The 71,316-nt window shown below is 35.7% G+C and overlaps 1 protein-coding gene across 1 annotated transcript; it reads right to left on the bottom strand.

The window, feature by feature from the left end:
* Positions 1-46,895: 46,895 nt before the first annotated feature.
* LOC140852666 (4-coumarate--CoA ligase-like 4) lies at positions 46,896-50,297 on the bottom strand. Its single transcript, XM_073246255.1, has 5 exons — positions 48,947-50,297; positions 47,666-47,814; positions 47,506-47,573; positions 47,292-47,403; positions 46,896-47,212 (listed from the first exon to the last, which is right to left on the bottom strand). The coding sequence occupies exons 1-5, from the start codon at positions 50,169-50,171 to the stop codon at positions 47,099-47,101; spliced, it is 1,668 nt and encodes a 555-aa protein (XP_073102356.1). The 5' UTR covers positions 50,172-50,297; the 3' UTR covers positions 46,896-47,098.
* Positions 50,298-71,316: the final 21,019 nt, after the last annotated feature.

The following is a 71,316-nucleotide window of genomic DNA, read 5'->3' as shown; positions in this document are numbered from 1 at the left end:
TTATCAATTCTTTAGCCTAAAATGACTTCGATGGCATGATTTGATGCATCATACATGAGTTCAAAGGGTTGAGTCCAATTAGGTGGATAAATGATGGGTGCGGATGTCAATGCCTTTTTAAGATGCTCAAAAAAATCGAGGCGCTTAGAAGTGAAATCAAATTTGACATTTTTGACAAGAAGATTGGTCAGTAGTCGAGCTATTTTGCTAAAATTTTTGATGAACCTCCTATAGAAGCTAGCATGTCCTAAGAATGAGCGAATTTCTTTAACTGATTTGGATGGTAAAAGATTTGTAATCAAATCTACTTTGCCTTTATCCTCTTTAATTCTCTTTTTTAAGATAACATGGCCAAGTACTCTGCCTTCTTTGACCATGAATTGGCATTTTTTCCAATTAAGCACTAAGTATTTCTCCTTACACCTTTTTAAGATCAGTCTTAGGTGATGTAGGCACTCAAAAAAGGTGGAGTCAAAGATGAAAAAATCATCCATGAATTTTTTTAGAAATCTCTCAATCATATCAGAAAAGATACTGACCATGCATCTTTGGAAAGTAAATGGAGCATTACATAAATAAAGAATAAAAAATTTTAAGTCCTCAAGTAAGTTGGTATTTAGCATTTAAGCACCTAAGCACACTTAAAAATTGAGTTAAATCAAGTATTAAAAAAAAAATGATATATAGATTGGAGAGTTTGTGAAATATCGAGGGATCAAGTATTAAGAAAACTCAATAAAGAGTTAAGTTTAGAACTTAAACAGTTTTCTTTGAGTATTTCTAAATTTTTCTACCAGCATCAAAGAAGAGTTTACTTCTCATGAACCTGTGTAGGATAACTATACATTTTTTATATATTAAAAAATAATAATAATAATAAATGAAGGATGGAAGTAACAATATACTTGTCTATATGAAGGTTAATGATTTGGAGATAAAGGTAGGAATAATTTAAAAAAAAATTTAAGTTGAAAGATCAGATTGCGCACCAGATCGGATCAGATTAGATCAAAGGTAGTGAAATTTCAAAAATTTTTCCGACCCCTCACATTATGCATAGATCTAAATCAGATTTACTTAGTATTTATATCAGCATACAAATAGAGAGGGGTGATCTCATCACCTTGCATGAGTAGATGAACACTACAATCTGAAAAATATGGATATGAAAAAGATTCACAAATTAGTCGTGCACGTGCTCGGCCTCTACAGGTATCCAGCAGGATTAACCTTGGATTGTTTTTCTTGATGGCCTTTCTGGACCTTAGATCAACACTTGATCTTCTTCTCGATCTCAATACTTGAAACTTTTTTAGCACAAGAGAAACTAGCCTAACAATCTTAAGTGTGAGGAGATGTGGATGCTCAACTCTTTGGGCGTTGGACAGAGTGGAGAAGGAGAGGATGTATAGACACAATGAGAGGTTATGAAAAACTAACTTTCATCTCCTTTGCAAATCCTGAAGGCTGCTCATTTTATAAACACTTGATTTGAATTCAAAATTCAAATAAAAAGGGATAACATGGCTAGTTGTTATCTCATAACAACACATTTCTATTATTCAAATTTTTTTTAAGAAAAATTCATCTAAAAAGGAATGTCATCTCTCCCAAATAAAAAAGTGAAGTGGGTGCCAACACTTGGCAGCCACTTGTCCTCATCCAAGCAAGAGAGAGATGGGGTGTGTGCCTTTCTTCCTCTTTCACAAGCAAAAATCAGAGAGAGACATGTCATGCACATCCCTATACTGTAGGTCTGAGACTCATCTGTCCACAAGGGAGATGAACTGTGCACCAATCTCGAATGGATTGATCATCGTTCTCCATGACGATCCTTTGATCGGGAGTATTTAAAAACTAACCACTAATTAATGTATGTCTCAAATTCTCGATACTTTGAGAATATACAAAAATTATCTTTATTAATTTTTAGGACAAATCATGGATACATAAACATGATTAAAATGAAAAAGTTCTTTATTCATAATAAAAATATTACAAGTATAAAATTAAGTCTTGAAATTATAAAATATGTCAGCCAATAATTGACTTCTTGGGCACATATCTAACATAAGATAATACGATCCAAAATAATGATATGATCACAGGTAATTATGGACTCCTTAACTATTTATTCAGAAGATATTTAGCTTATATTTTATAATAAATCAAAGTAAAAATTCATTCCATAATCAATGGAAGCCCACCTTATGAGAAATTCCAATATTCTCCTATTTTGGTGACATTGACTAAACCCCCTTTTTTATTCAAGAAAATATATTTCTCATATGCACACACACATATACATATATATTAGTTCTGAGATTTGTTTATTTCATACTATAAATGTTCTCTTGTTAAATACCAACTAATGCTGCAACAATTTCATATTTGTATGTAACCATTCGATTATCTTTTTCTTCTTTTGATGTAAGCAAAAGAGGGTATCTTTAATCAATGAAATCCTTTCATAACTTTTGTCTCGGGTAAGTTGATTTTGTAGGATTTTCTCATGGATATCATGCAAGAGATTAGAAAACAAAATCATGAAAGAAATTAGAGGTAAAATGGAAGTATATCTTGAAAATTCAGATCAACCATTGATGATCACTATAATAATATCTTGCAGAAGAAAAATACCCAACGATGAGATAGATTTTCCCCTTTATCTCTAGAAACCGTGATCCCCTAAGGTTTTTATAGATGGATATATGTAAGAGTAGAATGGAGATCTAGTCCAGTTAGTAATGCTAATAGATCCACCCATTACAAAGCCCATTAATCAAATCGAACCTACACCAATATTTGATACATCATATAACTAAGACAATAGGGCCCAAAATAATGATATAATCATAAATAATTATGGACTCCCCAACCATGTATTTAGACGACAACTTAGCCCATATTTTATAATAAATCAAAGAAAAAATTCAGTCCATAATCAATGAAAGCCCACCTTATGAGAAATTTCAACATTCTCTCATGGACGATATTGATTAAGATCCATTTTTTTATTCAAAAAAATATATTTATTATATATACAGTTTGAAAATGACCCTCAGGCTAACACCTTATGTGGCCATATATGCAAATATCTTGAATGAATAATATTTTTTCAAAAATCTGATCCACTAAAATCACTAATATCAAATTACAACAGTCTTTGTATCATTTATTGATACAAGACCTCTCTATAGTTACAAATATTAGTTATCTCATTAACATAGATTCCAGTGATATGTACTGTGTGTAGTGTGAACTCTATATCCATTTGATTAAAATATATAGAGCTCATCATTAGTGCACTTTATGGTCTTAAATAAAACCCCTCTATGCTTTTCAATGAAAGCTACAACAATTTTAAACTTATGTCATAATTTCATTGTATATCTCAAGACAAATCCTTTATGTCTCAAAAAGAACTATGATATCAACGATATCAATAATCATATAAGCAATACCTTTATACTTAAGCAATGCATTTATGCTTAATACTTTCATTCAAACAACATTTACGAACAACCATATGCATACAAATGTAAATATAGTATTTGAACTTGAAAATAATGAAAAAGATGCTATAAAATAATTCTCCCATTGACCAAATATGTCAAAAGATTCTAACAAACCCATGTTTTTCATATGTTTAACAAATGCAATGAATCTAGGTCTTTTGCTAAATGGATCTACTAGTATTGCATTAGTCTTTATGTGCTCAATTATAATGTCTCCTTTTTTAACCAAATCTATGACCATCAAATATTTTATTTTTATATGGAAAGAGATATTGGAAGCTTTTATTGTTCTTCAAAAAAAATATAGTTATACTATTACCACAGTAAATTTTAAAGTAGTTTTGAGATAAAATTAATAATCATTAGCTTTGGGATGAAGTTCCTCAACCAAATAGCATGAGTTGTCGCTCCAAATATGCTACAAACTCTACTTACAAATCCAAAAATACCATAAGAGTCTGTTTGAGGATCGGATTTTGGTAGCAATAGATTAACACTAGAGTAAGGGTTGGAAGCTTTAGCTCTCCAGCTTTTTACATATTTTCACTTTCCTTGTATATTCCTATTATAGGCTAGCATTTAATATAAAAAAATAAAAAGATCCACCTTAGACCCCACTGAGCTACAATAAACTTGGAGCAACCCCGCCGAAGTCAACCTCAGCCAATCGAAAGGGAGGGATAACCCAAATAGAGACCCCAAGCTCTTTGTACCAAATGCTAGTCGAGCAAATGACAACATGCTCCTCATATCAGATACGAGTCGAGCAGATGTCGATCTCGACCAATCAAAGAAGATGCCTACGAATTGCTCCTCATATTAAAAATGAGTTAAGCTGAACACCCAATGAGCCAAATGACCAATCTTTTCATAAGAAAGAAACAAGGCATCGGAAGCAAGGAGAGTAGAAAGCCAAGCTTCAGCTCTATGAAAAATATATCGGTGCAAAACCAAGATGCCTGAAGCCACTCGAAGTAATCATCAGATTGGTGCCATCTATGGAAAATGAGAATGCCTCCCACCTCCATTCTTTGCTTGATCAGAACATCTTTGAGATGATGACACAGTTGGTGCATCCACAAGCACCTCAAATCATTCATATCCCCTCCAAAACTCAAGATCTGGATCCATCCAAGTGACTAGAAAAAATCAATTGAGATTGGGGTTGGATCAACCTCCCAAGAACATTTAGCTCTAGCTGAGATCTCTAAATAAGTGCTTGAAAGCATACTGACAACTTTGGAGACATCCAAACTTCGACTTGGACCTCTAAAAATGATGGTTAGATAAGGATCGATCTAGGGATATCCAAGTTTCGGCTTGGACCTATGCCAACTTGGTCGAGAAAAGGCCGACCACAAGGAGACACCCTAGCTCCAACTGGGACCTCCAAAATATGAGCTCCGATTCCAGCTCTAGCCTTGGATCTGACCAATCAATTAGTAAAACCTGGCTCCAACTAGGTCCTCCAAAATATGAGCTCAAGCTCCGGCTCCAACTACGACTCCAGCCAATCGATTGTAGACACCCCAGCTTTGACTGGGACCTCCAAATCCCGACTTTAAGGATAATCGACTAGAGACTCTTGGCTCTAGTCAAGGCCTCCAAAATATGAGCTTGGAAGTATATCGACCTCAAATATGAGCGTAATTGGGTACGAGCACCATCAAATTATTTTCAATGATATTAAAAGTTTTTAATCATGAAACAGCTCAATCTAAATATTTCCTTCATCTGAGCCAGTAAAAATAGCTCGGGCTCGAAGGTGGAGGGCATATAATATGGTATAATGACCTTTCCCCAATGTCTACATCCATGTCTTTCTCCAACACCCACAAACCCATGTCCTTCTCCAATGCCCATGCTCATGCGCACATCCACTCTCTTTAAAGCGCACCCCTCTCTCGCTTTATATCATGGGGGTTCCCATCTTCTTTTCATCTCCACCAAAAAATTATTTCATATTCTGGAGGCTCTTACTTCTCATGGATCAAGACAACAAATATATTAGACATGAAGAGGAAATTATAACAAATCCCCTTGGACTGGAGCTCTTTACATGTAGATGGCTGTTGCAGGAGCTCTTTATATGCAGATGGCTACTGGATAACGAAGAACAAAAGGCCTTAATCTTTCTATGTCATGGATAGGGGTGGAATGCAGCATATATATATACGAGAGAGACGGGAACTTGGTTAGCAAAAGTGGGCCATGCAGTTTATGGATTGCAAGAGTCATGGGAAATCTTCTAGAATGCTAGGATATGTACCAAGCTTTAATACCCTCATTGATGAAAAGAGGAAAAACAAAGATATGGCTGAGGCCCTCAACTTCCGGTTTTGGCACCACCGATAACCACTAGCTATTGATGTCCTCATCAACGGCCTCGTCACCCTGACACTGCCATCCTCGATGTCACCTTTTGCCTAGGTTGCTTCATCGCTACCAGCATCAGTGTCAACTACATTGATCTTGTAGCCAGCACCCACTATAACATTGCCATCATTGGGCCAACCATTCTCCAGATCGGTTAGATATTGATTAGATTAGAACCCGAAGGCAACCATTTTCAGATCGGTTAGACGCCGATTAGATATGACCATCTTCAGATCAACCAGATACTGACTAGGTCGGAACTCGAGGCCGATTATCTCCAGATTAGCTAGACGCCGATCCGATCCAATCATCTCCAGCTCGGCCAGACATCGACTAGATTCGATTTATTCTAACCATCTTGAACTCGATCAAACACCGATCAGAATGAGATAACACCGCTCTGATCATCTATTATTTTCTTTATTGTTATTCTAAAATCCACCTTAGCTTAAGCATTGGAGAGTCTGGTCGGAAACAATCAAACGAGCTTTTCTATTCTTTTTATATGCAGATTCGTGACTTCAAGATAAATCGTATTCTACCACCATAGATTGAACAGCACTCTTTAGATGGTCCTAATCGGACCGGATTTTGGCAGCAACAGATTTGTTGAAGGTTCTTTGTATTATATGTACATCTCTTGTTTGTTCCGTGTTACAGGATTATCTTGCCTTTTGATACCTAAAATTGTTGGGAATTTGAAGTTTCTTATTGATTAGTAGATGACTTATTAGTATGGTATATTTGGAATTGTGTTTTGACACATTGGCTCTTGGACTTCTGATATGTGCATTCAATATGAATTCAGATCCATATGTCAAATAGTTTCCCCCTTCAATGTGGACGTTGTGAAGTCTTTTCTTTCAGGTTATTAGAAATTTCTATTTTTTTAGATCGACACAGCTCGGTATAAGAGCATCACTATCAGGATCTGTTGTCTTGCTTAGAGCGCAGAGCTGAGAGGTTTCTTCAAGATCTGGCTGCCGACCCCGCTTGGTTACAATGCATAGGGAGCATATAAATTTGGGTTCTATGGGTTGTCGTATTCGGACATTGCTGGACCTGAGTGTGCTGCCAAATACAAGACCTTGATCTACCTTGCTGGGTTTGCTTTTGCAGAAACGATTGCTGATAATTACTTTGTCAATTGCTTTTCATTTTCATTGTTGATTACTCTTTTCTTTTTCTTTTTTCTTTTTTTTTGATGGAAAGGGTTACAGAAAACTTAACCAGATTTTTCATTATATTAGATGTAGTAGAGTAGGAGTATACAATATTCGAATGGACGTATAAGGGTGAAAACCTGACTCAAAATATGGTGAATTTGTTATATCCTTCAGCTCATTCTCACAGCTATTTCTAAGCTTTCCAATACTTTCTGTAGGCTTTCCAACCTATCTCTGCGTTATACTTATTTCAGATATTGAACAATGCTGCTATCAATCTTTTCGCCTTCTACCTGAAATATGATATCCCAGGAAGTTATGCTATGTGATGTTTGTTAATTGACAGCTCCTGGCAATATTTTCTATTTCCGTTAACAGTCGTGGGACTCGTTGCCTTCTGACGACATTTTCTGAAATGTTTTGGTTGGGACTTCTGTGCTGGTTTTTCGACATCTGTGCTGATTTTCTGAAATGTTTACATCCGAAGAATGCTGCTACCATTCTTGTTATGGTCTTTTTGTTAGGGTACTCTTGCTGTTTTGATCTGAATCTTCTTCAAGGTCTTCCTAATTTGTTGGATTTGTTCCGAAGTCTCAGCGTTGATGTGTTCTATCCCTGAGCAGAAGAGCTTAGCTATTTGCAAGGCTATCATTTGCGGAAGATAAGCATGATATTGGAAACATCTTTGTTTCGTTCCTTCCATAAGCACCATAGTCCCGTCGCGAAGAGTGCTGCTAGACCGTTGTCTGGAAGTTCCTCAGGTCGTCCTTCATTCCATAATATATCTTGTGTCGGTGGGAGGTCTCTAAAATGGAGATTGTCTTGAAGGAATGTCCATACCTTTTTTGAGAACGAACATTGGAGGAGTAGGAGGTCTATTCTCTCTGGGCTCGAATCACATATTTTTTCCCTGCCACCCTCGCTTGGCAAGGTTAGTTTTCGTGGAACTTTGTCTAGAAGGTTGAGACAGGAAATATCTAACCTTCTGCCGAATTCTTATGTTCCACATTATTTTGGTAAATTGTGGTCGCACTCCTCCATCTAGTAGAAAGCGATAGCAGTGTTTAGTTGAGAACATCTTAGCTGAGATCCATTTCCAATTTATGATATCTTCTCTGCCTGAGATGTTTATGTCCTTTAGCATTGCACTTAAGAGTTTGGTGGTTTGGATAATCAATCAGTAAAGGTGAGAGACTCCAATTACCATTTGCAGCAAAAAGTTCAAAGGCCTCTGCTACCGAGATCTCTTTAATGGCGAGGCTATATATAATAGAGGGAACCTTTCCTTAATAGGTTGATCAAGCAACCATGAATCATTTCAAAAAGGGATTTTTAGTCCATTTCCCATCGTGAATTTAACCATTGTTTGGAATAAATCTTTGATCCCCAATGCACTCTTCCAAAACTCTGATAGTTTCCAACTTGGCGATAGATTTAGTAAGGACTGTTGTTCACTATAGTATCCTAATTTTATCAATTGGCACCAAAGTTTGATCTGTATATGCTTGCCACCACCACTTGCAGAAAATTATCTGATTTAGTATTTTGAGATTGGTGATTCCCATTCCTCCCATTTCCTTTGGACGATAGACTGTTGACCGGTTTAGAAGACTCATCCCTGCCTTGCTCTTCTCATTGCCATTCCATAGAAATGTACTACACAGTCTGTCAATCTTGTTAATGATCCCTGCTGGTAAGATAAAGTTTGTCATCCAAAACATTACCAATATTGGTGAGATGATAGCATTTAGTAGTAATGCTCGTCCAGCTAGCAAGAGCAATTTTGCTTTCCAACCTGCAAGTTTCTTCGTAATCTTTTCTAAAAGTGGCGACCAATCATGCATTCTTAGTTACCCACTATGCAAAGGCATTCCCAAATAAGTTAGTGGGAAGTCTGCTGTTTTACTTTTTAAAATTGCAGCTAGTTGATCTCTGAAAGAATGGGTCATGCCGATGCTCAGAACCGTAGATTTTTTAAAGTTAATTTTGAGTCCTGACAGCAATTCAAAAGAGTAGAGGATAAATTTTAATGATACAATGTGTCTTTGCTGTGCTCCACAAAAGATAAGTGTGTCGTATGCAAACTGAAGGTTTTGAATTAGATTTAAGGGTTTCCCTTGCTAATGCCTCTGATAATCTAGTGTTTTGAGGTTGTCTTAAGAATTCTATCCAGGACGTCCACAACAAGGATGAATAATTGTGGTGATAAGGAGTCCCCCCTGCCTTGATCAATGGAGATGACTTTGCTGTAGGTATTATGTCATATATCCATCTGCACCATCAGTTTCCAAAACCTCTAGCGTGCAGGAGGTCCATAAGGAAGGACCAATCCACATTATCGAAAGCCTTCTCGAAATCCAATTTATACACAATCCCCTTTTGTTTTGTTGTGGTCGCTTGGGATATGATCTCCTTAGCAGCTGCAAAATTTTCTGCAAGGGTTCTTCCATGAATAAAAGCAGACTGATTAGGCATGATCAATCTATCAAGATTTATTGTAAGTCTTGTGTTAGGATTTGACGTCTCGAGATTCAGCCCACATTGAGCCCACAGCGAGGTTCGCGGCAAAAAACGGAATCCAACGAGACCAAGATCACCTGAAACGGAGCTCGGATGGAAGAGATACGAGCTTTTGAAGTCGGCACGACATTCGAGGTGGCGGAGGACCGCTGGCGACTGGCGGCGGACGGCAGCGGCGCGGCCGCAAGCGGTGGCGCGCGGGATGCACGACCTAGGCCCGCGGCCCAGCCTGGCGCGCGGCCCAGCTGGGCGTGCGGCCCAGGCGCGCGCAGGCCTGCGCGCAGGCGCGGCCCAGGCCCGCGCGCGCGGGACGGCCCAAGCCCAGCGGCCTACTGGCCCCTTTGCCCCGGTCCACCGTGGATCGGGCGGTCCACGGCAGGGCCTGTGGACTGCGTGGGCGTTTCCCACGCATTTCTCACGGTCCACGGCATTATTTCGTGGACCGAAGTGCGATCGGAGGGCCCAGGTGGCTTCCGATCTTGATCCGATGGTCTGAGACGTGATTTGGGTTGATTAAGGAGTCCTAATCATGATCTAAGTCGTGATTAAGGTCTATAAAAAGCCCTTATGACGAACAGAGGAAGCGGGTGGTTCGGATTTGCGCCGTACGAACCCGAGAAGAGAGAGAGAGGCGAGAGCGCTGTGAGAGGAGCAGGAGGCTCCTGGACAGCAGTCGTCAGGCTCTTCAGGGGTTCAGGGGGGTCTCCAAGAGAGAGAGAGCTTTTGTGAGGGAAACTTCAGGTGAGAGAGAATTGGGTGTACAAGGGTTGAGGGTGAGGTCTCCTCTTGTAAAATTTTCTTTTTCATAGTGAAGTTTGCATGCCCTGTGGAGGTGAGCCCTTTTGTGGCTGATCCACGTATTTTGATTGTTTTTCTTTTGTTTTGTTTCTTCTTTCTTCCTACTGCATCGTGCGGTACTGAAAAGATCTTGGAAGGTGGTGTCCTGGCCAGACATCCACCCAAGAAGTGGTATCAGAGTAAGGCGGTACAAGGATGCAGATTGCAGTAGTGGTGAGCAAGACTGAAGATGGAGAAGACAGGAACAATCAAGATGGAGATCAACAAGTTCGATGGTAAGAGTAATTTCTCCTTGTGGCAGGCATGGGTGAAGGACGTGCTCATCCAACAGGGGTTGATCGATGCTCTCTTGTGCGATGAGAAGCCGACCACTATGGAGGTGCGGGATTGGAAACGGCTACAAATGTAGGCGTGAGTACTATCCGCATGTATCTGGCGGATGAGGTGGTGATCCATGTGCTGAGCGAGACTTTCCCGACGATGCTGTGGTCGAAGCTCGAGAAGTTGTACATGGCGAAGTCTCTCACCAACACACTTTTTCTCTGGAGGCAGTTTTACCAACTGTGGATGACTGAGGGACAGAGCGTGCAGGAGCATTTGAGCCACTTCCAGAAGATCCTCACCGACCTTCTCAGCATTGGCGAGAACGTTGAGGAGAAGACCAGGGCACTGGTTTTGCTGGCGTCGCTTCTCCCTTCGTACGAGTCCTTGGTGACTGCTCTTCTAGTAGGGAAGAGCACTATCAAGATGGACGAGGTCACCGCGGCGATACTCCAGAACGAGGTTCTCAGGAGGGAGAACCCAGCTTCGACCTCAGGTGGCGGTAGCTCAGCTTTGGTGGCTTCTGGAGGTGCAGAAGGCGGTAGACGGAGCGACAGAAAATCGCAACGAGGGCGGTCTAAGTCCAGGAGGGACTTGAGCAAAACCAGGTGTTACCGGTGTGAGGAGTTGGGGCATCTAGCCAGAGATTGCCCTCAATTGAAAAATCGGACGGTGGCTGCTGTAGCGACGGTCGGCAGCGATTTAGATGGAGATGTCCTGGAGATATCTGACGAGGTATCTACTTCTTCCCAGCAGTGGATATTAGATTCTGCATGCCTCTATCATGTATGTTGCAGAGAGGAGCAGTTTGACTCCCTGAAGAACAGTGAGGGTACTGTATATCTGCCGAATGGATCGAGCTGTGCGATCAGAGGTATTGGGACGGTCAACTGGAGGACACATGACGGTGCAGTAAGGAGATTGGGGGAGGTCCGATACATACCCGATTTCAGGCGGAATCTTATCTTACTTAGCAGACTGGATTCGAGAGGCTACAGGACGGTAGCTGGTGGAGGAATCCTGAGGGTGCTATGCGGCAATAGGATTGTGCTGGAGGGAAAGAAGGAGAGCAGAGAACATTATTACCTGGCAGGGAGTCCAGTGCGAGGTGAAGCTTCGAGAGCCAGGTGGAGCTCAGAGCGAGGTGGAGCTCCAGGAGGCGGATCGGGCACGAGACAGGAGACTCGGGAGGACGAGAGGCGACGTCGCAAGGTGAGATTCCTATTGCCGCAAGACAATGTCCCGAGCAGGTCTCAGGTCAAGAGGAGCACAGCATACGACGGAGATGGGATCAAGCAGCCTGGCTTGACTCCCATGTTTGCCCATCCATGATCAGCAGGCGAATGCCCCAGGGCATGGGGGCGAGGAGATTCAGAAGCTCTCCAGTTTGGAAGAGGCCGAATATCGAGTCGAGGTGAAGATTGTTAGGATTTGATACCTCGAGATTCAGCCCATATTGAGCCCACAGCGAGGTTCGCGACGAAAAATGGAGTCCAACGAGACCAAGATCACCTGAAACGGAGCTAGGATGGAAGAGATATGAGCTTTTGAAGTCAGCACGACATTCGAGGCAGCGGAGGACCGCCGGCGACCGGCGGCGGGCGGCAGCGGCGCGGCCGCAGGCGGCGGCGCGCGGGATGCGCGACCCAGACCCACACGGGACGAGCGACCCAGGCCCGCGCGGGACGTGCGACCCAGGCCCGCGGCCTAGGCGGGCGCGCGGCTCAGGCGCACGCAGACCCGCGTGCAGGCGCGGCCTAGGCCCACGCACGCGGGCCGGCTCAGGCCCAGCGGCCTACTGGCCCCTTTGCCCCGGTCCACCGTGGACCGAGCGGTCCATCGTGGATCGGGCGGTCCACGGCGGGGCCTGTGGACCGCGTGGGCATTTTCCACACGTTTCTCGCGGTCCACGGTACTATTTCGTGGACCGGAGCACGATCGGAGGGCCCAGGTGGCTCCCGGTCTTGATCCGATGGTCTGGGACGTGATTTGGGTTGATTAAGGAGTCCTAATCATGATCTAAGTCGTGATTAAGGTCTATAAAAAGCCCTTGTGACGAACAGAGGAAGCGGGTGGTTCGGATTTGTGCCGTACGAATCCGAGAAGAAAGAGAGAGATGAGAGCGCTGTGAGAGAAGGAGCAGGAGGCTCCTGGACAGCGATCGCCAGGCTCTTCAGGGGTTCAGGGGGGGTTTCCAAGAGAGAGAGAGCTTTTGTGAGGGAAACTTCAGGCGAGAGAGAATTGGGTGTACAAGGGTTGAGGGTGATGTCTCCTCTTGTAAAATTTTCTTTTTCATAATGAAGTTTGCATGCCCCGTGGAGGCGAGCCCTTTTGTGGCTGATCCACGTATTTTGATTGTTTTTCTTTTGTTTTGTTTCTTCTTTCTTCCTGCTGCATCGCGTGGTACTGAAAAGATCTTGGAAGGTGGTGTTCTGGCCAGACATCCATTCAACATCTTGTTGATAGCATCTTCGAAATGATCTTCATGATTCCATTCATGAGGCTGATTGGATGGTAATCTTTAGTAGTGCACTTCGACTCTTTTTTTGGAATAAGAGTTATGTACGAATAGTTTAGTCTGTCAAGCGTTATCTGATGATTGTAGAAGTTGTGAGTCACCCTTAGTAGGTCTGTTTTGATGGTATTCCAGCATCGTCTATAGAAAGTAAAGGAGAATCCATCGGGCCTAGGTGATTTTTCTGAAGCTAGATGGAAGGCAGCTTCTCTGTTTTCATTCTCTGTAAATGGATGTTCCAATGCCTGAAGATCAAGTGGTCCTTCAGGGTATAATGTCCTCCAGTCTGCTCTAATACAGGGTGCATCAGATTTTCCCAGAAGAGACATATAGTGTTCTCGAAAACAAGCATGTATCTGGTTCCGATCTGTTACTTCTTTGTTCTGATGGCGAAGTTCATGGATTGTGTTTTTCCTCTTCCTGTTACTGGCCCAAGCATGAAAAAATGTTATGTTTTGGTCTCCATTTTTAAGCCATTGTACTCTTGATCTTTGTCTCCACAATAGCTCTTCCTGTTGAAGCAACACGTCAAGTTCATTGTTCAGTCGGGTTCGTTCTTCGATCTCGGATGTGGAGAGATTTCTAATTTCTTCACATCCTGAAATTGAAAACCAAAAGTTTTCGAAATGGAAAGGCTTGTTTGCAGAGAACTTACCTAATGAATATGCAATCGTTTGTAGGAGTGGGATATGGTCAGATGTCGGTCTAGTAAGGGTCTTTAGATTCGCTAGTGGGAACTGAAGATGCCAGTCAAGACTAATGAAACAACGGTCTAATGTTGTAAGAGATGGCTCTTCTCTAAAATTAGACCATGTGAACTTCCTGTTAGAGAGGCCTATTTCAATCAACGCTTGGGAGTTGATAAAGTTGTCGAAGCTACCGGGCGATTTAGGAGCATGGGCAGCACCCTTGCATTCCGAAGAGAATTGTGTTACATTGAAATCGCCAATTAAGACCCATGGAAGATTGAAGTTGTTTCTCAAAACACTTAGCTCTGAAAAGAACTATCGACGATCCTCCTATTGATTGTGTGGACCATATATGTTAGAGAGCATCCATGTGAAGCCTGTTGACTTGCAAATAAGTTTCATGGCCATTGAGTAACGTCCTTTATTCAGCAAACTGCCATCATATGTCACAATGTCCCAGTAGGAAAGTAAGCCTCCAGCAGTTCCCAATGCATCTTTTGACACCCAACCATCCAAGCCCGCTCCGCAAATTGATTTTTGTAATCTCGAATCCATATGTGCCTGCTTAGTTTCTTGAAGACATGCAATTGTGCATTTTGATTGTTTGATCGTGTCTCTAATAGCTCTCCAAAAGCCCACTCAGCCCCAGGAGTGGGAATAAAATCAGGGTACATGAAAATACTATTGATAGCCAGACGATAGTGCAACCTGCCAAAATAAATCAGGTTGCATTTTAGAGTAGCAGTGCAAGGTCTCATCTTATTTAGTCCAGGGAGTTAAAAACTTGTTGGACCATCTTTCCACACCTCTTGAGTTCTAACATCTTCAGTTTTTCTGCTGGATTAATCGGTCCACCTGTCTCAAATAGAAGCCCGCACTTCTTCCCCAGCTCGGTCATCTGAGATGTAGTTAGAGCGTTGATAAAGAGTATATCGGCCATACTGAGGGAATTTTCCACGAGTCTCAGAGATTTGATCTTTTTTGTTCGCAACCGGGCACTGCGTTTGCAAGGAGACGCCCCTCAATTGTTGCATTTCTTCCCGTCGTGAAATAGTTGCTGTGTCTCTCTGCATGCGTTTAAAATCCTATCAAAGACCTTGTGGATTGGAATCACTTGATTGGTCACCTGTTTGCTGCCGCTTTCCCGCATAATAGCTGTGGTTTTTTGTTGTGTAGAATATAATACCCTGCTACTGCTGTCAGTTGGCACTAGTTTCTGTCTAGGAAAGCTAGTTTCAGCGCTATAAAGCAGTGCAATGGAATTTGAATTTGAATTCACCCTGAATAGAGTCTGGTTAGTAGGGAAAAGGAGTAGAATGATGGCAGGTGCAGCCCATGGATCAGTCCACCTAAAATAGCTCCACATGATGGTATCTATCCAACGGTCATTTTTCTCCCCATCAAGTGTTTGTATAGGCTATAGAGGTCTCTGAATAGGCTCCAACTGGAGTTCAGGGCCGCATTCCAATCGGGGCCGACTAACTTGTCTTCTCGAAGATGATCCTTCCGGCTGACTAGCGGTTCTCTTCCTATTTTCCAGCGGGCGTGGAGATTGATCGCCAGGACCGAACCAGTAGTTCCAGTCCTAATCCTCTCCATTCGGGCTCTCATCAGATGTGGGTGTTATCTGTAGGAGATTGTTCTGAAACAAAATTAATTCTTATCTGAACATTAAAAGTATGAGACCCTACAGTTACATTTACTGATTCGGGAACATTTGAGACAACTTTTGCTTGCTCTGTGCAGCATTCCAAAACTTTGACACTATCGTTGCCACTGCATGTGAGTTCCAACAGGTGAGGTGAGTGGAAGATTAAGCAAACTTGCGCTTACCTTAAATCTCAGCTGGTTCAGAACTCCTCCTTTGAACGGATCCCAGTGATTTACCTTAAATCTCAGCTGGTTCATAAGTTGATGAACAGTATCTCTTGAGGGGCAGGCAACGAAGAAGGTGTTCGGCTCTGCGAGTTTCCTTGTGGTCCAAGTGCCAGGAATGTTTGCTTTTTGGACTGGTGTTGCTTGGACATCATCTTTCTTCACTTGTCTTCCAAAAGCCTCGACATGAGCCGCTCTATCAAGATAGAACTCTGTTTCTTCCATCTCTGGAGAAAGAGAAACAAAAGCTTTAGGAGTTCTGATCTGTAACCCGGTGGATCGGCGGGTCTGGATTGCGATGAGAAGATGCCATTGGTTGGATACCAAGTTTGAAGACATCCCACCGCAAGTTGGCTTGAAAACTTGGTGCGCTTGAGATCTTTTGTCCCCTCTGCTTGGGTCGTTTCTGGAGGTAGGCCCCCTCCCATCGGTTTTGAGCTGGCCATCGAAGTCGCGAGCCATGGGGATGGGATGTGTGAGAGATTGTAGACCAGAGCTGGGGACCTCTGTTCCTCGCGCTGAAGTCGCCCGAGTTTCTCGCCCTACAAGCCATCAGCTGGGAATCTTGGTGAGTCACGGATCTGTCTTGTTGATTGCTCTTTTCATTAGTTGATTCCATTATATGTCAACAAATTATGGACCTTTAATCTTTTCTTTTCAATCTGCAGCGTAATCTTTTCTCTTTTCAGCTTGTCAATTGCTTTGTTTATTGCTCTTTTCGTTTGTTTTAATAGAAATTTGTTCGGTGTTCTTGTGTGGAAATGCAGATTTCATAAAAGATTGGTTCCACTTTGGGGCAGTCAGACTCCTTGCAAGCGGAAAATTTTTTTTTTTTTTTTTTTTTCCGGGTGCAGTATTTGAACTGCTGGTGTCTGATAATAGTTACATAATTGTAACAGCTTGGATGAATGATTAATTCTCAGTTCTTTCAACTATCAAAATGCTAGCTAGTTAAGCTGGTCAACTTGATAGGAAGATTTTGGACGCTTTAAATTTGATTTAACTGATTAGTTTAAAATGTTTGTTTAGACTGCATATAATTTATCATAGGAGCATATCTTATGCTGTAAATTGGTCAAGTAGATGCACTTTCCATGAACATCTTATTTTAAATAAGAAAAAGAACTGATATGAGGTAAATCACATTCTGTTGGTAATTGGATTCAAGCCTTTCTTTCTTTGGAACCTTGATTCACATTCATACATTTTCTTGCGTGCATTTATTCGTGTGGACATGTATCCGAAGCATTTTAGGACAGCTCTTCTTTCTAGGTACGGGAACTTTCACGAGTTACCTTTCTATGATCTTCTATATTGAGCTCTTAAGCACTAGAAAATATATATTTGTAGAAAATATATATTTAATTATGAGGGAACCGAGAGAAGAGAGTAAGGTCCCACTAATTAGTGATGCTATTAGGCTATATCTTACATTTTTTTTACCATTGGTTTTCATAAATTTATATTTTCTTACAAATTATTTACTTATGAGCTAATTGTATTCTATTTCTTTCTTGGAGAGTGAATTTGCTGATAGATAATTTGTGCATGGCTCCTACTACTTGTTTAGTTTCTCTTTCTTTTATTGTATAACAAGGACAGCCAAAACCATATTGGAGATGTTTAATATTTTATTTAAAGAAGTTAAATATTATACTGGTGTTCAATGTCTTAGATGAAAAATCCTTAATCTATGACATTTTTCTGAAGGATGAAAGGATTACACTCATTTGTGAAAGCTAATTTGGGAATTTCTTTTATATATTTGGTGAGACTCTATTACTTATTCATGTTAATTTAATGAGTATATATATGGTGAAAATTGGTGTGTCAAGTGGTTTCAATATGCACATAAAAATATGATTATTGTGTTATTCCCGTAATAATGTTACTAGATTATCTATTTATTTAAAAAAAATTAAAATTAAAGTATTGTCAGCTATCAGAACTGCTACTAAAGTTTCCACACTATTAGCAGGGGTCAAAATTACTGCTAAAAAATACAATTACTAGTGGTCATGGCCGCTACTAAAACTTTACACATGACTTTTAACAGCAGTTAGAATCTGCTAAAAGTTTAATCATCAGTCAAAACAAATGACTATGATAATAGTTTGGTAGTAGTTATGACCGTGGGATAAAGTTTCTCCAGCAGTTAAAAAATACTGCTAAATCTTCATTAAAATTGTTGCCAAAAGTATACTTTCTCCAGCAGTTATATAATTCATCGGGGTCAAAATAACTATGGCACTTTTAGCAGCAGCTTAGCAAGTGATCGGTAGAATCGCTGAAAAAAGTTTCTCCACCTATTTTCTCTATTTTTACCGGTAGTTTCGACTGCTATTAAATCTACTTTTTTTTTTTTTTTTACAGAACAAATGCGGGTAATGATATGATAGCTCCGTACTCGCTAATCAGCATTAGGACTGACAAAATATGATCCGACCTGTCAATTCGATTCGCATTTGATCCGCCATAAACAGGTTTGAATTTAGACCAAACAGATTTGGATCATAAATGGATCGATCCGTTTAACCCATTTAATAATTGGATCAGATACAGATTTTAGATATCTGATCTGTTTAACCTGTTTAATATTCAGATTGGATTAAGTCAGATAATCCGTTTAATCTATTTCTGACCCATTTAACCCGACCTGTTTAACCTGTTTAACCCATTTAAGACCTGTTTAATCTGTTTAAAATCTATTTAATCTATTTCTGATCCATTTATCTCATCCTGTTTAATCCGTTTAATCCATTTAACCTGTTTAATCCGTTTAACCTAATTTGACCTATTTAATAAATGAGTTAAACAGATCGGATCGGATTCAGATTTGAATTTTTGATCCGTTTAATAAACAGGTCAAGTTTGGGTTGATCTTTTTTTGATCCGATCCGTTTATGATCCGATCCGATCCGTTTGCCATCTATAGTCAACATCTCTACTTGAACAAATAAGATTTAATCAATAATTAGGTTCTCAACTCCCATCCCTTGTGGATCAAATCTTACCGGTGTTGATCCCACTTGAAAATCAAATGTCTAGTCTAGATATGTGTCAAATTAAATATCTATCAATCCAAACAAGACCTAATTATATGAAATTGGATAGAATTCCAAAATCAAACTTGACATTCTATGGAACAAACAACCTGACCTGAGCGGCATAAATTGATTAATAAATGAGTTGGTTCAGGTTAAAAAGATTAAGTAGATCTTAAATGGGTTAACTAGGTTTTGGATAGGTTAAACACGTTATTTCATGACCCAACACATCCATTAAAATGAGTCTATATAGGTTAAATGTGTCAGGAATCTGAATCTAAATTCAATAATTTTCATACATTGGTAATGTCGAATTGATCCATTTATAACCTAGATTCATTTATGCCAAAGCTAAATCCATTTAGACCGAGTCCATTGTGATCGAGAAGATTTGGTAGGTTGGGTCAGGACTTACCATCCATAAATTCCAATCTTAGACGTGTGTTTGGCTCGATTGTTTCTAAGATTGGCATTTTTCTTCTCCTAATAGTCACGTGGCTTATGCACATAAAAATAAAGATATTTTAGTTGTACCTTGCGGATGTGTTGTCCACTTTTACCTCCACCACTTTTGTGCAGGGTTTTAAACACCTCTTAGCTGGTGGAGTTATTTACATGATTTGTACAAGTTCTTTTAAAACTAATAGTTATAAAAGAGTAAACAAATAACTATACGATTAAATGATTAATTAATAATATATAAATTTAATACTATTTGTATATTATTTTCAAACTATATTAAGTTAATTGCAAACAAGCTAGGCAAATGTGAAAGTGATACAATATAATGGATAAAATCCCACTTAATTAGAAGGTTGCAAATGGGTTAGTTGAGTCGTAACCTGACCTAGCCCGATTTGCTCAGATCCAATCCGACTCATTTTAAAAAATCTATAGGGTCAGGTCAGATTCTAGAATTGAACTCATTTTATTTTTCGAGTTGGATTTGGATTTACTAAATTCAAACTTGACCTTGGCTGACCCAAACTCGATATCTCATTAAGCTCCAAATCTGTTTGAGCCTCTAAGTTATAATTTAAGAATTGTATTAGTAATATCTTTAACATAAAGATAGGTTTAAAATTTTTTTTATATCCTAATTTATTTTTAGAGTAGTATTATTTATTATGCATTTTGTATGGTTAATAACAGTTGTTTATTCGGTAATTAAAATGTAGTTGGCCATGTTTGATCTAGACCCAATCTGGATCTGAAATTTTTAGGTTGGGCCCGGGTTATAATAGATTCAATCCAACCGAATGATCCATTAGATCAAAATTTTAATTGTAGACCTAACTTGACCTGACCCAATCTTCTATTGGGTTGGGTCAAGGTCCAACATTAAGATCCAATCAAAAAACCATATCGGCTTGGGGTCACTTATGATCCAGTTCGACCTGACCCATTTGCACCCCTAATTGATCAATTGGGATTTGTTTGAGTGTCTATTGAATATATATTCCATGTACTGTAGTGATTATAGGAGAAAAATAGGGAGAAAAATTCAGATTCATAATTTGAGTTTGAGCTTGAGTAGGAGAAAGTAGAAGAAAATTAAGGAGTAGATTACATCAATAAACTAAATTCAAAAATTGGATTTGAATAGAAATAATTTAAGGTATGTTATTATCTCCCCTCAAATTAAGCATTCGGTTAAATGTGAAGCTTGGACTATAAACATCGAATGCACTTGGAGAAAATGTTAGCAACTTGATCTGTGGAAGAGATGAATTTGACATCTAAAAGCTTATGACTAACCAATTCTTGCGCATAGTGATAGTCAATCTTGATATATCTAGTTCTTGTATGAAAAATAGAATTAAGATGAGAGAGATGGAAAATTATTGTCACACCAAATTAAAGGAAAGTAGAGATAGTAAAAGAAAAAGAACTTTTAGCGATGGCTATTAGTGACGGCAGCCTTGGCTTCACTAATAACTATTTTTACCGACCACAATAGCGATCAGAACATATGCCGTCATAATATATATATATATATATATATATATATATATAAAGCTTATCAGCGATGGAGATATGTTATTAACGATGGCACTATTAGTGATGGCTTAGCTATCGCTAATAGATCCCCCCCGCCCTTGATTTTCATCCCCCCATCAACGACTGATCGAACCCCTCATCTCTCTCTCTTTCGGATCTCCAGCTCATGCTGTGCCGTCGGAGACCCCGGCCTCCTCCCCCCAGCCTCGTGCCATCCAGTCTCCTCTTTTCTTCCTGGATCCCACGTCCTCAAGCTCTAAGCTGTCTTCTGGAGCTGGTGTCCCGCTGTCTGGCTTCCCTTTTCTTTTCCTATCCCTTCCCTTATCGGATCAGAACCCCCACCGCCTCCCCCTTCTCCCCCGCCACCCCCCTCTTTATCCCATCTTCGATCCCCATTCCCCCGCCGCACTATCGGATCCGACTTCCTTGAGCTTCCAACCGCCTCCCCGAGCCCTTAACTGCCCCTCGGGCCCTCGACCCGCCACCCCGAGCCTCCAACCAGCCTCTCCCCATTCTTCCTCCCCCTTCTTTCCCCCACCTCCCCCTCCCTCCCTTTCTTCTCCTGCCACATAGCCCTTCGTGTAGCAGTGCCACCTCCATGTTGGTCTAGTGAGTATTAGCGATGACGATAACGACGGCTCCATAGCGATCGTCAAATATCATTATTTTAAATTTTTTAATATTTTTAAATTAATATTTATTATATTTAATTAAATTAATTTAATATTTAAATTAAATTAATATTATTTAATTAAATTAAATTTAATTAATTTTAAATTAATAATATTTAATTAATTTAAATTAATAATATTATTAATTTAAATAATAATATTATTAATTTAAATAATAATTATTAAATTATTATTAATTTAAATAATATTATTCTCGGGAGGTGGAACCACTTTGGGAAGGTCTCCGACGAGAGTAGCTCTACTATCTTTAAGGGCAGAGATTCGAGATCGGATCAACTTTAGGTCGTTCATCTACTTCGATGGCGGTCGGAGCAACTCGATGATTGATTCTAGGTTTTAGGCCTAGTCCGAAGTCTAAAAAAATTTTTGGACTGAACTCAAGGAGAGGTGTGACCTGACCCAGCCTAGCCTATTTCCAGTCTTCTTTGCAAGCCGCTCGATACTTTAGAATCTCCAAAATGGGATTTGTCTGGATGCCATGCTGGTGTACTCACACGGTCTAATCGTCTAGCACACTCCAAGTCCTCATGCGTGGGATACGTGTCCCGACTGTCTTTATTTGTAATAATGCTCTTTACTTAGAAATCTATTAATTTTGTATTATATAGGACCATAGACCGATCTTTTGATTAATGTATATATTCTATGGTATCCGTACATTTATATATTTTTATATGGATGGAAGAATTATATACATTGATCAATTAACTATGTAGTTTGGACAGTTTAAAAATTATAATTAATTCTATAGATAATTACAGTAATCAAATGATATATTGAGGCTTTGAGAAAAATTTTAGACAGTATTTTTTTTTAGTTCTTCTCACACATCTTCAGTCATGTGAGGAGAACTAAGGACAAATACTATCAAAATTTTTTTTGGCTCCTATTACATATCATTTAATTACTGTAATTAACCTACAGAATTAATATAATTTCTAAATTGGATATGACCTTCTATACCTATTAGTTGATGATAGGATGCATTTATTATATAAGCCATTTTAAATGATAAAATAATTGGTATGCATTTTGTCTTATATTTATATATACAGAATCTTTAGATAGTATGCTATGAACCATAGTTGGATGGACCATCGAGTAGTCAATGGGATGATTTTTGGTATATATAAGGAGGGTGTCAAGTACTTCTGTGATTATATTTTTGTGAATACGGCACTCTTAGTTCAAAGACAGGCTCGTTGTCCTTATAAAAGATGTGTCAATAGAAAAATACTTGATAGAGATACAATAATTATCTATTTATATAGCAATGGATTTATGCCAAACTATAAGTATTGATATCTGCATGGAGAGATGTGAGAGACAATTGCAAGGGTTAGAAGTCAGCAGGACAGGAACACAGATAAAATGGTAGACATGGTTATGAATGCGGTTGGTCTTGAATTTGATTGGGATATGGAGGACAATCTAGAAGTGGGCAGCAGCGATTTCAATCATATGCTGAAAGATGTTGATGAACCACTATAGCTTGGATGTGAAACACATACTGTATTATCAGTTGTGTCAGAGTTGTTGAACTTGAAGGTCGAGTTTAATATGATAGTTGATTGTTATGATAGAATGGTAGCAATAATAAATAAGATGCTACCAAAGGATCAGAAGCTTGTTGAGAGCTTCTATGCTTCAAAAAAAATGGTGAAAAGATTTGGCATGGGATATAAGAAAATAGATGAATGATGTAATGATTGCATGCTTTCTACAAGGAGGACCAACTGAAGAGCTCATGTGATGTATGCGATGAAAGCCGATTTAAGCTAAGACAAGAGAGTAGAAATCAGAAAGACATACCATGTAAAGTTCTTCAATACCTTCCCCTCACTCCTAGGCTTTGCAAGTTCCACTTATCCAAAAGTATTACTGGGCAGATGAGATGGCACTAAAAAGAGATTTGCAAGCACATCGATATAATGAGTCATCTGTCGGATAGTGAGGTATGTAAGAAATTTGATGCTTGTCACCCTTTATTTGCTCAAGAATCATGCAATATCTGACTGAGTTTGTCAATGGATGGGTTTATACTATTCAGTCATTTAGCGGCCCCTTATTTATGTTGGCCAGTCTTTATTATTCTATACAATCTATCATCTAATATGTGCATGAAAAAATATAACATCTTTCTTACATTAGTCATTCATAAACCACGACATCATGGTAGAAGTATTGATGTATACCTAAGGCCTCTTATTGATGAGCTAAAATTCTTATGATCCAATGGTGAAAGAATAATATCCTACAAGCCAATCGCATACGGGATGCGATAGAATTTTTCTATAATTTATCTTTCAGACTCATATAATTGATATTAATATTATTAATAAAATAGATATTTTTAATTCATTATATGCTGCATCTTATTATTTTTAAGATTATAATAAACTTCGTAGATCTGGACAATAGTTTTAAGACTGTGATGAGATACGCTAGTGAGACCTAAATCTTTGATAGACATGACCTAAAATATTTTCAGTCGTTGGTTCATTGAGTCAGGGATCAATGATACCGATAAGACTAGCATGTCCTATATATGCTCAAAGATGAGTATGGTTGATCTCACAATCACTTGTATGATGATACTAATACAAGAATATGGATGCTCATTAGAGAATGAGTTCACTGAATAGACCTGTGAAAGAATATCTGATGCAGTCTTATTTATATGTCAGCTGATGATTCTCTAGTGGGAGTTGTGTAAGTGATCCTTTGATCTGAGATCACCATGGTACCTTATGTACATGAATCCATATTTTGGTTCACTTTCTAACTTGATTCTCTGATCCTTGTATGAAATATTCTGGATGTGGTGAAGTATGTATGGAGGTTGTGAGTGATCAATAAGAGATCAGTCACTCCTAATAAGGAGAGCAAACATCCTATGTGATCTTATAGGTCGATGATTCTGGAAGTCTTTGGCCAAAGCAGGATGATAATTAAAATTTTTTTTTTAATATATCATCAACTGAATCATCACCTTCTAATCGAGATACATATAGATAAGTAATTAGGTTTGACATATTTTCATACCCATAGCTTATCTGAAATATTGTTTGATTGAAGGATTGAATTACACGATAACTTGCCACTAAAGGATATTTTGATAATTTTTATCAAAATTTTAAATCTTTCGGATAGTTATGACACATTGCTAGATGTCAATCTTAACTTGTGAACTCATCAAAATTAAAAGAGTTTAATTCAGAAATCAATTAGGAGGAGTCCTAATTGATTGGGACTCTTCAGGTGACCTAATTTGATCGGATTAGGGTTACATCGAGAGTCTGGGTTCATTACTAGCTAGATTTGGAATCCAAGGGGTCACATACTTTAAAATTTAACCTTAGTCTAATTTAATTAGAATTTAATATAAATTTTAAGAGTTAATTTGATATGCTAGTATATTGTATTAATCCAAGTTCTTAAATTGATTTAATTCAAAGTGTTTGAGCTAAGCTAGACCAGTTGTCTTTGACCTAATAGTATTGGATCCATTTTAATTGGATTCTTAACCAACATGAAACAATTTCAAGTGTGGAAGGGCTCCTCTGCACCCACTAAGTTTTATACCAAAATAAAAATGCCGTCCCCTCTTAGTTAGCATGTTAAGATGAAGAGTCCTTCTTAATGAAGGATCTTATCTTATCTTCTTGCCTTGTATTCTCATCCAGATTCCTTATGTTTCTATGCCATTTTATTATAAAAAATTATGAGACACAGAAGAGGAGGAGTCCTTTTGTGTGAAGGCTCTCCTGTGCTAAAAATAATACACGATGATTTAATTCACCATATGAGAAAGTGGAGCGACAAAGGTTGGCACCCCTTGGTCATTTCTCACATCCCATGGTCACCTATTTATATGGGCCATCCCATATGGCCTAGCTAATAGATTTTGGGTGAAAACTAGAGATAAGTCACATGTAAAAGAGAAAAAAAATTCTAAAAAAAAATTGAGATAAAAGCAAGAAAAAATTGAGAGGCAAAATTTGTAAGAAGGGTGGTGAGAGAATTAGCAAATGTTGTTAGTGTGCCCTAGGGTTTTATTTTTTCATGTGTTAGAGTCCAAAAGTAAATCCTAGGTTGTGAGACATCTATAGAGTATCCTCTTGATATAATTTGGGTGGTAAAATCGAAAGTGACTGGGCTTTGGTGTGATTATACTTCGAGTTCGAAGCCGGTAATATTCTTGAGAAGACATGGCTGCGACAGCACACCGATTAAGAAGGATCTTGGCCAACTTTCGTGTGGATCACTATTAGAGGCTTCTACTTTGGAGTCTCATAGAGATCATCAATATGCCATATTATTTTTTTGATAAAAATATAAAATTCTATCATTTTGCATGCTTGTTTTGTTTTGATCAACATCGGCAAGGTGATTCTAGGGTTTGGATTTCGGCTCGATAGTTTTAACTATTAAAACTATTGATTTGTTTGGTTTTAAATTTTTTAAAAATTATTTTTTACTACATGATCGAAACTCAATAGTGGTATTAGAGCCACCCTTATTAGATTTGATCAAACAAGTGCAAAGTTGTAGTATAGAATTGTTCTTATTCATATATTGCCAAAAATATTGTATCAATTTTTAGCATCAATTTTTAAAATCAAAAATCATTTTTGACTTTACAAGAACCATGGATCTAAATTTTAGTTATTAAAATTATGAATTTATGATAATTTGAAATTTATACTTGCATGGTAGCTTGATGCTCGAATCGATTTATGATTAAGGATATTATGCATGACTAATTTGATTAGAGTTTGCTATATTACTTGAATATGCTTGACATTTGTTATATCTTCTAATGCAACCTTATATGATTTTTGGCATGATTATATGATTGTTATTATGTTTTATAATTACATGCTAAATCGCATAATATGCATAGTACATTTTATGTAATTGTAGTTAGGATGTGCCGAGATCAGTTCAAAGATCCTCTTAAAAATTATATTAAGTTGTAATATCATGATTCACTTTCAAATCAAAAATCAAATTCATTTGATCAATTGGTGTCTAGAAAAATATGAAAGTTGGTTTTCTAATTAAGACCGTATGTTGGATTGGCCAACTTTGTTAGTGTCTAAGAAAAGCTAAGGGGAGCCTCTCACCTATTGACCTGGCCAATTAGGTCTTGTTGAATTTTGAACTTAGATTGATTAGTGATGTAGACACTACAAGGGCCTTCCTTCAAACTTGATCAATAGAGTATGTCAAGATCTTAGAGAGTTTGTTGTGCTATCCACAAGGCTTAATATAGAAATTGATATGATGTTGACTAAGTGCATTTTGATGCTTATGGCATATTTGAATAGTATTACTTTGTTGTGCTATCCATAAAGACAGCATTGTTTAAGTATAACCATATAGAATTGAAGGGTTAACTTAACTAGAACACTATAGTTTGTTGTGCTATCCATAAAACTATATGTGATCTAAAGGCTAGAGAAAAAAATATTAAGAATTATATAAGTACAATTGATAAAGAGTTACCTACTCTTGAACTCATGAATACTTATTATACTATCCATAAGATATTTGTGAATAATAGAGATCTCAACTCCACTAAGAAACTTTAGGATGTTTCTCGATTTTCATACTTGAGGGCTATGAAATTCGATAAATTAGTGGAAGACACAATTAGATAAAAATCTTAATCTAGTTATGCATATCATTATGAGTTGTCCAGTTATGTTGTGTTCTTGTTATGGTAGATTAACTACACATATGGCATCCTCACTATCACTTAGAGGCATACTAGATGCAAACAAATTGATCGGACCTAACTATGTGGACTGATTAAAAAATTTGAGAATAATTTTCACTTAGAAGAAAGTCTCCTACATTCTGGATACATCTGTATCCAATTCAATTAAGGAAGATGCTTCCAAGGAGAAAAAAACTATATATAAAATATGAAAAGATGATAGTGTAACTATCAAATGCATCATGCTTGCCTCGATGAGCAACGAGCTTCAAAGGTAGCATGAGAACCTGGATGTTCTCTCTATACTCCTTAATCTTAAGAAGTTATATAGAAAATAAAGTCGAACTACTAAATATGAGATATCTAAGCAGTTGTTTCATGTCCGTATAACTGAAGGCACCTCTGTGCAAACACATGTCTTGAAGATGATTGATTTGATCATTCATCTAGGATAATTAGATTTTGCCATGGATGGTAAACTTAGTCAGGATTTGATCCTGTAGTCTTTCTTCGACTCCTCTCAATTTGTTATAAATTACCATATGAACAAATTGAACATCAGCCTACTTGAACTGCTGAATATACTAAAAATAGTAGAAAGCAATTGCAAAGGTGAAAAGGCTTCGGATCTTCTTGTCGATAAGATCAACAAGAAGAAAGATTCTAAAAAAAAGCTGAACCCTAAGACTGGCATCTCCAAGAAAAAGGCAAAGAAGGTCTCCGCCAAAGGTACTTGCTATCACTGTGGCAAGAAAGGCCACTGGAAGAGGAATTACAAGGAATACCTTGCAACTGTGAAACCAACAAATATTACTAAAGATTTGTATATGATACGAACTAACTTATCATTAAGTATTTTATTTTTAGATTCTTGGGTATTGGATACCGCCTATGGTTCACACCTTTGTAAATCGTTGCAGGATCTATAGAAAATAAAGAGTCTGAATAAAGGTGACTTCAAGCTATTCGACACTAGTGGAGAGTCCATTCAGGCCGAAGCTATGAGAATCAAAATTTTGAAGTTGCCTTCAGATAAAATTTTGAAACTGAAGACCTAGTATTATATTTTTAATATCGTTAGAAATATTATTTCTATACTATTATTATTAGAACAAGATTTTGAAATAAAAATAAAGAACAATGGTTGTTCTATATATTTTTCTAATGAATATTATGAAAATACTTATATTGATAATGATTTTTTATTTCTATCACTTAATAATAATATACTTCATGTTGATAATATGAAGAAAAGAAAGAGAAAGAATATGAATATCATATACCTCTGGCACTGCCGACTAGGTCATATAAATGAGTTAAGAATTAACAAGTTATACAAAGATAAACTCTTTGATCTTATAATTTTGAATCATATAAAATTTATGAATATTGTCTCATAAAAAAATGATCAAGACTCCATTTACTTGATATAAAGAAAGGGCGAGTGACATTTGGGCCTTGTATATACTGATGTTTGTGGTCCAATTCGACTTAAGCCAGAAGTGGATACTCTTACTTCATCATATTTATTGATGATAAGTCTAGGTTTGGATTTGTGTATTTAATGAAATATAAATTCGAAGTCTTTGACAAATTTAAAGAGTATCAAAGAATAGTTGAGAAATAAATTGATAAAAGTATTAAAACTCTTCGATCTGATCGAAAAGGAGAATATTTGACTAGTGAGTTTCTCGATCATTTAAAATAAAATAAAATACTCTCTCAATGGACACCTCCTTATATTCCATAATTAAATAAAATTACAGAAAGGAGGAATCGCACCTTATTAGATATGGTGCGATCCATGATGTATTTCATGAATCTTTTCAAATTTGTTTGGGGATATGCTCTCGAGGCCGCAGCATGTGTTTTAAACAAAATACCTTCTAAATATATTTCTAGCACTCTATATAAGATATGAAAAGGAAAAAAATTCAGTCTTAAGCATCTTAAGATTTAGGGTTATCCGACTTATGTAAAAAATATTGATAGACATAAGCTGAATGCTAGATTAGAAAAATATAGATTTGTGGATTATCTCAAGGAGAGTATTGGATACTACTTCTACTATCCTACTCAATAAAAGATGTTCGTTGGTAGGCATATCATTTTTTTGGAGAAAGAGTTTATCCAAGAAGGAGGTAGTGGGAGGTCTGTTGAACTTAAGGAAGTTTCACTCCTACAATCCATCCAAGATTCATAATATAATTCTCAATCAGATGAGCCCATTGTTAAGGCACAGCCACTACACACACCTCCTCTCCGAAAGTCAAGTAGAGTGAGTAATGTACCACTCTGGTATGGGTTGTCATTGAGAATGATAACACATCCCACATCATTCAGAATGATGATCCCATGATCTATTCAGAAGCTGTCATGAGTAGTGACTCTGATAAATGACTCAATACATGAAATCTGAAATGAACTCTATGTATACCAACTAAGTTTGGACTTTGGTTAATGCACCTGAGGGTGTGACCCGAATAGGCTGCAAATGGATCTTCAAAAAGAAGATTGAAGCAGATAGCCAGGTAAAGACCTATAAGATCATGTTGGTGGCAAAAGATTTTAAATAAAAATAAAATATAGATTATGAAGAAATCTTTTTCTCGATAGCCATGCTCAAGTCTCTTTGGATATTGCTTGTTATTGCTGCATATCATGACTATGAGAACTAGCAGATAGATGTCAAAACTATCCTCCTCAATGAAAATCTTAAGAAAAAAGTTTATATGACTCGGCCAGAGAGATTTATCTCTAATGAGAGAGCAAATCAGGTATGCAAGCTGAATAAATTTATTTATAGATTAAAATAAGCATCGAGAAGCTGGAACATCCATTTTGATAAGACAATCAAATTATTTACCTTTATCAAAAATATGGATGAATCTTGTGTGTACAAAAAAACTAGTGGAGTGCTATTATCTTCTTGATCTTGTATGTGGATGACATACTGCTCATTGAAAATGATGTTCTGATGTTGCAATCGGTCAAGACATAGCTATCACAAAAATATTTTATGAAAGATTTGGATGAAGCGTCCTATATACTTGGTATAAAGATCTATAGGGATAGATCAAAAAAGATGCTCAGCTTGTCCCAGTTTAGGTATATTGATCTTGTGTGAAAAATGTTCAACATGGAGAAAAGTAAAAGAGATTACTTATCCATGGGTCATGGCATACAATTCTCTAAAAAGATGTCTTCTAAGACACTTGAAGAGAGAAATAGAATGAGTTTTATTCCTTATGCTTCGACTGTAGAATCAATAATGTATGCTATGTTATGTACCAGACTTGATGTGGCTTATGTCTTGGACATTGTAAGCAGATTTCAGGCTGATTGTGAAGATAATCATTGGAAAGCTATGAAAAACATACTCAAATACTTGAGAAGGACTAGAGATATTTTTCTTATATATGGAGGATCTAATTTAAAACTAGAATGTTATACTGATTTTAATTTTCAATCTAATCCAGATGATAGCAAAGCTATATCTGGGTATGTGTTTACTCTGTATGATGGTGCAGTAAGTTAGAAGAGTTCAAACAGCAAACTGTTGCTGACTCGGTCACTAAGGCTGAGTATATTACTGCTAGTAACACTGCTAAAGAGGCCATCTGGATAAAGAAATTCATCTCAAAATTGAGTGTGGTTTCAGAGATTGAATAACTAGTGCCCCTTTATTGTGATAATACTAAGGTAGTTGCTCAAGCCAAAGAACCAATGTCTCATCATAAATCCAAGCACATCCTAAGACGGTTCCACCTCGTTTGGGAGATAGTCAAAAGATGCGATGTGATCGTGGAGTGAGTTGATACCAAAGACAACATAGCGGATCCATTCACGAAGGCTTTGTCAATGCAGCAGTTTGACTGCTACCTTGATTGCATGGGCATCAAGTATCGGGGTGACTGACTTTAGTGCAAGTAGGAGATTGAAAGGATAATATCCTACAAGTCAATCGCATATAAGATGCGATAGAATATTTTTTATAATTTATCTTTCAGACTCATATAATTGATATTAATATTATTAATAAAATAGATATTTTTGATCCATTATATACTACTCTTATTATTTTTAAGATTATAATGAACTCCATAGGTTTGGACAATAGTTTTAGGATCGTGATGAGATCACATCAGTGAGACCTAAATCTTGATAGCCATGACCTAAAATATTTTCAATCATTAGTTCATTAAGTTGGAGATCAATGACACCGGTAAGACTGGCATGTCCTATGTATGTTAAGAGATGAGGGTGGTTGATCTCACAACTACTTATGTGGTAACACTAATACAAAGATATGGGTGCTCATTAGAGAATGAGTTTACTGAATAGATCTGAGAGAAAATATCTGATGGAGTCTTATTTACATATCAGCTGATGATTCTCTAATGAGAGTTGTGTAAGTGATCTTTTGATCTAAGATCGTCATGGTACCTTATGTACATGAATCCATATTTTGGTTCACTTTCTAACTTAGTTCTCTGATTCTTGTATGGGATATTTTGGATGTAGTGAAGTATGTATAGAGATTGTGAGTGATCAATAAGAGATCAATCACTTCTAATAAGGGGAGCGAACATCGTACATAATCTCATAGGTCAATGATTCTGAAAGTCTTTAGCTAAAGCAGGATGATAATTAGAAAAAGATTTTTAATATATCATTAACTGAATCATCATCTTCTGATCGAGATATATATAGATAAGTGATTGAATTTGATATATTTCTATGCCCACAACTCATTTGGAATATTATTTGATTGAAGGATTGAATTACACGATAACTTGCCACTGAAGGATATTTTGGTAATTTCAATCAAAATCTTAAATCTTCTGGATAGTCATGACATATTGCTAGACGTCAATTTTGACTTGTAGACTTATCAAAATTAAAAGAGTTTAATTCAAAAATTAATTAGAAAGAATTTTAGTTGATTGAGATTCTTTAGGTGACCTAATCTGATCGGATTAGGATTACGTCGAGAGTTTGGATCCACTGCTAGCTAGATTTGAAACTCAATGGATTACATATTTTGAGATTTGGTCTTGGTCTAGTTTAATTTAGATTTAATATAAATTCTAAGGGTTAATTTGATATACTAGTACTGGATTGTGTCCTAAAGTCAATCATCTAGGTTGTAGATGATTGTGTTCCATACATATATATGAATTATAAAATAATAAATATTATCTGATAAGATTCATCATAAGGAATACATCTTCCTAAATAGAACTCATATGTTATGATGAAGTCTTTAGAGCTACTTTCAAAATGATAAAGGAGGATTTATCGTGTAGTTCTTAAATCCTGCTCATGATCAAATGATACAATTATTACAAGAATGATAATTGTATCGAGTGTAGATCATTGTATGCCATATTAGTTGATTCTCCTCTTAACCAAGGTATGTGATGACACGGATATGACATATTGATGATTTGTAGGAGTACATTTCACTGAGCGTGATCACTTTCAGAGCACTCTGCTGTCAAAGATTGCTCTGATAGGATATGGGTATATGTGTCTTTCTGATCTGAGACTATCTTGATGACTTGCAAACAACTCATTGTACTTTGATGTTGGACTATTCAAATTTTTAATTCGATGATGAAAGATTTCTGAGTACAGTCAAGTACTTACAAAGTCAAATGCAAGTTAAAATAGGATGGACCACTTCAAGTAAAATTGGAGATGATGCATCATTATATTTCAATTTAGAAAAATTTTGATCAAAATAGTCCTAGTGAGGAGTCACAGAATTTTTAAGAGTGAGACACAATATGGACCACTCTTCCTGGATTGACAGTTTTACCCAAAGTTGTCTTTGATCATCGAGTGTCAAAGGAATAAATTATACAGTAACTATATCTATATGGGTTCTGGAGTATTGCTGGGTATACATTCGGCTTATTCGGATATCAAAAACCATTGCTAGATAGTAACATTGATTAGTATAGAAATTATTCTTATACTACCGGCTTAGATTCGAACCTATGAGATCACACATATAAAAGTACCTATCTGATCAAATGGTTGATTGACAACTATGAATCATTGAAAGATTTAATTATCAATTTGATTGATGATTAATCTTATGCAAAGATTACAATAAATTATCTACTAATGATTGATAAATTAAAAGAATAATTAATTAACAATATGATTATTAATTGACTCAATTTGATTGAGCAAAGGGATTGGATTAGATCTAATTGAATTAAATTTAATTAGATTAGCTTTGGATTGATTGGATACATTCCTATTGGATAATAGGACTTATTCCAATTGATCTCAAAGATGCAAATTAAATTTTAAGTTGAGTAGGATTCAATTATTTTATATAGATTTTGATTGGATCAAATTCTGTTGGATAATATGCTTGATTGGATTAAGCCCTATTATCACATAGCTTCTCTGATATCCATCAGGAATCAATCTTTGGATCAATAGAATTTTAATCTAACTAATTCTCCAATTGGATTGGGGCCTAATTGATTTCATAATTGAGCTAAGACCCAATTAGTTAGTTTATTATAACTAATTTTTAAATTAGTTAAGATTGGGTCCAAGGATTAGTTAGAGTTGGAACAAGATTATTGAATCCTATTTGGAATAGGCCTGATTCAACTTGAAATCCCTATGTGATATAAGATCTCTATGCCCCACTTCTCTTCAAGTTAGAGAACCCACGCCCATCATAAGAAGCCGAACCCCCTCTCTTCCTTTCATGGAAAAAAGAGGCATCCCTCCCCTCTTTTGTGTCACCTAAAAGAAAAAAAAAAGGGAGAAGGGGGCGTCTAAGAGTTGGATGCCCCATATCCCATACATCTTGTCTCCCTTCTTCTCTTTTTTTTTGAAGAAATTTTGAGAGATTTTCTTGTTGGTTTTTGGGCATTAAAGAGACGCTTCTTTGCTAGTTATACAGTAGAAAATTAGAGAAGAAAAGTTCTTCTCAATGAGAGAAAGAGAAGGAAGAAGATGGATCTTCTTTCTTGTGTGCAGCCTTGAAGAAGGAGTTCTTCTTTCATATTTTTTTTAAATTTTTTTTAGAATAAAAATTAGATTAGATTTAATTTTTAATATAAAAATTTAGAGAAAAAATATCAAAAAAATTTGGTTGGATGTTTGGGACTTTCTAGAGTTTTAGATCAAGGAGAAAATGGAGAAGAAAAGAGAAGAATGGTTCTTCTCTTGGGTCTCTCTTTTGGGTTTTCTAGGGCTCAGAATTTTATATGATTTTTAGTATGAGAAATTAGATCAAATTTGATTTCATCATAGAAAATTAGAAAAAAAATTCTTCTTAAAGGCGTGAAAAAGAGAGGAAAAGGTTCCCTCTTGTGTGTGAGAGAATTAAGAAAAAAAGGTTCTTCTCTTGATCTCTATTGTAAAGATCTAATGCATGGATCCAAGAAGCAAAAGAGAGGATCTCCTTATTCTTCATCTTCTTTATGATTCCTCTTAAATCAGTCAAAGCATGATACCTTCGTGAGTTAGCACTTCTGGAGAGATCGATCAGCACAAGAGCTTCGTGTGGATATCCATAGAGGCCGGACACATGTGCGGCTGTCGAGCATCATGAAGAACTAATTACTATGAATTTCAGATACGGTGATCTACTATCCACACTCAGGTATAAAGTTTTGAATTCAATTCATATTTAGATATGATCTAAATACAAATTAGACATAATCTAATTATATATATATATATGATCTATACTTGTTGAAGTTTAGATTTCAGATTTACATACATACATATTAGTTCATATCATAGATCCTGTATGGTAATTTTAGATTTAATCTATGCATGCATTGTAGATTAAATTATTTAATCTATATATATTTCATTGTAAAAATTTTAAAAATATATCCATAAAACCACCATGCTTCCCTTCAGCTAGCACATTGTATTAACCCAAGTTCCTAAATTAGTTTAGTTCAAAGTGTATGAGCTAAGCTAGACCAGTTGTCTTTGACCTAATAGGATTGGATCCATTTTAATTGAATTCTTAACCAACTTAGAACAGTTTCAAGTGTGAAAAGACTCCTCTGCACCCACCAAGTTTCATGCCAAAATAAAAATGCCGCCCCCTCTTAGTTAGCATGTTAAGATGAAGAGTCCTTCTTAATGAAGGATCTTATCTTATCTTGTTGCCTTGTATTCTCATCCAAATTACTTGTGTTTCCATGCCATTTTATTATGGAAAAATTATGAGGCATAGAAGAGGAAGAGTCCTTCTACGTGAAGGCTCTCCTATGCCAAAAATAATACAGGGTGATTTAATTCACTGCATGAGAAAGTGGAGCAACAAAGGTTGGTGCCCCTTGGTCATTTCTCACGTCCCTTGATCACCTATTTATATGGGGTGTCCCACATGGCCTAGCTACTAGATTTTGAGTGGAAACTAGAGATAATGGTGTGTAAAAGAGAAGAAAAATTTTGAAAAAAATCTGAGATAAAGGCAAGAACAAATTGAGAGGCAAAATTTGTAAGAAGGGTGGTGAAAAAATTAGCAAGTGTTGCTAGTGTGCCTTAGAGTTTGATTTTTCATATGTTCGAGTCCAAAATCAAATCTTAGATTATGAGACATCTGTAGAGTATCCTTTTGGCATGATTTTGGTGGTAAAATCGAAAGCGATTGGATTTTGGTGTGATCGTACTTCAAATTCGAAGCCAACAGTATTTTTGAGAAGATAAGGCTACGACAGCGAACCAATTATGAAGGACCTTGGCAACTTTCATATGGCTCACTGTTAGAGAGCTTCTACTTTGGAGTCTTGTGGAGATCATCAACTTGCCATATTATCTTTTTGATGAAAGTATAAAATTCTATCCCTTTGCATACTTGTTTTGTTTTGATCGACATCGGCAAGGTAATTCTAGTATTTGAATTTCAGTTCGATAGTTTTAACTGTTACAGCTATTGATTTATTTGATTTTAAAATTTTTAAAAATTATTTTTTACTGCATAGTCGAAACCCAACAGATAGCATATGTACATTTGATGTATCGAAGAAGCAAAATTTTATAATGAAGGCTGCATTGATGTGGACTATTAGTGATTTTTTTACTTATGGGATGCTATCAGGATGGAGCACTCATGGGAAGCTAGTATGTCCCTATTGCATGAAGAATATAAAATCATTTCAACTTGAGCATGGTTGTAAGCCCTACTAGTTCGATTGTCATCATTAATTTCTTTCTGAGCATCATTCTTTTCGAAAGCAATGGGACAGTTTCAGAAAGAATAAGATGGAGAAAGATCATGCACTCCCACATCTTAGTGGTATGGTAGTGTTTTAGAGGATATTCTAAATAGACGAAGTCTAGTTTGGTATATTATTTGACAAGTAGAATTCTCAGAAGTTTGGTACAACTCATAACTAGGTGAAGCATAGCATCTTTTGGAAATTATCGTACTGATCTATCAATTTGATCCGTCATAACCTTGACATCATATACATTAAGAAGAATATATTTGATAATATTTTCTATACTATTATGGATGTCAAGGGTAAGTGAAGGAAAACCCTAAGGCATGAGCAGATATGAAGAATATATGCAAGCATCCTCTATTAAAGCGGTTGAGGTGTCATTTGAAAAATTTCTGAAGTCAAAAGCATCTTACACCTCAACAAAAGAGTAGTTGAAGGATGTATATAAATGCTATAAAAATTTTATAAATTCTTAGATGGTTATATAAGTAATCTAGCTTGGTGCATCAATATCAAAGATTGCAAGTTCTATGGGATAAAGAGTCATGACTGCCATATCTTCATGGAATGGTTATTTTCATTGGCTTAGTGTGATCTCCTTCCCAACTCTATATAGAGTTCTTTGATCGAGCTGAGTCTTTTCTTTTGAGATATTTGTACTATCAAACTATCCACCGATCACATCTCCAATCTTGAGACTAGCAGTATGAAGACTATATATAAGTTGGAGAAGATATTCTCTCTTAGTTTCTTCGACTCCATAGAGTATCTCATGATTCATCTGATATATGAAGCTAAGGTGGAGGGCCAATGCAATACAAGTAGATGTATTCATTTAAAAGATATATACACAGTCTCAAGAAGAAAGTAAAAAATAAGGTCAAAGTCGAAGGTTCTATTATGGAGGCTTACATAATTGAAAAAATTTCTAATTTCAATCGATACTACTTTAATCTCAGTGTGCAGACAAAGTTGACTCAAATAGGTAGAAATGGTAATGGTGGTGAGGAATTAGAGATAAAGATCTTAATATTTACCTATCCTGCTCATGAATTTGGATAAGAGGTTCATCAGATAGTAACTGATATTGAAATTCGACAAGTAGAGACATATGTTTTGCTAAACTGTATGAAGGTCGACCCATATGTTGAGTAAGTATCCATCACAATCTCAACTTTTTAATCACTTATCATCCTTTACTTATCTTATGCATGTATAAGTAATATGATGAGATGCTGAGATGGGACAACCCGATGATAAGCAAGGAAGAAATTTCTACTCAACGCTCATAAAACTTTGCAAATTGATTTCATCAACTGGTAAGCGATCATTTTCATTTTATTTATTTTAATTTCTCTTAATTTATTCCTTTTATAATATACAAGTCATGTAAAGGGGCGAATCCAAACCTAAGAAGCTAAGGCCATTAGGTTACAAGCCAATAAAGTATGTGATATGTTATAATGGCTGTAACGTAAATAATTTCAAATTTCACATGTAGCAATATGGATATCATAAGAGTACAATGAATAGTGGTGTATGTATATAGGACAGTTGGTGGGTAGAGGTGGAGAGTGACTATGATAGAATCCTTAAAGAAGTGATCAAGTTGATCTATCTTGGAGATAATAGTGTCATTCTGTTTAAGTATCGATGGTTTGATACCGATAATTGTATGAAGATTGATCCACAGGACGGGCTTATTGAAATCAAACATAGATCAAAAGTATATGTTAATGACCCCTTTGTGCTAGCTCAACAAGCTGTTCAAGTGTATTATACTCTTTTTATTATGTGCTTTTTTCAGATCGTGAAAACTTGAGAACACCAGCAAACTTCACACGAAGGAGCCGGCATCAGGATTTTGCTTGAGAAAGAAATGCCTCCCTTCTTTCCAACCTTTGGAGGTGGCGGCTAGGGTTTGCTCCTCTCCTATGAAGGCATGCAACCAGAGAGAAAAGAAAAATGAGAGTTTCAAGAGAAAAAGATTCGATTCATTCCACAATGTTATAGGTTACATATATAAAGTCTATACAATGGGTCAAAATCCAAATCTAAAAAACTTCTTAGACTAATCCAAATGTACTCATTCAAATCTATGTACACCCGTGGTTTGCTCATGCACTCACCTCTTGAGTTAGTCCCCTTAAGATCCATCAAATCAGACCTTAAGATTCTAGGATCAAAATTTAATCTCAGACCCAAACAGGAATCCTACACATCTATTTTTATGACTCGAACCGACTCTGTCAGAGCTCGAGTCGGCTCGATTGCCGTGCCATCAGTGTGCCATGAAATGCTGCTCTCTGTTTAAAGTTTAAGCTGATTCTCTCAGGGGTCTGAGCCAGCTTGAGTTGATCCGAGCTGACTCCTCCAGGATCCGAGTCGACTCCTCTACTGGTTGAAGTCCTTTGCTTGATTTCTTGCTCCACCTTGCATCTCAGATATCCAGAGCTCCGACCAAGCTTCTTGAAGTCCTCATCAGTCCAAATCTCGAGCCCGTGGAAGCTGTGCTCCACTTCCACCCTAGGACCACTCCTGTCCTAACGAACTTAGAGTCTATTGCACCGACTCCACTTGTGGTTACCTTCAAGGCTATGAGAGCATCACAGAATCCCTACAATCTCCATCTTGGTATCTCCAAAGCCTTGGCGATCTCTAGTCTTCATCAAGTTCTGATCCTCTGCACGATCTAACCAATGAGGAGTGAAGCCAACTGTACAGACCTCCTTGCCACCATAGTATCTTAGCCCTGGAGCTATCTGAGAGACTGCCACCGCCTTCCTTATGACTGAAGCTCTCATCCTACAAGCACCACTCTTGTAGGTCCTGTCATCAGTGGCTATGTCCACCACTGATCCAATAGCTGCTCTCATTGCTGCCTCTGCGACTCCATCTATTGCACCACCAGCTACTCCATCTATGACTCCTAACTGTCATAGCCCCAGCAATTCTTCTCGTCGCTGCTCTAATGACTCTAATCACTACTAGTCCAGTGGCTCTGACCGTCACTACTCCTGTGACATGCTCTACTGTAGTATCGAAAAATCCTACAGTGACCACATCTCCACTCCCCTACCTTTGACCCACCTATGGTCTGTGCTGGTAGAAGTCTCTACATAGGTCTTCGGATCCTTTTCGCATCCCATCACTGCCATAGCATCTATCCCTGATGCATATGCCTCTAGGTCCTCTCCTTGTGCCCGCTCACCACTGCCCGAGCACCTGGGAGAGTCCACCTCCCTCTGCACCTCCTTGCCTAGAAATCGTGTCATGGCTATGGTCATCATCATAACCCATGAAGGAACCTCTCTTTGGTGCTCTTCTTCCTCCACATATGGATGCACCTGTCCTCGGTGCTCCATGTTCCAGTGATCGGTGAGCCCACATAGGCAGCTTCGATAAACATACCATCAACTATTCAATCTATACCGACTGGATCTCTGATTGATCCTCCATGGCTGAAGCAATCACCTTGACCTTTTTGGACACAACAGATCCCTCTATCTGGTATAGACAACTCCTCAACCTCCTCCCTCTCATCACATCCAGCTACCCTTGGAGACATTCAGCACCCCTGAATCGTTTCTATAAACAAAGCCCTTCTCCTCCAAGTATCTAAGTGATACTACACTCTTGAGATTCAGGATATGATGCATATCTGTCAAGGTCTGCACCCTCCTATCATACATCCTCAGTCTGATGGAACCCACTCCTACCGCACCACAATAGCTCCTATCTCCTAGTATCACTCGCTGCCCCTCACTCATCTATGTACAAGAAGTGAACCAAGTTTGGTGAGGTGTATAGTGATAAGAGGTAGCAGAGTCCAGTACCCACCGATCTACCTCCTCCCTATGTCCAGCTGATAACATTAGAAGATCATCTGATACATTGCTCTCAGCCACTGCACTGGATGACTCTGGTCTGAAATCTTCTCTTTTCTTTTTTTTCTCTGAGGAAAAAATCTCTCTTCATGTGCCCTAGCTGCCTACACATATAGCACCCAACCTCTCTGATACTCTTTGGAAAATTTTGCCTCCCCACTGCCTCACGTCTATCCTTCCCCCTCCAAGACCTTTCATCGGCCACCATGGCATCTTGGGGAAGCTCTGTATTATCTCTCATCATCTAATCCCTCTGCTCATTTGTCCGAAGAACCAACACTATCTTCTTGTAGACTAGTATCTCCTTCCCATACAATAGTGTCGTCACCAGCGGATCGAAACTCTCGGATAGCAAGTACAGCAACATCAGGGACTATCCTCATCCTTCATAGCCACACCCAAATTAAGTAGATCTATACTCAATTGGTCGAACCATTGAATATGTTTCAACACATCTCCACCTTCTTCCATCCGAAGGCTGTAGAGTTATTTCTTCAGCATAAGCTTGTTGCACATGTTCCTTCCCATATACAGGGGGTGCAACCTCGACCACAAACCCTTGGGTGTCTTCTCTTCCAGCACACCATATAGCATTGAGTTTGCTGAACACCACCTGATTAACGAACAGGCCCTCTTTTCCAAAGAACTCCAAGCCCGATCTATCATCTCCTTTGACTTTTTCCCCAAAGCTAGATCCAGTTCCTATTGAACCAATAGATCTTCTACCCTTATCCTCCACATTGAGAAGTTCTCCTTCCTATCAAACTTTTCAAAATTGATCTTCAACCTGCTGCTCATGATGTCTCAACACCATAACCATAAACAACGCAGATTAGATTGAGAAAGAATACCTTTTGATAGAAAAATTTCAGATCTTGGCATCTCTTTCCTTCTCCATGCTCAACCTAGCTCTGATACTAGTTGTTGTGCACCTTTTTCAGATTGTGAAAACTTGAGAACACCAGCAAACTTCATATGAAGAAGGTGGCACCAGAATTTTGCTTGAAAAGAGAATGCCTTCCTTCTTTCCAACCTTTGGAGGTGGCAGCTAGGGTTTGCTCCTCTCCTACGAAGGCGTGTAATCAGAGAGAAAAGGGAAACGAGGGTTTTGAGAAAAAAAGATTTGATTCATTCCACAATGTTATAAGTTATATATATATATAGCCTATACAATGGGTCAAAACTCAAATCTGAAAAATTTTCTAAACTAACCCAAATGTACTCATCCAAATTTATGTATACCCATAATCTGATCATGTACTCACCTGTTGAGTTAGTCTCCTTGAGATCCATCAAACCAGACCTTAAGATCCTAGGATCAAGACCCGATCCCAGACCCAAATAGAAATCCTGTACATCTATTTTCATGACTCAAGCAAGCTCGGTCATAGCTCAAGTTGGCTCGGGTGCCATGCCACTAGTATACCATGAAATGCTGCTCTCTATTTGGAGTTTGAACCGACTCTCTCCAGAGTCTGAGCCAACTTGAGCTGATTCGAGCCGACTTCTCCAGGATCCAAGTCGACTCCTCTACTGGCTAAAGTTCTTTGCTTAGTTCCTTGCTCCACCTTGCATCCCAGGTATCCAAAGCTTTGATCAAGCTTCTCGAAATCCTCACCAAATCGAACCTCAAGCTCATGGAAGCTGTGCTCTGCTTTCATCCTAAGACCACTCCTGTCTAACGACTCTGGAGTCTATTGCGCCGACTCCATCTGTGGTCACCTTTAAGGCCATGGGGGCACCACAGAATCCCTACACCTTTTCCATCGAGGGAGAGAAGAAAGAAATATTGGTGGGCTATATGTAGAGTTAATTCTTGAGCCGTTCATTATGAGTTTGAAGAAGAAAAAAAGCCCCATTTGCCAATATGCTTTCAGGAGGATGAAATATTAGGAGTTCATCAGCATTTAATAGATGCAAAGTTGGATATTCCAGAAATTCTCCTATTTGATGGCCAACAGAAGAGGTGGATCATTCTGAGTTTATTTTAAAAGACAATCCTTTCTAAGAAGGTGAAGAAGAGAAAGAAGTGGAAGAATCAGATGAAGAGTCCGAAGGGTACCAAACATCAAAAGATCATCGATGAGTAGTGCTCTTTGAAGCCCTATCTCTTCTTTCTTGGACTTCTTTTCTAAGTCTAAGTACCTTTCAGCAACGGCCTCCATCTAGGCATCTAGCCCTTATCTCTCAATAATGAACTTTTGGTATCATTTTATTTCTTGCATTGTCTTGAATCATTTTAAATACTTATCTTACATTATTTTAAATCTTACATTACCATCCATAATTAAATAATTAATTCATGAGTCTATTTATTTTTATTTTCAAAGATCATAGATCATGTCTTTCAGAAGTTGGAGCCGTCACAACTAAGGAGAGAGCTCTCATACAACCAACTCATATGGTTCTGTGCCACACATACCATGGGATAGACTCTAATACTTTAGATATTCTTTTTTATATTATTTTATCCTTTATTATCTAATATAATATTTTTATGATGTCTTGATACTCTTAGATTTGGATGACGTGGGGTCATCAATGACCCCACAGTCACACGGAGCAGCATCCATCTCTCAGAGTCAGCAATATGGTACAAGATTCATCCGACTTACAGCCCCTCCAACTTGATCAGAAGATAGAGAGCTCATCCACATTCAGAAATGCTCGAAAGTACTATATCTTTACTAAATATATTTAAAATTTAATCATTTTAGAATCTAATATTTATTGTTCAAAATCAATTTTGCAGCATATTTAAAAAACCTGAGATGTCTCATGTGGTTATCGGGATCATCTGACGATCGATGCTAGGGCCAGTGAACGAGTTCTTCAATTGGCCATTAAAAGCTCGTGATGCAGCCTAGGAGATATTTCTGATAGGTCAAAGATGTTTAATTTTTAAATTTGTAGTAGATTTATATTCTATTTATTAATATACATTTGCTTCTACTTGCAGGAGTACTATCAATTTGAGACTCCTTAGGATGAGGAGGCTGGCTGTCGGACCTTCGAGGAGGTGGCCACACATAGGCTCCCAGATGGGCTGTACAATCTTAAGCAGTCCGTCATAGAGTACTCCAATTTTGAGTCACCATCGAACTGAAAGTTTTACATAGATCACTGGACACGGACGGACATATGGAAGGCCCTCTGTGACTAATAGAGTACTGAAGAGTATCCTGGTAGGCAGTAGAAGGTATGGCAAAATCGGACCGCTCAGCAAGATCTGATCAAATATACCAGCAGCTCCGTTGGCACACATATTATGGCCGATAGATTGATAAAAATTCTATACTTAAATTAATTTTATATTAAATTAATCATATATATATTTTAATTAATTTAATTTTATTATTTATTTATTGTAGACACAGCAGCTGGGTCATGCAGTAGAGCAACTGCAGATATGGGAGGCCACACACCAGTTTAGAAGGACTGGTGATTACTTAAATCCTAGATCTCGACAGATCGCAATAACAACTTAAAATATTTTTTATTAAATTTTTATATATACTGATATGTATGGACTAATAAAATTCTAAATTGTATAGACAGATTACATGGTATATTTCATACCGCGGCATGGTGAGGATCCATCTTCTCAGCCCCTTCTGGACCTCAAAGGATGGCTCAAGGCCACTGAAGGGGTGAGTAGGAGTTGGATCATAGGATTTAGCCATAATTTCGACCCTCCAGCAGCTCGATATTCTTCAACATCCTTCTCTTAGACCTCGACAATCTAGATGTGGGGTGATGCACATATGGAGGAGGTCGTGCAGAGGCTTTAGAGTCAGTGATCTCAGAGCTTCCGAGATATTGTCCATAATACGATCATTATGATTTTCTGAGATCGGCATCTGCACAATCAGCTGGACTTTTTGTCATAACCATCATAGTAGGTAAGTCTATTAATAAATTTTTTTATTTATTTTAAATTATTATATTTAGAAGCTTCACATGTTTAAGTTTGAGTCTGAAAAAGAGATCTAGAGGATAAAAATTTAATTTAACCATCTAATCGATGGGTCAGAGATGTTTATAGTTCTGTATCATCGAATAAAATGTGTAGAAATAATCTGTTCAAGAATCGAAGTAGCATATCAAAATATACACCTTCGTATCGAAATATTCATCTTCGTATCGAAATTAATTAATAATATTTTATTTTTTCATTACAGAATATTGAAACATCCAGCTCTCATCCACCAACTGCTAGAGAGGATGTACAAGAGCAGGAGGAGGAGGATGAGAAGGACGAGAAAAAGGATCTCACATGATTTTTTTTTGATATATATGTAATTTTGATACTTGTAAAGCAGTATAAATTTATAAAATTATATAATTTATATTTTTAATATAACATAATTAATTTCATATTTATGATTGGTGTAAATAATTATTATTTTATTTATATAAAATTTTAAAAAATATAATTACTTATTATTATGGTTAAAATAGATTTTAAACAATTTAATTACATATTTAAAAAAATAAAAAACTATTAGCAATGGCATTAGTGATGAAAAAAGCCATCGCTAATAGTTTTTGAAATTTTAATTAAAAAATTAAAATAACAATTATTAGTGATGATATTAGCAATAAAAAATATCATCGTTAATAGTTTTTATTAAGAAAAAAATTGAAATAAAAAAGTATTAATGATGGTATTATTGTCGCTAATACCATCGCTAATTATATGTATTAGCAACAAAATTTTTGCTATCGTTAATAATGATAATAATTAGCGATGACATTATTTTTGATAAATTATTAGCGATGGTGGTCCGTTGCTAATAATATTAGCGATGGAGAAACGATTATTAGTGATGGCATTTATGCAAGAGAGAGTATAACTATTATAATTTGGCAATTATTTGGACAAGCCATAGATACTCCACTTTGGTAGATGATCGGGCAATTATTGTTTTCTTTTTAGCCTCCAAGAAATAGCGTTATATCCAAGAAAAGCATAAAAATCACTTATGGAGTGTTTAGCAACATGACTGTTAGCTCAATCTGCATCCCAGTAAGCAATGAAATTTAATAGGCCTGATTGTAGTTGATGCTCAAAGTTGGTGATGTCTTTGAGAAATCAAAGTATATATTTAATTACAACCATATGTGCCTTTATCTGATGTTATAAAAGTTAACAAACTTGATTGACTAAGAAAGCAGCATCTGATCATATTAAAGTTGCACGTTAGAAAGCTCTAACAATACTTTAATAAAATGAAGGGTCATAAAGAAGAGGGCTATCATGTGGCCCATCTTTTCAATAGAGTAAGAATTAAAACATGGTTTACAACCAAGCGTAGTGGTGCATTGTAACAAGTCTAGGATGTGTTTGGATTGATATAAAAAAAATTTATCACTTTACTGATCTAGTTGGATGCCAAAAAAGTATGACAATGAGTTCATATTCTTAATCTTTAATAAATTAACAAATTCAATAATGAGCTTGCAAAAAGCACTATTATTATTGCTTGTGAGAATGATATCATCGATATAAAGGAGAAGATATAATGCGATGCTAGCATGATGATGTATGAATAGTGAAGGATTTGATTGTGAAGTAATAAATTTGAAAGAGACATATGATGGAAATATCCTACTTAGGGTGTGTTTGGGTGTGTATTAAATATGTATAGTATGTATAAGAGTGATTACAAGAAAAAAATAAGGAGAAGATTATGGTGCCAATTTAAATGGAAAATTTGAACTTGAATTTGAGTAGAGAGAGTATGAGAAAAATAGGGAGAAGATTACACCAGTAATTTGAATTCAAAAAAATTGAATTTGAACGGAGATAATTTAAGATATTTTAACTCCACGTAATTCAAGCTCTAAACTTGTGCTTATGCATGGCTTCTTCATTGATAAAAATAAGCTCATTATGAGTTCAACATGAACTGGTCACAAATAGCTAATACAAATTTACCATGCCAGATCCCGCCCTATTGTCAGGGTCTTTTTCCTTGCATTTTTTTGTTTGGCAATGGCTTTTGACATAATCTTGTACATACCTTGTAACTAGATGGCATGAACAACCGCCGCCACACCATTTTTCTTTGTTTTGGATGGGTTTTGGGGTGTTTTCATCATGTCGGAGCTTCCGAAGGCGAGCCAGGAAAATGCAATACAGCTCGATCATTTGGAACCTCCGGAGTGGGATTTGGATGGATGCCCTGCTTGTATAGTATTGGGAGGGTGGGCGAGAACAATCCAGTGGGCTAGTTTTCTTGCGGATTTTTGCGGTGTCCATTGTTGCCTCTCCTGCCTCCTGAGCCCCTAATTGTAGTCTGAGTAGCGGTTGTATAGGCATGTATTTCTCTGATTTCATTAATGAAAATACTGTTCTTACAGTACCATATCTGCGTGTTATCGTACCTTTTTTTTGTATTTTTCTGTGCATCTTGCTGGGTGCATTTTAGTTGGCTCTTTTGTGCAGGTGACATCGGGGCACTGTATGAGTTTGCTTGTCCAAAAGACGAAGTCCGTGACACTATGGCAGTTGCTGCTATCCTAATAGACGCCCACCTTTATTTTTAAGATTTATTTGTGCGAGTGATATTAGTTCAGCATTTATGTTTCTTCCGATACATACTGAGCACAACAAATTGTCTCCAATACAATTTTTGATTATCCTACCGAAAAAAGGAGCATCCAGTACAACCACCACTCACTCATTACTCTTCTCCTCCCACAGAACGTACAACGTGCTCTCAGCCAACATAGCCATCAAGGCTCGGAAGCGGCAAGCTTAATGAGATCCTTCCTTAATATCTTCCCGGATGGATTCTTGGGAATGGCTGATACAAACACCACCTTGCGAATCCTCTTGTGACGGGCCATCTAAAAATTTCACCATTGACAGGAATTAAGAACGTCATATTCGATTTTTTTTCTTATTACTCGCAATCCATGGACTCACCTGCTCTGCCACAAACTCCATCACTCCGGTCGCGGACAAGCGTTCCCCAACAGGCCCAGCCTTCCTTACAACGTACGCCATTGGGTACTGGCCCCCTCTCTCATTCCGGAACCTGCATTAAGAGTGAGTCGTGTTTGGATTAGATTAGATGCAATCATCGATGAAAATCCAATGAGATTTTAGGGAGGGAGAGAGAGAGAGAGAGGGTGATCACGGGATCACGGCGGCATCGGTGATTAGAGGGTGGGTCAGCAATAGTGCCTCCAGTTCTGCAGGGGCCACCTACATCACATCAGAAGGAACCACCACTCCACTATGATCAGACATCCCCAAAGAATACAATTATAAGTTCACATCATGTGGGTCGACGGTACCTGGTGGCCCCTGTATTTGATGAGGTCCTTGAGTCGGTCCACCACGAAGAGATACCCGTCCTTGTCAATGTAGCAAAGATCTCCGGTCTTTAGCCACCTCTCTTCTGAGTCCAACACGGTGCTCGTCGCTTCTGGATTCTTGAAATAACCTAATTATTAAACATAGACAATACCCAACGTACCATTAGAAAAATTATGAGCAGCTTATCAACATTAAAGATGTAGATTTTTTAGGACACCTTAACATGCAGTCTCTGTACGAACTCATACGTAAGGACAAGAGCCTGTTGACCGACCCTTTAAATTAAGGTCCCTATCCTATTCACCACCGCTGTACACCGTGCAAAGGTTGAGAGAGAGTGAAAGTTCAAAAAAATTATCTACATATATTGAATGAATATTAAAAGAATAATGATTATTGTTAGAGCCCGCTCCACTAAGGGACCGATCAATAAGTTTCCTAACGTTTTACGATTTAGTATAAAATACTAATCGCATTTGATATAACTATAATTTAACAAGAATAATCAACATATGCTGCTACCCACTTGTCACTTGCTTTACACAAATATATATAATAGAAAATCTTAAGAGTAGGTTCATTGATTTAACTACTATCTCACATCTGATCCTTTACAAAATTAATATTATGCTAATTCTTATAAATAGATCCTTTTCACATAATTAAAGATCTATCTGGATATTCTTACAAAAATGTCTTATGGAAATCAGATTTGTTTGCCCAGCTAGCCCACATCTTCTAAGGATTTGTCAAAATACCGATCAATTAGCCTATAGCAAACAAAATTAAAAAAACTTCTTCCTCTTTTTTCCATATGATTTGGACCGCATGCAGCTAGTTTGATATCAGTTAGGTTCACATAGGCTTTCTAATTAATACATCCAGCACAAAATTCGCTCTAAATTCTGCTGGATTATCCAAACAATTTGAATTTATTGTTCTAACATAATCACATAATATGAAAGATTATGAATAAATTTTAGATGTAAAGTGCTATCAGCTTAAGTTCTCTCACAAATGGAGCAAGAAGTATATATATATATATATATATGCTCCATCAACAGGCTCCAATTACTAAATTACAGCTGCAATAAAAGTTTCTAATATTTTTTTCAAAAATAAGAAAGAAAGAAGAGTGGGTTCGAGCTGTATCTTTCATGCGAAAGAATGACCGGCATTCATTCCAGACATCAAAAGTTGGCATTCATTCCAGACATCAGTGGATCGCATGCAGCACGAAGCTCAAAGCACTCCCTTACCTTTCATGACGTAGGGACCCCGGATCCAGAGCTCGCCGGTGCGGTTCACTGGCAAGGACATCCCCGTGTCTGGATCCACGATCCTGGCCTCCGTGTTGGGCGACAGCGGTCCCGCCGTCCCGTACCTGCTGCTCTCCTCCGCCGAGTCCGTTGACGCCCCCATCCCCGTGCTCTCCGTCAGCCCATACGACTGCAAAATCTCCACCCAGGGATACTTCGCCCGGAACTCCTCGATCACCTCCCTCCCCAGCGGCGCACCGCCGGACAGCACCCGCCGGAGCCGCCCCAACGGCAGCGGCGTCGGCTCTTTCAACATCGCCACCAGGATCGGCGGCACCAGAGGCAGATACGTCGCCCCGTACTCCCTGATCGCCCGGATCATCTCCCCCATCTCGAATTCCGGCAAGATGACCACCGTCGATCCCGATCCCAGCAGCCCCGTCGCGAATGCCGCCAGGCCGTAGATGTGGAACATCGGGACGGTGCAGATGAACGTCTCCGGCGCGCCGCCGCCCTCCTCCAGCTTGAGCCGGTTGAGGATGATCTGGATCATCGCGATCAGATTCCGGTGGGTCGCCACGACGCCCTTGCTGGTCCTGATGGTCCCAGAGGAGTACAGAAGCGTCGCCGTGTTGTGCTGCCTCACCGTCTCCCGCCGGCGCCGGAGATCGGGCTTTATCGCCATCAATTCCTCGATCGTGTAGCGGATGCGGGCATCGTCGCCGGCGATCCGGTGGTCCCCGAGGAGGATGATGGGGAAATCGCGGTCGCGGGGTAGTTTGCCGACGAGGGTGCGGGTGGCGAAAGCGAGGATCGGGTCGGAGTCGGAGATTTGCTTGGCGATTTCTCGTGGGGTGTTTAGGGGGTTGGTGGTGGTGAGGACGGCGCCGAGGGACATGACGGCGAGGGAGACGATGGGGAATTGGATGGAGTTGGGGGAGAGAAGGAGGACAACCTGGCCCTTGCGGACGGAGAGGCAGGAGGAGAGGGCAGAGGCGAGGGTGGTGACGGAGCGCCAGAGAGCGCGGAAGGAGATGCGGCAGCCGGAGGCGGCGTCGATGAAGGCAATGGTACCGGAGTGGCGGCGGGAGAAGAGGAAGGTGGTGACATCGAGGTAGGGGCTGGAGGGGAGGGGGACGGGCTTGCGTTTGCTGTAGAAGATGGAGTTGGAGGGGCAGAAACCGCTCCGAGGGTCCACCGGTAATCCGTTCGTTGGGTATGCCATCGTGGGAAGCTGTTGATCTCCGGCACTGGGGTGGGGAGGGGAGAGCAGTTCGACTTTGTTGCTGGGTTTGGGTTTTACGCCTTGGTTGGGAGGGAAGAACAGGAGAGAAAAGAAAAGAACGGGGGAGAAAGTATTATCTTTCAGCTCATTATATCTAATTGAAATAAGAGTGGTCTCCATCTAATTTGGTAGCCGCATGGAAAACACTTTCAGGTTATTATAAGTTTTAGTGTCATTTTGATTTTTCATCGACAAATTTTTTTTATTTAACAAATATATTTTGGAAAAAATTTCTATTATATATTATTTTAATTTCGATGGACTTCAATTTTTTTAAGACTACAAATAAGTTGAGAAAAGCCAACTCATGCAAGCAGTTTATGCTCAGTGTTTGTAATATTTCAATCAACTTTTTAATGAACCAAGACAGATTTTTCAGAAAAATGTTGCCAATCGTTCTTATCTAAACTTGCTTTTTATAAGCTAAGATGGTGTTTGGTAGGAGTACAAGATTATACCTAATCAAATCATAGTATATTTTTTTAGTATAGACTCTTCTTTCTTCATCATGGATTAGCCTTTATGCCCACTTGTTATATCAATTTTGCCCTTTTAAATTGTAACCCACATTTTAATTTTATATATCAACTGTATTATATAAATAATATAATATCATAATTAATATTATAATAATACAACATTGCATATATAGTTGTCATACCTTCGATCCAAGATTGCGAGCCGGAGGTCGCGGCAACTACTTATACTCATAAAAGACTCTCTCCATAAATATGCAAAGCATCTCATGACGATATTAAGGTATCATAGTGGAATAAAATTTAAATACTTATTGTTCAACTTAAATTCAAACAAGTAAATCAAATATTTTACATCAAATAAAATTTCATTAAAAATAAAATAAAAAAATAGATCTAAGTTCAATGAAGTTGACAGTACCAAATCTCATCCCTAAAAGTTCTCTCCCAAAATTATTGTCCATACTCATAATTAATTATCTGAATCTAAAAAATAAAAGAAAGAGGTAATGAGCTAGATAGCCCAGTAAATAATGCATATCTCTATTAGATATTTCAGATATTATCATACATATATAATATTCAAAATCAATGCCACGAGTAACATAAAAAAATATTTCATACTTATTAAATAAATCAAATAATTTTAATATTCATATATATGCGTAATCATAAATTTGATTCGAATTAAAGAGACATATAACTCAACAGCCTTACTATGGCCAATATATAACCTCCATTAGTAGGATCCACTGAACACTGGTGCACAAATCTTATTGGCAATGTCTACTAACTACTGACGCACAACCCCTACTGACAGGGTTTGAGTATCAACATATTATCTTTATTGGTGGGGCTCATTGATTATTAACATATAATCTCCATTGATGGGGCCCACTGATTATCAATATATAATCTCTATTGACAAGGTCCACTAAAACATAGTTAGACTGAGAGCATAAATCCAATCCATATCAAAATACTTTTATATCATAACATATCATAATTTCTACCAAATATATGCGTAATCAATAAATCATAATATTTTAGAATTATTTTTTGTTCAAAACATAATTTCATAAATTATGCATAATTTCAAAAAATAATTATTTATTTTCAAAAATTATGAAAGATCTCGAGAAGATAGTTCATTACTTATCTCTTACAGAACACTAAATGAATAGATTGATTAACCTTGAGAAAATCTTTCAGAATCTATTATTTAAAATTATATTTTTAATATTAATTTTAATTATAACTACATCATAATAAAATTCAAAATCAAAATCTCACTTTAGATCGGATCAAAGATTGGGCATGTTTTCCAAATTAGATTTTTAGGGCAAGATCAAACTAACCATGGACAACGAATCCCTAATTTCATAAATCTAAGAAAAGAGAGAAAATATCGAAGAGAGAGAAAAAATTAAGGAGAGAAAATCTGACATTTTAGAGAGAGAGAATTAGGATTCAGGCTCAAAGCATGAAAAAAGGAAAGAGAGAGAGAAACTCTCTCTCCTTTCTTTTCTTTTTTTCCTTTCTTTTTTTTTTCTTTTCTTTTCTTTTCTTTTTCTCTTTTTTTTTTCTTTCTTTCTTTTTTCTTCATTTTTCCTAACAAAATAGGGGACGTTGGTGTCCCCATTTGTTTCCCAAAAGTAGAGATCATGGCTGCACGGTGGTGGTCGGTAGCAACTATGGCTGTGACATCACAATCCAAGGAATCCAGACTGACGGTCGGCGGTGACCATCGGTGCTAGAAAATAGGGGATATTCTTATCTTAGTCTTTTCAGCAAAGTCGGCGATCGACGACAGTGTCTAGCATGATGGAAAGGAAGGAAGAAGAGGGAAGAAGAAGGGTCGAGATATACCTTGGTCTCTGACGACCTATCTAGCCTGATTACTGGCAAGCACGATAAGGGCTTTCATGAAAAAATTTCTGGCAATCTCTGATAGATTGAGCCTCAAATCTTGATGGAAGGAAGAGGGAAGACTCCTCCCTATTGAAGATTTTTGACTCCATTGAGGAGTCATTCAAGAAGTAGACCCCTTACAGGAGTCTTCTTCAAATTTCTTTTTTATCTTTTTTTGAAGCTGCTTTGAGATCCGTGCATAGGGGTGTGGTATTACAATAGTATTTCTAGTATAAAATACTATGATATCATTATGCTATATAATATGAGATAATATCTTAACAAATCATGATATTATTGGATTTTAGATATTTTGCATGTAGATTTCAAAAAATTTTGACAAACAAATAGCGAAAGATTAGATTAAATTAGATTTAATCCTATGCATGCATAAATCTAAATTAAATACTTAAGGATCTAATTCATATGATGATAAATAAAATTAAGAGTATCTAATTTCAGAGAATAAAATAATTTTGAGAACAGAAGATCAATTCTCTAAATTGCTATCCTTATTTTTACTTGGATCGGATCCGATAGATACTTGAGTTTCTGTCGGAGCCATGTATATGCTCGGTCTTTGCTGGTATCCACACAGAGATGACTTGATCAAAGCACCGAGGTCTTTAGAGTACTAGCACTTTGCAGGTCTCACTCCTTGACTAAGATCTGGATCTCTTTTTTTAGAACTTGAAGAAGAAAAGCTACTGCACGAACTTTTCGTGCTAATCTGATGGGATCTTTTCAGGATGCCAAGAAGAGAAGAAAGAAATCTTTTCTTCTTCTCTTCCTCTCTCTCTAAACTCTCTCTCTGATCTAATCTGAGGATGAAGTGGGGCATGGAGATGAAAAAGGAGAGGAGGGGTGCGTAGAGAGATGACTTGTGGTTATATCGAAACTTGAAGATATGGAGATGAAGGAGAGGAGGGGGCGTGGATAGATGACTTGTGGCAAGGAAGGAACACCTAGAATAAACCACGCACACCTTCACTTCTTCTTCAGATCAGATCAGAGAGAGAGATTTTAGAGAGAGGAAAAGAGAAGAAGAAAAGATTTCTTTCTTCTCTTCTTGGCATCCTGAAAAAATCCCATCAGATCAGCGTGAAGAATTTATGTAGCAACATTTCTTCTTCAAGTTCTAGAAGAAGAGATCCAGATCCAAGTCAAGGAGTGAGGTCTACGAGATACTAGCACTTCGAAGGCCTCGATGTTTTGATCAAGTCATCTCTGGATGGATATCAGTAAAGGTCGGACATATGCGTAACTCCGACAAAAATCTTCGATATCCATCAGATCCGATCTGAGTAAGAAGAAAAATAGTGATTCAAAAATTGATCTTTCCTTCTCAAAATTTTTTGATTTTAGATCTGTTTAATAAATCTATTTCATCATGTTAAAAGATCCATAGGTGATTTATGTTTTAGATCTGCGTACTCCATGTGAAAATTATTTTCATATATGCTTCCGCTAGGTTAATATAACCTGAAAAATTTTCAGTATGCCCTTATCACTTAGAACTCTAAGAGATATATCACAATATAGTAACAATTTTATTATCATAATATTATAATAAATACTATTATAGTATTTATATTTACATTTTGTACGTATAATATTTCATTCCAATAATAATTTGCACAGCATAACAATATGATTCCAATTTACTATTATAGGAAGTCCCTAGCAAGATCCGTTATCTATTACTCACTTCAAGGTTAAAAAGATAATTTCATAAATTTAATTAGTTTTTAATTTAAATAAATATGATTTTCACTCATAATGTCAGTGAAATCATTATGTCAAATGTATTCATGTAAAAATAATGTTTGTGAAGATATACATTCAAATATCATTTTTTGGAGGGTATTCACATAAATTTCAATATTTAGATTCATATTCATGTAAAAAAAAAATCTAAGGATTTTTTTTATAGGTATATCCTTCTAAATATATGAAATTACATGAATACCCTAAGAAAATTAATATTTATATATGTACTCTTATAAAATCTTTTTTGTAGGTTTATCCATTAAGAATATTTTAATTATTTCAATTTTAAACTGCTAATTTTTTTAATAACGTCATATGCAAGAAAAAGAAGAAGAATATATATAAATTAAGTACTTTATGAAAGTATACATATAAATATTAATTTTAAAAGGATATTCATATAAATTTTAATATTTAGAAGAGTATGTTTGTGGAAAAAAATCTAAAAATAATGACTTTATTTAATATTTTTTATTCCTAAACCATTATAAATACCTGAAATTGTATGAATATACTCATAAATTTATTATTTGCCCAAACACTCTTATTAATTATCATTTTTCATCTATACCTTAATACTATCTAAAATTATGCGAATACCATCATAAATTATTTTTTTTTTACATGCACATCCTTATGTATTAGTTCCCTTTGCATCCATACCATTAATTGATGGAAGTGTAAAAAGAAATAAATTATAAGGATGTATACATAAATATTAAATTTATAAAAGTATATATGTAAATTTAGATATTTTAATGGTATATATATATATGAAATAATTAATTTAAAAATATATACATAGGAATATATATGTAATTTTAGATATTTATAATTATATATTGTAAAAAAACTTTTATTTATATTACAATGGTTTGTTATAATGAAAAATAACATGCGTTGAACGCATACCCTAGGTTTTATATTTTTTGGGTACAATATTCTAGATACTTGTAGACGAAGAACGTATTTTAAAAGTGGGATGAACGGCATGGAACATTGCGTCGAACGCGTAAAAGGCGGTAGTTCAGCTGGCGCAATGCAGCGATTTAGCGGACAGGCTCTTTTGTCCCTTACAGCATCCTGTAACGTGCCCCTTTAGTGGGACCCGCATTGTAATTGGCTTCCTATGGCTGCTGGGTGGGGAGTAGTCAAAGAGTAAGATGATGTTTGCTGTTAGAGAACCACAGCGAAAGTTACGGGGGCCGTAGTGGATGTCATGTGAAAAAAGATGGGTATAAAAAAATTCACCACCCTCTGACCATCGACGCCGCCAGAACGGACCAGAATCAAGGCATTCAACGATGGCTCCCTCTACTCCGAGGGTTTTTATTTTTGAATATTATTTGTTTAATAGTTAATTCCAAAGATTCCTCCAATCCTAACTTATTTTTTGATTTATGGTCCAAATCATGAATTGAATCCATGACTTCAATGCCATCTCAACTAAAATCATGAGTTCAATCTATGATTTCAAATCTAGGTGAACGCACGATATGGCAAAAAAAAAAAAAAAGTGAAATTGCCTATTCAACCTATGTTTTTACTGAAATTAATTAAATCATTGGTTCAACATACGATGTCAATTTGAAATCTAGTCTTAACCCATATTTTTACTGAAATCATGAGTCCAACTCATGGTTCCACTGAAATCACAAGTCCAACCCACGATTTCAGTGAAAACATGAGTCCAACCCATGTTTTCAATATTTTTAAATTCCATTCGAACCCACCCTGCTCCCTATCTATTTGAGAAATCTCTCTCCCTCCTGGCAATATATTCCTATCCTAAAATCGACCTCATCCCCACTCTAAAATCGATCTAATGGCTTCAAATGTAGAGGTATTTCGAAAGAAAAGATCAAGTAGAAAAAAGAAAATAATCTTCATATAGGTGATTTATTTTTAAATAATGGATGTAGCAAAAATTTTATATCAATTTTTTTCGAAGAAAATTATGGGGGAGAATAGTCGATTTAAAATTATTTTAGTAATTTTTGAATTGAATTTTTGTTCGAAAGGATGGATTGGCTTTCTACGATTATGTTGAATAAGTCAAGATATCCTACTCTAGTTAAATATATTTATAGTAATTTTAGCTTCTATAGTTTAGCTTATTCTATTTTATCTTATGTGAAAGAAAAAATTATCCAGTTTGATTGTAGTGCTGTTGGTTAAATTTTAAATATTCCGTCAAATGATAATAGACATTTAAATAGTATATATTGGGATCATAGAGATTTAGATTATCATACCTGTATTAAAACTATTTTTGAAAATGATAGCTTTAGCTCAAACTGCTAAACCTAGTGCATATCTATTATCACTTAAAAATAGACTAATTCATCATATTTTTATATTTAATTTTCTATCCAAAGAAGATTATAGAGATAATATATCACATATGAATATTTATCTCCTTAAAATTATTCTTTCAGATGATAGGGTTAATTTACCATTTTTAATGATATTTATATGAATGAATGCTTTCAAAATTTCAAAACCTATTTTTTCTAAGGAGCTGTTATGACTACCATCTTCGAAGTCTTTGATGTCCCATCACTGATGATGATGAAGTTATTAAGCTCACATCCACTGACACCTACAATTAATCATCTCTAAGGCATATGGGCTATATATTTACTGGTGGGGTATGGAGGTATATGTCTGAGGTATATGAAGAAGAAAGTGATAGTGAAGGAGAAGGTCAGCCTACTAATAGAGATCAGCCTAGACATCCCACACAGTTTGCTCAGAAGTCTTCTGATCTACATGCATTGTTTGCTTGGGTAGATGTACTGGAGATATCTGGTAGGGAGGGATTTACATATATGGATGTATGACTGGATGAGAGATTTACACAATTCAATTAATTTGCACAGTATTTTTATCGTCAGTTCTCTCTGCCTCCATAAGACCTTATAGTGGATGATTAGGCTTTAGCTTTTGGTTGTAGTATTTGAGGCTCCACTCGATGATGCATCATCTTTTTTATTTTTTTTAGAGTAATGTAATTTAGTTTGTTGTAAGCGCATTTTCCTTTCTTTTGGTGCTCACTTACTTGTCTAATGAAATCATATATTTTTACCAGTTTTATGTTGAACCTAAGATTTCCTATAAACTATTATGTTTCAATTAACATCATGTATTTTGCTTTGGTATTAGACATCTGCGAGGTATGATCTTCCAATTACTATACATTTCCTTCATCTTTGCATCTGCATGATGAGTTGTGAAACATTTATCACAACATAATATACCTTCAACAAGTCCAAGTTGCGGTGGCATACAATGGCTGGGTATATGGTAGCAGTGGTAGTCAGGTCCTCATCGAGGAAGATGTCCCATCCTCTCAGCAAGACGCCCTTGCGAACTTGATTTATGAGCACCAAACTGAAGCGAATTTCAGTATAGAGGTAAAACGATAATTTTAAAATTTTTTCAAAATTATAATTTTACAGTAAAAATTATTAATTAATCTAATTAATTAATATGTATTAACCCTACACAAGGATCTGAATATGATATATATAGCATGCATTTAAATCTAAAATTTCGAATTCTACAGTAAACGTTTTACTGTTATGTGTTCAGAACACATTACCTTCGTGTAGGTAGTCGATTACTGCAGTCTGATCACCATCGGAAAGGTCTGATCATCGCAATACAGCCACACAGTATGTCTAGCCTCCATGGATCATCCACACGAAGCTTTCGATCTGATTGGCTCCTCACGAATGCTAGTTCGTTGCAGAACCCTTTCGATGGCCGATGCTGATCAAACTCCTTCGATCGATGTCTGCCGACTCTTCGGATGCTTTGGATCATCAACAAAGGTACTTGAGAGATTGATGAAGCTCTCTCTGAAGTCTGGTGGGCTCACGACACTCGTAGCTCACCTTCTCACTTCCCGAATCCTAGGCAGAAACCCTAGGGTACTCTCAGAAAAAAATCCTACGCCCTTTTTGTTTCTTTTTTTTTCTCTTCTTTTCTTTTCTTTTCTCATGCACAGAGCTTTTCTCACACCACCCTTTCTCTCTCAGAAAGTCATACGCATGCCCCATTTTCTCTTTCCTTTTTAAAATAGTGCAAGACCGCATCTTTATCGCGTCTTCACTGCGTGAGAGGATAAAGCTAGGTGGTTGCTCACTTGAATTCAAATTGAATTTGAATTCAAATGTCAACCAACCAATCTTTATCCACTCTTGGTGTGAGAAGAAGGGGGTGTGAGTTCTTTGTGCATGGAGAGTTTACACGAGAAACTTTTTCTCGTGTAGAGCAAGTGGCGCACTAGTGGATATGGTGGCGCATGGGATTAGTTGCTCATTCAAATTCGAGCATCATTTGAATTTGAATGGCCAACTAATCAATCTTTATCCACTCAAATGGCACACAAAGGAGGGGCGTGGGAGAAAATTCATGAGAACTTGTTTCTCATGAATTCAAATAGGCGCAGGTGGGTGAGGTGGCGCAGGGAGATAAGTCAAAGTGGTTTGAAATTTTAAACCAATCTAATTGAACCAACCTTATCAAAATAGGTTAGGCACAATTAGACTAAGTTAAACCCAACAAAATTAGGCTTAATTAGGCTCAATAAAATTCTAATCAAATTAGGAATTGACTAAGCCCAACCCTTGATCAGATCAGGGACCAAACCACCTTGGCGATTAGGTCAACTCTTAACCTAATCAGATCAAACCCAACTGAATTCAATTCAATTGGACTTGATCTAAAAATAATTACTCAATCAAATTAAGTTAATTAGCGATCAAATCACTAATTAAACCTCTCATAAATACTGAGTCCAAATTCGATGGGCAATCGGGCATCAAAATCCATCAATATGAAATCTTGATCGAAGAGTCTCAAATCAGTGGGACTCTTGACCTCGGTATCCAAAATGTGTGGAACTCATGATCAAAGAATCTTGATTCTTGATCACAGAGTCTCAGACATGTAGGACTCAGAGTCTCCAAGTATTAGGACTCTTGATCGAAGAGTCTCAGTCCAATGGGACTCTTCACCAGCCATCAGATCAGATAGGAACCTCTAATGTGTGTGACCCCGCAGGTTCGAACCTAAGTCGGTAGCACAGAAATCAATTTCTGTACTAATCGAAGTGACCATCTAGCAATGGTATCTGACATCGGGATAGGTCGAATAGTTGCAATCGCAACATTCAGAACCTACGTGAATATGGTTACTATATAATTCATCCCTTTTGACCCCTGTGTATAAGATGACTCAGGGTTAAACTGTCAATCCTGATCAGATCATCCGAATCGTGCTCAACTCAAATAGTCTTGTGACTCCTTACTAGGACTACCCTGGCTAAGGTTTTGCTAAATTGAAATACGACTGTACACAGCTCCTGAACTAGAGTGGTCAATCCCATCTTGACACACGCACCGACAAGTCAAGTACTTAACTATACCCAGCAGCCTTCCATCACTGAATTAAAAATTTAGGTAGTCCAGTGCCTAAGTGCAGTGAGTTGCTTGCAAGTCACTGTGGTAGTCTCAGGTCGGAGGGACAGTTATATCCATATCCCATCGGAGTAAATCTTGACAGCAGAAAAAGCTCCGGAGTCGGTCACGTTCAGTGTAGATGTACCCTTACATCTCACCTGTATGCCATACCAGTATTTTCACACTCCTTGGTTAAGAGGACAACCAACCCATATGGCAGACAATGACCTATGCTTGATAAACGTTGTTGTCCTTGGTAACAACGTATCATTTGGTCACGAACATGTTTAAGGACTAAATGATAAATCCTCCCTTGTCGAGTCAAAATAGTCTTAAGAACTTCACCACAACACAGGAGTTCATTAGAAGATGAAATAATTTATGATAAAAAAATATCAAAATAACTTTTATTAATTTATAATTCATATACTAATACAAAAAAGATCACAACCATCAACAGGCTGATGATTGGCTTTGGAACACTATTCCTAACACAAACAAGCTTGGTTGTAATGTGTGATCATGATTCCTCGGGTTTTTAGGTTTTAGATTTTTATGGTTTAGGAGGTTTTAGGATTTATTATCAAGTTTTAGGTTATAAGATTTCATAAATACTTAGTAATCCAACTATTGAAATGAAAAATAGAAGATTTGTAATAAAAAAAAATAAAAATCTGACTGAGCTGGTGAAAGATAGAAGGGCAATTGATTGCCTATACTATAAGAAAATAAGAATTTAGCAACTAAAAAATTGGTTGCAAAATAATAAAAATCGATTGCTAATTTATTTTGTGATCAATTTTAATTGGTCACAAAAATCCTGATTGTAAAATTTTGTGACCAATTTAGTGACCAAAAGATAAAAAAATAATTTAAGTTTTATAATATTTTTTTTAAAATCGATTGCAAAATTGATCTCTAAAATTGGTTGCTATATTTATTAAAATATTTTTTTATTGATAAATCAATCATAAAATCAATTGCTAATTATTTTTAAATTTTTTATTAATAAAATTGATTATAAAATTGATCACTAATTATTTTTAATTTTTTAATTAGTATATCGATTATAAAATCGATCACAAATTTTATTAAAATATTTTTTATTAATAAAATTGATTGTTAATTATTTTTAAATTTTTTATTAATAAAATTGATCACAAATCAATTATTAAATTTATTAAAATATTTTTATTAATAAATCATGCCCAAAATCAGTCACTAATTATTTTTAAATTTTTTAATAATAAAATTATTCAAAAAATTAATTGCTAATTACTTTATTTTTTAATTAATTTATCTATCATAAAATCGATGGTTAATTTTGTTAAAATATTTTTTTATTTATAAAATCAATCGTATAATCAATCACTAATTATTTTTGAATTTTTTGATTAAAAATTGATCGCAAAATAAGTTGTAATTTATTTTTATAATATTTTAATTTTAAAAATTGATTTCAAAATTTGAATTTTATATTTTTATATGATTTTTATATTATTTTTTATTTTTATATATTTTATTTGTTATATTATTATTTAAAATAAAATTTGGTTGGTGCAGTCCATGGAGCGAGGCATGGACCAACGATCGATTCCCCTCAATTTCTCGTGGTCCACTATGGACTCGGGGCGTTTTCCATCTGTTTCTCATGGCTCATGGCCAGGAGAGGCTGTTGTGGGCAGGCCGACGAGGGGAGGCCATCGTGAGCGATCGCTAGGGAGGGGAGGGGGGGCCATCATGGGAGGGTCAACATGGGGACGTTGGAGAGGAGGGTGGCTATCACGAGCAGGCTGACGAGGGGCGGCCATTACAGGTGGTCGTCGGGAAAGGGAGGGGAGCTGTTGCAGGTGAGCCGATGAGGGGAGGCTGTCATGGGCGATCACCGAAGAGGGGAGGGCAAGCCATCGCAGGTGGGCTGGGGAGGGGAAGAGGGGGTTCGGGCATCGGGGTGGGGAGGGGGTATGTCACAGGCGGGCCGATAAGGGAGGTTGTTGTGGACGGTCATTGGGGAGGGGAGAGGGGGCAGTCGAGGGTGGGCTGACGTGGGGAGGCCAGAGGGGAGGAGAGGCCATTGTGGATGGGCCGACGAGGGGAGGCCATCGCGGGCAGTCATCGGGGAGGAAAAGAGGGGGTTCGGGTGCCGGAGAGGAGAGGGAAGGCCGTCGTGGGTGGGTTGGCTAGGGAGGACGTCGCGGGTGGGCCAATGAGGGAAGGCCGTCTGTTGTCGAGGAGGAGAGAGAGGGCCGTTGTGGGCACATTGACGAGGGAATGCCAAAGGAGAGGGGAGGCCATCACGAGCGGTCATCGGGGAGGGGAGGGTGTGCCTTCATGGGCGAGCTGACGAGGAGAGGCCATCAGAGAGGAGAAGAGGGGATTTGGGCACCAAGGAGCGGAAGAGGAGAAGAGGTCGGGGAGGGGAGGGGAAGGTGGGCTATAAAGAAGAAATCTATAGCGCCAATTAATTTTTTTTTCAAAATTCAAATTTGCTATCGATTTTTCAGTTGTAAAATAATAAAAAAAATTATGATCGAAAAATCAATCATAAATTTAATTATAAAATGAAAATAATTTAAAAATTTTGTGATGAATTTTTTGATCATAAAATTATAATATTTTACAATCAAAAAATCAATTGCAAACTTATTTATAGATTAAAAAGTAATTCAAAAATTTTACGATCAATTTTTTGATTATAAATTTTTTAATATTTTGTAAATAATAAATTTTATGATTAAAAAATTAGTCATAAAATTCTTGAGCTATTTTTTAATCTATAAATTAGTTTGTGATCGATTTTTTGATTGCAAATTTTTTTAAAATTTTATAACCAAAAAATTAATTATAAAATATTTTAATTATTTTTTTAATTTAAATATATTTATGATTGATTTTTTGATTATAAAATATTAAAAAAATTATGATCAAAAAATTCATTATAAAATACTTAAATTATTTTTTAATCTATAAATAATTTTATGATCAATTTTTTAGTCACAAAATTAATATCTTATGATCAAAAAATTGATTGTAAATATATTCATAGATTAAAAAATAATTCAAAAATTTTATGATCAATTTTTAGTCATAATTTTTTTTAATATTTTACAATCAAAAAATCAATCACAAATATATTTTATAACTAACTATAATTTTTTTTATTTTTTTGAATATAGTATAATTTTAAAATTTAGAATTTATCTTCACCATTCATTATTTAAATAATTATCATTAGAACATCATCACAAAAGACCACCTCGATCCGATAATCTTAGTTATGTCGATCAATTAAATTTGATTTCGATGGTCATGAATGATCGTGTGATGATTTGATAGATAGATTCTATTGACGGATTTAAAAATTTACAATGATGATCTCAATTATATTTGTAGTATACTATCAAAATTTTACTTCAATCAGATATCATTATTATGGTCAATTTAGCACAAAATAATTTGGATCATTAAATAAAAAAAAATGATCAAAAGGCCAAATGGCATCCAATTATAAGACAATTTTTTGGATAAATAATTTTTGTTACTATTTTGATCATTTGTACAGTGATGATTATAAAATTTAAACTGCATATATATGAATCATCCATATTAAGTAGATCTTATAAAAGTATAAATATAATTACTTAAGGACTTTAAGAATGAGTATCAGGAGATATATAATTTTGAATAGTTTATATATGCATGGTTTGAATATTATGATCACCATCATACAAATGATTAATGTAATGGTAAAAATTATTTATATAAAAAATTATCTTATAATTAGATAATGTTTGGCCTTTTGATCACTCATTTTTTATTTAACGATCCAAATTACTCCATACTAAATTGACGATAGTAATGATGTCCAATTAAAATGATATTTTGATAGTATACTATAAATATCATCGAGATCATTATTATAAATTTTTAGACCTATTGAGAGTTTCTATCTATCAGATCATGATGCGGTCGTTCGTGACTGTCAAAATTAAATTTTATTGATTGAAATAAAATAAAATTTTATCTATCTATCTATCAGATCATGATGCGGTCGTTTGTGACTGTCAGATCGAGGTAGTTTTTTATGGTGATATTTTAATGATAATTATTTAGATAATGAATGATGAATATGAACTTTAAATTTTAAAATTATATCATATTAAAAAAAATAAAAAAATTATATTCAATTATAAAATATATTTATGATCAATTTTTTGATTGTAAAATATTAAAAAAATTTATGACTAAAAAATTATCTGCAAAATTTTTGAATTACTTTTTTAATGTGTAAATAAGTTTGAGACTAATTTTTTGGTTACAAAATATTAATTTTATAATCAAAAGATTGATTATAAAATTATTTATAGATTAAAAAAATAATTCAAGTATTTTGTGATCAATTTTTTGATCATAATTTTTTAATATTTTGTAACTAAAAAATTGATCATAAATATATATAAATTAAAAAATAATTAAAATATTTTGTGATCAATTTTTTGGTTGTAAAATATTAAAAAATTTATGATAAAAAAATTGGTTACAAACTTAATTATAGATTAAAAAAACAATTCAAGTATTTTGCAATTGATTTTTTGGTTATGGATTTTTTAATATTTTATAATCCAAAAATCAATCCCAAAAATATTTAAATTAAAAAAATAGTTAAAATATTATATGATTGAATTTTTGATTGTAAAATATTCAAAAATTTTGTGATCAAAAAATTGATTGTAAACTTATCTATAGATTAAACAACAAGTCAAGAATTTTGCAATCCATTTTTTGATTGTAAAATTTTTAGTAGAAATAAAAAAAATGAAATGCTTGCAACTGATTTTTCAGTTGTAAAATAATAAATCTATTTTACAAGCAAAAAATTGATTGCTAAATTATTTAAAAATTGAGTTAAATAATTAAAAATTATTGCAACCAAATTTATGGTTGCAAATCTATAAAAAAATAATATTTTATAAATTTATTTTTATATTTAGCTTTTTGATTATAAAATCAGTCACAAAATTTTAATTTTGCAGTCGATTTTTTTTATTGCTATATTAATTCTTTTACTATGGAATGTAAAATCGATCAAAAGATTTTAATTTTGCCATCAATTTAGCAACTGATTTTTTTTATCACTACATTAATTTTTTTAATAATCGATTGCAAAATCAGTAGCAAAAAATTTTGATCACAAAATCGATCATAAATTTTAATCAAAAAATTCGATCACAAAATTGGTCACAAAATCATTATTTTCTTATAGTGAGTAGATCAATCGGGCTCACCAAATTGATTCGATGCAGGGTTTAGGGTTAAGGATTTATGGTTTATGATTTTAAGATTTACCATTTTTAGGATTTAAGGTTTTGATTTTACAAAGAGATATAAATACCTAGTAACCCAATAATAAGAAAATTTTAAAAAATAGCCTACTTAGTCGACTGGCTAGAAATGGTGATCGAACGTGTTGAAAAATGTAGATGATTTTATGTATGTATTTTAATTTTTTTTAAATAAATTATAGTAAAAAAATAAATAAATTAAATTAATCTAATATATATATGATCTAATCATCAAATCAACCTACTCTAAAATAATCACATGATAAAATCTGCATGCATGGATGTAGACAATAGATCAAATCTATACCTATCTAAGTTCAAAACTTGATACCTGTGTGGATCGACGATCGCTGCTACTAAAAGATATGGTAGAGAGAATCTTTGCTGATTGCTCATAGCCACATATGCATTTGGCCTCCATGAAAAATCCACTCGAAGCTCCGATCTGATCGGTCTTCTCGGAAGTGCTAGCTTATGCAAAAATCTTTTTCTTGGCTGATCTAAATTTTTTTTTCAAATCTTTGAAATCTTTTCAAAGATTGAAAATAGACTTCTGAAAGAGATGAAGAGGTGGAAGAAAGATGGAGAAGAAACCAATTTTCTTCTTATTTTTTCTCTCTTACCAAACCCTTAGGAATAAAACCCTAGAAGATAGCTTTTACGCTCACCCCAAGAGAAAGGACTCTCCTTATCTTTTTATGCCATGAACCCATGCCCAAGGACTTCTCATTGTGAATACTCTTTTCTCTGGCCTCTTACACATACAAAAGAGAAGAACAAACCCCTTTTTATTGGTATGTAATATGTTAGGTGAAGAGTCCAAGAGATCTTGGACTCTTCCAAGAGATGTTACACCCTCTCCCAATTCCAAGCCAAAATGCACCCAAAAAAATATGGGATGTCCCTTTTCATATTTTTTTACTATAAATTAGTTCTCTAACTAATTTTTTATAAAAAATCTCCTAAAAATATTGCACATATAAGGAGAAAAAAAATAAGTTGATGGCAAGATTTTAAAGATAATGTCAAATATTATCTATATGGTGTCCAATTCAAATCAGATTTAAACAAACCAAATAATATCAGATTTTATTCAAGTTTGGATGTGAGATATAGAAGGGAAAGAGATCTTTGATAGAAAAAAATCTCACACAAAATAATTTTGTGCATGAGGAATATGGCATCCAAAACTTGGTGGCATATGGGAGGAAGAGTCCATTCCAATATGGACTCTTAATTCCGTTATTTGAATCCAAACCAAATCATATATGGTTTAGCCTAAATAAAATAAATAAAATCCAATCTAGTTAAGTTTATAAGTTTTTAATCAAATTTTAATTAAATTAAAAATTGATTGAATCAGAATTCTAATCAAATCAGAGATAATTCTTTCTTAGCGATTAGGTCATCTCATAACCTAATCAAGTCAAATCTAATTGAATCTAATTTAATTAGATTTTATTTAATTCTTTTTACTCAATCAAATCTAGCTAATTAATAATTTAATTATTAATTAATTTTCTATTAATTCATTAATACTTGGTGAATAAATTTATTACAACTTTTGCATAAGGTTAATCATCAATCGAATTGATAATTAAGTCCCTAAATGATTCTCAATCGTTGATCAACCACATGATTAGTTAGAAATTTTTTTTGAATGTGATCCTATAGATTCAAACCTAAGTCGGTAGCATAGAAATAAATTTTTAAACTAATTGATGTAATCATCTAGCAATGGTGACCCGATATCTGGATAGGTCGAATGAAGACGAAGCAATATTCAAGAACCTACTGACGTATGGTTACTGCATAATTATCTTTTTGATCCTAATGCTCAAGGATAATCTAAGATTTAATTGTCAACCCTAGATAAGTCATCCACATTATATTTTAATCTTTCATATCCATCACATGGATTATCTGAGCTCATATTTTGCTAAATTAAAGTATATTGATACATTAATTCTCACTAATTTGGAGGGGTCAATCCTATCTTGACTTAGCATCGACTTGACAAGTACTTGACTACACTTAAAAATCTTTCATTATTGAATTATAAACTCAGATAGTCTGATATCAAAGGATAATAAATTATTTGCAAGTCACTGTGGTGATCTTAGGTTGGAGGGATACTTATACTCATATTGTTTCCGAGCTACCCTTGATAATAGAGTGCTCTGCAATTAGTTATCTTTAGTGATGATGTACTCCTATACCTCATTTGCATGGCATATTAGTGTCTCCACACCATTTGGTTATGAGAACAACCAACATATATTGCACACAATGACCTACACTTGATATCGGTATCGTTTTAGTAATAGCTTATCGTTTGATCGTGAATCAGTTTAAGGATTACATGATAAATCTTTCTTTATCGATCAAAATAATCCTAAAGACTTCATCACAACATAGGAGTTCATTAGAAGATGTAATCTTGTGATGAAAAAGATCAAATAATTTTTATTATTGATCAATTCATATACATTTATAATTAACGCAATCGTCAAATGATTGACTTTACGATATATTTTCTAACAACTCCCACTTGGACTCAGGCTAATCAGTATAATATCATATATCTATCTTTGATTTGTCATCTCAAAACTCCTAAATATCAAGACTTTAGTAAATAGGTTGGTCAGATTCTCCTTTTCATCGATCTTCTAAAGATTGATGTCATCTTAACAGATTTTTTGAATAAGGTGGTAGCGATGCAAAATGCTTAGTAAACTAATGGAACTTTGGCTCCTTCGCATGAGCTATGGCTCTAGTGCTGTACAATACAGTGAAAACATCATTGGAGAGTGCCACTCCTAGCTTACTAGTGAACTTGTACAAGCTCATAGCTTCCTCGCAAACATCGAATACTGCAATACATTCTGCCTCATAAACTGAATTGGCTATATTTTTCTATTTTGAACTTTTTTAGTAGATTACTTTATTATTTAGGATAAGGATATATTCTGATACATTCTTGCTATTATTATATCAAACTAAAAGTGGAGTCATACTCTTAAGTTTTAAGTCAGATTCTTCATAATCGAATCATCGGTCCTTAGTATTTCTCAAATACTTAAGGATGATCTTTCAATGATTCTCACTCGAATCTTGCAGGTATCCACTCACTACCTTAGTAAGTATACCATATCTGATCTTATACATAGTGTACATGATAGAACAAATTCTACTCATAAACATCCTATATATGTTGGACTGAAAAAACCCAAGCAGCCTCTTAGATCTATCTCTATAAATCTTCATCCCTAGGATGAGAGATGCTTTTTCAAAATCCTTTATAGAGAACTATGATAGTAGTAAAATCTTTATTCCTTGTAATGTAAGGAATGCCATTCTCAATTAAGAGAATTTTATTCACATACAAAACAAGAAATATACTTACAAAACTATTAATCTATTTCATTACAAGAAAATAGAGTTTTTACAATAAATTTTTTTGTGACGAAAAAAATTTTCATCACAAATAAGACTATTTATGATATTTCAAAATTTTTATCGATAATAAAAAAATATTTATGATGATTTTATATTTTCATCATGAATAAAGAATATTAGCGACGAAAACTAAAATTTCATCATAAATATAAATTATTTTTGATGATTTTTTCATCATAAGTAATAAAATATTATTTAAATTATAAATTTTTAAATATTATCAATGAAAAACTTTGCATCATAAATAATGCAATTATTTGTGATGAAAACTACTTTTTCATCGCATATATTTGTTATTTACGACTAAATATTTTTGTCACTAATATTTGAAGAAAAATAAAAAAATTTAAAATATCGAATGTTATAGATTATTTGTGACATAATTTTCAATCATAAATAATTAAATTATTTATGATAAAAATATTTTTAATATCATAAATAAAATTTATTAATGATAAAAATTTTATCGATAATATTTAAAAAAATTTAAAAATTTAAAAATATTTATGATGAAAAAAATTATGTCATAGATAATGTAATATTTGTGACCAAAAATATTTTTTTCATCATAAGATACAAATCATCTATGATGAATATTTTTCATTGCTGATATGTAAAAAAATAAAAAAAAAATAAAAATTCAAAAGCTCCATTATTAGCGACGAAAAAGTTGTCATCATCAATAATAAAACTATTTTTGATAAATAAAAAAATTATGTCACTAATACTCTAATTTTTATGATAAAAATAATTCATCATAAATAATAAAAAAAATTAAAAAATTAAAAATTATAGATTATTTATGATGAAAAAGTTACGTCGTAAATAATCCCTTATTGATGATAAAAGTTTTATTTTCCATCACAAAATTTTTGATGATTTGATGAATATTTTTTATCACTAATATGTGAAAAATAAAAAATTTTAATTTTCAAAAACTAGACTATTAGCGATGCAAAATTTTTTATCATAAATCATCAAGTGCATTGATGACAGAAAAATATTTTCCATCATTAATAAACCTATTTTTAAAAAGTTTGAAAAATTTAAAATAAAAGATTATTTATGACAAAAATTTATGTCATAAATAATCCCATATTTGCGATGAAATATCAATTATCCATCGTAAAATCATTGATGATTTATGATGAATATTTTTCATTGCTAATATGTAAAAAATAAAAAATTTAAAATTTTAAAAACTTAACTATTAGTGATGGAAAATAGGAATTTCATTGCTAATACCTTTTTTTATGATAAAAAATTTTATCGCTAATAATTAAAAAATTTTAAAAATTTAAAAATAAAAGATTAGTTGTGACGAAAATATTACGTCATAAATAATATGTATTTATGATGAAAATAACAGATTGGATAAGCAAATTGAAATAAAGTCATCTGATATGCATCCTAGACAATGTGATCTAGTTTAAATAATTTTCTATTGGAAGACTTGGATCCCAATTCTAAACCCATTCTCATATAAATATCAAACACTACTGTTCATTCAATTCTCAACAAAACCAAACCTATATCTCTAAATCTTTTTTTTACATTTATGTTGGTTGCCCATCCTATATTATAACTTCAGAATCATGGTCTAAATATGTGGATTCTGACATGATAAAATGATGTATGAATCATTGAGGTACCTATGGTGGGATCTTTAGAGGCAAAGACTACACATGAATACTTGAGGTACTTATCGTGAAACCTTTAGAAGCCAAAATACCAAATATATAGATCAAATTATTATACGTTACTCTTTCTTTTTCTCTTTTCTCCCGTTGCCCAAAGTGATCGAGTTTAAGGCCCTCCACACCTCTATGATCATCAAACAAGAAGAATAGCTAGACTTTTTGCTAGAGGAGGAAGGTTATCTCATCATGCATAGAGAGTGTGGAGCTGCATATCTCCATCAAAGCCACAGAGAGGAAGTAGAACCAAGTTAGGATTTTGAATGAATATATGCAAGCAAAGGTGTCGAATGAATGGACCTAGGTCTCCCAACTTGACCCAAGTCTGGGTTTATGTAAACATTTGGATTCATCATTTTGCATGTTTAGAGTTAAAAGGTTAGCAAGTATAACCATTTTTCATTTTGCTATAATGATCAACAAGATATTGATGCTTTGGTATGATATTAACTTGACTATATATATATATATATATATATTATATGTGTGTGTGTGTGTGTGTGTGTGTGTGTGTGTGTGTGTGTATTATCTTTCTATGGAAGACCCACCAACCAAGGAGTTAAGTTGCATCACATGGCTCATGTTTAGTTTCATCACAAATTTTTTTAAAAAATAAAAATTTCTTTTTTCAGTAATTATTAGCGATGAAAGAGCTTTTTCGTCGCTAATAATATAATTAATGATGCAAAGCTTTTGGTTGTAAATTAATTTTTTTTGGTGGAAAAACTTTTTTAGCAAAAAATATTTTTTTTTGATGGAAACTATTAGCGACAAAAATTTTTATTATTAGCGATGAAATTTTTTCTTTCATTACAAATAATATTTTTGGGGGAAAATATTTTTTCAGCGAGAATTTTTTTTTTGACGGGAACTATTAGCGACGAAAATATTTTTCATCATTAATAAATTTATTAGTAATGAAATTTTTTTATTTCATCATAAATTATATTTTTCATGCAATT

The sequence above is a fragment of the Elaeis guineensis genome, chromosome 11 (assembly GCF_000442705.2).
Source record: "Elaeis guineensis isolate ETL-2024a chromosome 11, EG11, whole genome shotgun sequence".
In the NCBI taxonomy this organism is placed as follows: Eukaryota; Viridiplantae; Streptophyta; class Magnoliopsida; order Arecales; family Arecaceae; genus Elaeis; species Elaeis guineensis.
Note: the sequence above shows the minus strand (reverse complement) of the source record. Positions and strands in the feature narration are given on the sequence as shown.

What these genes read in the sequence shown, in the direction of transcription:
- LOC140852666 (XM_073246255.1), bottom strand. Translation starts at nt 50,171, where the DNA reads ATGGCATACCCAACGAACGGATTACCGGTGGACCCTCGGAGCGGTTTC. An exon ending in TCAAATACAGGGGCCACCAG is followed by an intron (nt 47,574 to 47,665) that starts GTACCGTCGACC and finishes GATGTGATGTAG; the next exon opens with GTGGCCCCTGCAGAACTGGA. An exon ending in ACCGATGCCGCCGTGATCCC is followed by an intron (nt 47,404 to 47,505) that starts GTGATCACCCTC and finishes CTCTTAATGCAG; the next exon opens with GTTCCGGAATGAGAGAGGGG.